General features: G+C 35.5%; 1 protein-coding gene across 1 annotated transcript; it reads left to right on the top strand.

The window, feature by feature from the left end:
• Positions 1–33,546: 33,546 nt before the first annotated feature.
• LOC131073039 (uncharacterized) lies at positions 33,547–60,703 on the top strand. The gene is made up of 7 exons (XM_058009398.2): positions 33,547–33,914; positions 57,345–57,400; positions 57,537–58,543; positions 58,661–58,859; positions 58,990–59,175; positions 59,548–59,924; positions 60,487–60,703. Exons 1-7 carry the CDS (start codon positions 33,742–33,744, stop codon positions 60,634–60,636), a joined length of 2,148 nt encoding a protein of 715 aa, XP_057865381.2. The 5' UTR covers positions 33,547–33,741; the 3' UTR covers positions 60,637–60,703.
• Positions 60,704–72,089: the final 11,386 nt, after the last annotated feature.

Here is a 72,089-nt window from a genome sequence, read left to right as displayed (position 1 = left end):
TTGGGGATGGGTTTCAATGATACTGTATGTAGACACCTAAAAATGTCTCATTGATCGTGTACTAATTATTCATCTAATTGATTAAATAATTCTTTACTTATTTAACTAAGTTAATTAATCTTATTCTTCTTATTTCATATTTCCTCATATCTTATTAATCATTCCAATTTCAATTTTGTCATCATTTAATCATTTCAACCATTTTCTAATGTTAATTAAATATTTATTATTAAATTAATTGTGATTTTTAATCCCTCAATTTAAATAAATTTTATTATTTAAATAAATTTTAAATATTAATTAAATATTTATTATTTAATTAATTGTGATTTTAATCCTTTAATTTAAATAATCTTTATTATTCAATTAAATTCAATTTCTAAATAATTAAATAGTTTCTTTAAATTATTTAATTAACTAATTAATATTTCGAATTTCATTAATTCTCCAAATTCAAATTTAAATTCATATTTCTTCTAATTTCTTCTAATTTCAAATACATGTGCATGATAAAGTATCAAGTACATCAAAAGACCAGCATGGAGTGCATCAAACGTGCACAGTATCAAAGTTCATCAGAGCAATGTCAACTAATAGTAACTAACAACATCAAAAGAGGATCATATATAGTTTATCTGCTGCCACAAAAGGTGTGAAGAGAACCATGAAAAATAAATACACATATATATCGTAGTGTCAAAAAAAGAGGGCACATATGGATCAACAGTCAGGAGAAAATGAATTCTTTGTTTGGGTCTCGAGCATCCCCAACCGAAGGTAGCCCAGCAGTCCATCCTTGGCTACCATCCTGCCAAACTTCCAGTTTACCATCCAAGATCTGTTGCCCCTGAGGGTGACCCGTATGAACACTGAAGAGATCCACCTTGGCCTGTAGAATGTTAAGGTTCAGCTGTCGTTGTTCCAGCTGGTACATGAAGCTCAACAATGCCCGTTCAAATGGAGCATTCTTCCCCTCAGCTTTATCCCAAGTGAAGCCATGTGAAAGTTCCTTGAGATAGACAATGGTGGATCCGTCATTGATCCATCTATCAAACTTCTCTTCATCTAACCGGTGGACAACAGTGACCTGCAAAACCAGATGCATGGTGAGTCTCCTAAGAGAATCAGTGAAGTTTCTAGAAGAACCACCAAAAATATCATCATTCCTAAATTTTCATATCAGCCATAGAATTTCAATAGAGAGACTAGACCAAAACAGCTTAGCAATATTCTTACACCCATTAATGAACCCAAAACAAGCATAAACAAGAGGGATACCATTACCACCCATTTTAATCCCAAACAAACTCTAGATTTGTTTGGCAAAATGACAGTTACAAAAGACATGTTGGATAGTCTCAGGTAATCGGCAAAATTTACAAATAAAGTGGTTACCAGCATAGTCTTTCAGAGAGAGTTTGTTAAGGGCAAGTTTCCAAGCAAAAAACTTCTTCTTCGATTTAGCAAGGCCATTCCAAAGTTTCTCCAATAATTTAATCCACATTTTACAATCCCAACCAAGGTGCCAGGAGGAGTTCAAATGGGAGAAGATACAGTCAAAATCAACAAGAGAGTTATAAACAAATTTGCCCTTAGTAATGTGGAGAGGGGAGCGATCAGTCCAACAGAAAGGGAGAGGAGAGGAGAAGGCAAGGGGAGGAAGCATAGGCGGAAGGAGGGGCAGTAGGGCATCCATGAGTACCATATAGGTGCGGAAATGTGATTTCAATTATCTTTTCAATTCCTATTTCTATCTTTTAGTTATCTTTTTTCTAAATAAAGATTTCAATCAGTCATCTCAGTTAACTATTCCATCTATTTTAATTGATTATTTCAATTAATTGATTAATTACATCATTTATTTAATTCTCTCCAATTATTCTTTTTCTATCTTCTAGTTAGCTTTTTCTAAATAAAGCTTTCTTTATCATCAATCAATTATCCTCCAATCATTATTTTTCATCCCTCGGTCATCTTTTTTCTCAATTAGTTAACTCATTTATCTATTCAATCTATTTTGTTCCACCTCCAAATTAGCAGTTCAACTATCAACCAGCATGTGAGTTTGCCTGAGTTCCACCTCTTAATCAATGTGTTCCACATCTCAATCAATCCTCTCCAATTATCTATACATTGACCATTCAATCTCCATTTTCAACAATCACGATCAATCAAGAACAATCACGAACTTTGAATCTTTGTGTCATTTGCAAGTTGCTAGCACAATATCTGAGAGCCACCATACCACAAAGAGGAGAAGAGCAATGGAAGCTATATGTAGTCTTGGAATAGGGGGAATTGATTGATAAACTTTATATTCCTATTTCTTGCTTGTTTGCATTATTTCATTGTTTGTTTGTTTGAATTCCAATTAAGATAGGGATTCGTGATTTCCCTCTGATTTCTAGTTAATTACATGTAATGAATTTTAGCATACGACATTTTAATGAACCTGACATGAACTAACAACAATTTAACCTTATTTTTCTTCTATGTGATTTTGCATATCGTACGAAATTTTTAATTTTTTTGGCAAGTGTGTACGGATTGCAGAATAAATTCCAAATCACGCAATCGTGTTTACATCATCACGCAATTGCATAGACAAGCCTACATAATCTATCACACAAGGTCACGCATTCATGTGGACACCATCACACAAAAGTCTTTACTCTGTCACGCATTCACTCATATACTATCATGCATTTGTCAGGGTTATTTTTGTATCTATTTATTTACTATTTCTTGTTTCTTGCTCTTTGTTTTGTTAAATTCTGTATGAAATTAGGTAAATCTGAATACGGTTTACATTTATTGCATGCTTAATTATGGCATTTTATGGCACGTAAGGTACAATTCAGAATTTCAGGTGCTAGGAGGATAAAGGAACAAAGAAGACAAGCCAGATGCCATCAGCAAATCCTAAAGGCAGAAAAGAAGATACAATATCTAGATTATCAACTAGCCATCGATAGATACAACAGCCTAGTTCTCTCGATCATGCAATCGCTCTGTTAGGATCACACAATAGCTCTGTCAGAATTACGCAATCTCTTTGATAGAATTATGCAATCAGTCATACAATATCATGCAATCGATCAGGTATCATTACGCATTCACATTTTTCATAATTTAGTTTTCTATTTTCTGTGGGTTTTATTGGGTTACTGATTATCTGTTTGCAGTATGTGGTGAATTTATAGAGAGGATCGGATTATTACTGAATCATAAACACTCATGCTCTCACACTTCAGTTTTGGGCTTAAAATAAACCTGGTTAAAATGGACATGCATGTTATCACACTTCAGTTTTGGGCTTAAAATAAACAATGGTTAAAACTGACATGCATGCATTCACATTTCAGTTTGGTATTTTAAAATTGACATGCACATGCATATCTCACACCTAAATTTGGGTTTTAAAATGAACGTGAATCTGGCTGTTCAATAGAATAACTCACATTTCATTTTTCTTAAGGGAAAGAACTTTTTATCATGTTTGGGGTGGACCTACTATTGCATCAACTACCTTTCCACCCACCTTCGGGGTCTTGGGAGAAAGGGAGAAGGTGATAACAATGCCCAAATTTGTCATTTTAGTAGTGAGGGGTATCTTTGACTGGGGATTTCATCACCCCACAGAGGTACTTCAAATTGGGATGCGTTGGGGATATCATCTCTCCCAACATATTCTCAAGCGGGTTTTTTGAGTCGCTATATAAATATACTGGTTAGGCGGCTAGAGTGTTGAGTGAATTCGACGTATGTGGGGGCCTTCCCTGCACCGATAAGCTCAACTAATTTCTTAAGTGGATTTCTTTGAGAATTCATCATTGGATCAGGACCCCTCAAAATTTTACAATAAGAACCAACTTAGTAGCCCAAATCCTACATTCAGTAATTCCGGGAGTGCGAATCGTACCCCATAGATACCCTTCATGTACCTTGCATTATGATACAGAAATCCCTCAGTGATAAGATCTTCGAATCTTCAGGGTAAGAGAGATTGGCATATCCAAGAAGTGTGTGTCGTGGAGTGGAGCCAGTGCTGCCAGACTCTCTATCTGTTTGTTTTGTTTCGGTATTTTATTGTAAGGGCCTCATTTGAATGGTTTCCAATATCCAACCTAAGATTCTAATATGTGCTTTTATATGTATCGTTGTACCAGACCAGTATTGAGTCATTTTTTGGGCTATTTCAGGCCCTATCTTACATATCTCTAAATTCTTAGAGTTGGTCAGGACACAGTTCAGTCAGCTATACCTGTCTTCAAACAACTGTTCTCAGATTTGGAAAACAACAAACTTGGACCCTACACACAGAATTACTGGAAACAAACTCCATCTTGAAATGTCAGGCAGTCCTACAAACTCAAAATTTTACATACTTGTGGCCATAGGCAATCCTTGCATAGTCCTCATTTACGTCCTTATTATCGTCTTTAGTCCTTGCATAGTCCTTGCATAGTCCTCATAGTCCTCATTTACGTCCTTATTATCATCCTTAGTCCTTGCATAGTCCTCATAGTCCTTATTTACGTCACTATTATTGTCCTTAGAACTTGCATAGTCTTCATTTACGTCCTTATTATCGTCCTTAGAATGTGCATAGTCCTCATTTACATTTTTATTATCATCCTTAGAAGTTGCATAGTCCTCATTTACGTCTTAATTATCGTCCTCATATACGTCCTTAGATTTAGTCCTTGTCTAGACCTCATATACATTTGTCTTAGTCCATCATCATTTGCATAACCATCCTAGAAAGTCATAGCATGCATCTTAATGGGTATCCCAGGTGATGGTTTGCTCCCCTTCGAGCAACCTAATCTAGTGCCAAATGACAGTAAATAAGAAATCATTGATGGCTTAGGTAACTTGTTCTGGCAATTAAAGAGAAACGCACCTCATTATATAGGAGTCTCGTATGAGCTAAATATAGAGTATAAAATTGCCTGTAGAATTGATAGAGAAATTATTGCAGAACTTCTAAGAGAAGAGCTTGAAAAACTTGCATTGCAAAAATCTTGAAATACTCAACAAGTCTCATGTCAAAATCCTCAATAGAGAGTCTGGTCTAGTGTTGCATATTCCATATTTAGGTCTAGAGTCTTGTATTATTGTCATCTTGCATTAGGTTCTAAACCATCTTCATATAGAAGTCTTAAATGCCCGTCACAAAAGGCAAAAAGTAAGATGGACCCAACAACGACCTATCAATAAATCCAACTTGGAACATGGACATATCAACTAGTCAATAGTCAAATCCTCAAGCAATGCCCACAGTACATGAACTACAACAAAATTAACATGCGAAGAGATTGAATCTGCTCAACAGGACCCACATGTCCTTATGATCTTAGATGCTCTTATACATAATGATAGGGACAAATATCTCTCGTTGTTATTACAAAATGGGACCCAATTACCTGAATATTTTGATATCACAACAATCTTACTACTAGGAAATACTTTAGGTTCAAATAGCAGTCAAATACCACATATGATACAAATGCAAGCGATGACCTCAAGTTTTCCTCAGAATGCACCAACATCATCTATACAAACAAATTTCATTTCAAACATGATTTCTTAATCAAGTGCATCATCCTCAACAATAAACGTTAGTGCACCAACACAGGCTATATCAATAATGTCAAGTGTCTTAGCACCTATTCAAACACAAGTTCCTCATACACAAGTGCGACTCAACCTCCATTTTCCTATTCCATAGGATCTACATACAGTCATCAGAATACAAACCTAGGTTTCGCTAATACAATGAGTACAACCTAGTCAAACATGGGTTCACATATTGCTTATTTCATAGTACCAAGTGGAACTCATAACACACATAATTATAATTATGGTACCTTTCAACAACCTCCTAGTTATACTACCACAAATCCTTTTGTGGGAAATATACATGCGCAAAGTGTACCCCTGACTCAAACAGATAGCCTGTCCCAACAAGTATAGAATCTATAACAACAGATGACAACTATACAAACCGATAATGATAAAAAGAGCTACACAATGCAGGACTTATGTCCTTATCCTTTTGATCACACATTATACATGTCGCCTTTCCCACCACATTTTGAAACACCAAAATTTGACAGATATCGAGGGAAAGGTGATCCTAGAGATCACATCAGAGAGTTTTTTACGACATGTATAGAGGTTGAAACTGAAGACACTTATCTAATGAGACTGTTTCCTAAAAGTCTGGGAGGCTTAGCCTTGGAGTGGTTTTCACATTTACCACCAACTATCACATCATGGGGTGAATTAGTTGAACATTTCATTGCTAACTTCTCGCATAACATTGAAACCCCAGTCACTTTGATGGACTTATGTGTCTTAAAAAAATATGAGAATGAGATATTCACATCCTTCATACAAAGATGGAGAGTTCTCTATAGGAGATGCAAGACTATTATTCCAGAAACAGAGCAAGTTGACATGTTCATAGAAAACTTAATCCCTAAAATCAAGTACCCAATACAAATGCAATGTTTGACCACATTTAAACAAATCACTGAAAAAACCCTAAAGTGTGAGAAAGGACTAGTAGAACAAGGTCTCATAAAATATGGCAATAACGACAACAATGATAAATCCAAATTTTGGTCGAAAAACAAAAATGTGACCAACGATGGTGTTGTAGACGCCCGTACAGTGAACACAACTCAACCGATTTTGTCTTTACAAGCTCCAAGTCAATCATTTAGTCCACACATAGAGAATAAAATTGTATCGACCAATGTAAATGTTGCGCAAACTATGAACCCAAAATTCCCAAGGGTAAATGCTCCAAAAAGGAATTACACACATCTAGGGGAACCTATTCAATCAGCGTTAAAAAAGTTGATACAGACAAACATGATCACTTTGACAGAAGTAAGAGTATATGAAACAGGTCCTTTCAAACCTACATGGTGGAATGATAGTGATTTCTGTGAATATCATCGTACTAAAGGTCACAAAAAAACAAGTTGCTATAAATTGAAAAACTTAATCCAAGACATGACTGATCAAGGTGACATCATGATTGACACCAACAAAACTTCAACAAACATGAATCATACCATCTTTAAGAATCCATTTGTAAAACATGACAAAGGGAAGGCATCTACATTAGGAACACAAGATAATACAACTAACTACACAAAAGTCTCATACGACTATACTATTCATGCCATTAGCTCATGAGATGTAGTTAATGATGATTCACAAGAAGCACTCGATAATGATGAGCAATATCAAGAAACTTACATCGATGATAACCAAATTTCATGCTGTCAAAAGCACCAAAATATGATAAAGACGAGAATCTTTGTCTTATGGACAGGGGGCATGAAGAACCATTTCATTCGAAATGGTTTGAAGATAAACTTATAGCACATATCATGGATGCCAGACTTGCACATGATGACTACAGGAAGGGATATGAAATAAACCTTGATAACACAACATATGTTATAGATAGTTCCTTCACAAGAAATGATATAGTGGATACAATCATGATAACTCCCAGAGACAGAGACTGTGCAATAGTAACTCGCAGATCTAAAGTAACTTTACAAGGATTACCATCAAACCCACCAGCAGCAGTAAGGACCTATAATATTGTTGAGAAACTCAAGAAAACCCCGACACAAATATCTCTCTTTGAAATATTGCATATATCACCAATTCATAAAGCTATCATGGACAAAGCACTTCAAGATTCAGTAGTTGACAGAGATATAGATGAAAATGCCTTCTAATCCATGGTGGGGAATTTGGCACAGGGTACCCATATTGCGTTCACAGAACAGGATATTCCTAGTGATAGACTTCTCCATAATGATCCAGTACATCTAGAAGCTTACATACACAAGAGAAGAATCAGAAGAGTACTTATAGATGGAGGAGCCGATCTCAACATTTATACATTAAATTTGGTTAAGGAATTGGGATATTTTGAGCTTCACATTGATCCTTCAAAAAGAATAAACATCAAAGCATATGATGATGAAGAGCGTCCTTCAAAAGGTATAGTTACACTACCAGTGCAAGTAGGACCTATAACAACAGAGGTTACTTTCCAAGTGTTGGACAAAGAATTAAGGTAAAACATGTTATTGGCTCGCCCATGGATTCATACCATGCAAGTTGTACCATCAATATTTCATCAATGTGTTAAATTCCCATACAATGGCATTGAAATCACCATAAAGGGTGATCCAAATCCATTCCAACACTGTAATCACTTGAAGGAAACTGTAGATAACCAGGTACCCATTAATTAAGAAACACCCCTCACTACACAAATAGAGTCATTAACAATCACATAAATACAGAAAAATGCGCCTACAACATCTTCTTTGCAGATTAAGGATGTTCGTTGTGGGGAATACTCTATTTCAAGTACCTCAAATGAAAACAATTATCTCTTTCTCCTAGGTCTTTTGGGAAACCTCAAAACATAGTAATGAAACAAGACAAAGGAAAATAAATAGTCAGATACTCAAATTCATGCTCTTTCATTAGGTGGGGAGATTTACAAGAAGAATATCTGAATGAAGATGTCGATCACTAGATATATAGAGAAGAAGATGACATGACAATATCCATGTTACCTTTAGATCAGTATGGCAATGGATTCAAGATGGTACAAAAACATGATACCACAGGCTTGGGATTACAAAAGCAGGGAAGATTAGAACCCGCTGTATTGAATGAAAATCCAAAGAATCAAGGGTTAGGATATAAAAATATACCAAATATAACAGAAGCAAGACAATGTACATTAGATATACTGAACATACCAAGGCTATCGTTAGAGTACATATCTCAAAGTTAGTTGTCAACACGAGTGTTTCCCTCTTCATCTTAGACAAGCAAGAAAGTACCAACATCGCCTGGTACAAAATCAGATGGTGAAGATATGAGACAACTTCTACAAGAACCTAGCACTAATTCACCCAGCAATACAATATCTGAAACATCCGCACAAGCAAATATGGTAATAGACACATGCTTAGCACCAGTAAATGAGCCTAATCCTTGGTTGTTGTCAATACTTTTTCCAAGGGAAACAACTCAAGCTCCACCCAATGAATCAAATGAAGAAATACTACAATGACTTATACTAGGTTTAAGAAGGGTGACCCTCTACAAAGGAGGCCCGCAAATCTACAACAAAATTAGATACAAGAACAAGAGGAGATAAGTGATACAACTTCAGAAGCTGAAACATACATAGAAAGTGAGACAGATTCTCACGACTATGAATTCCTATCTGATCATGATTCCAACCCACGAACAATTGACATGATAGAGTATCACAAATCGCTTATAGATGATGAAAATATACCAAGTCACTCAAATAACCAGGTATGCATGTTATCAAAATCTGTTACAACAGAAGGGAGCAATGAATTACCCCTTGTACACTCGCATTTGATTGATTGGGGATGAGAAGAAAAACCAACTCTAGATTGGTTTGAGAACAATGAAGCTATTGTAGAATTCCTTGGTGTCAGAGAAGGATTTCCACAAGGTGATCACAAAGTAGGATTTGTTGTAGACTTGGATAGAACAACATACTTTGGAGAGGCAAGTGCCTCTATAACAGAAGATATGGATCAAAGTAATCACAATGGCAAGAGTGAGTTAGAGAACCTCCCTATTGAAAAAGAGAATTCAACATTACTCATGGAAGAAACTGAAGAAGTAAATATAGCAGAAGGCAAAGTTGTACATAATATCCACTTAGCAAAATCATTAACCCAGGAAGAAAAGGACAAATTCATACAGTTTTTCAAACAATGTACTATCAATTTCGCTTGGCCCTATGCGGATATGCCAGGATTAGATCTAGAATTGGTGTTACATCATTTAGCATTGCTACCAAGAATTAAACCGTACAAACAAAAGCTAAGAAATATGCATCCACAAATTGCATTACTGGTCAAAATAAAACTCCAAAAGCTTCTGGATGTGGGCTTCATTCGACCTATTGACTATGCAGAATGGATATCCAATCTAGTTCCTATGACTAATCCCACTGGGGGCATAATAATTTCTACTGACTTTCGAGATCTAAACAAAGCATGTCTTAAGGATGATTTCCCATTACCCAACATAGACATGATAGTTGACTTAACTGCTAGGAATGAAATGCTTTCATTAATGGATGGTTTCTCGGGATACAACCAAATCAAGATTGCACCAGAAGATCAACGCAAGACGACATTTACCTGTCCATGGGGAACATACTGCTGGAATGTCATGTCATTTGGTCTTAAGAATGCAGGAGCAACATATCAAAGGGCTATGATGACACTATTTCATGACATGATCCACAATATCATGGAAGATTATGTGGAGAATCTACTGGCTAAATCAAAGACAAGAGAAGGTCATCTTGAAGTCCTTGCAAAGATATTTGATCGATTAGAGCAGTACAATGTCAGGCTAAACCCAAAAAAGCATGTGTTTGGTGTAACAACAGGCAAACTTTTAGGATTTATTATGTCTAATAGAGGAATTGAAGTAGATCCTGCAAAGGTCAAAGCAATCATGGATATGCAACCTCCATCAACACTTAAGCAGTTAAGAGGGTTACAAGGAAGACTACAATCTATAAGAAGGTTCATAACACAACTAGCAGATAAATGCCATCCATTTCAGTATTTACTCAGAAAAGGAGTCACCTTCAAATGGACAGAACAGTGCCAAAAAGCTTTTCAAGCTTTAAAAGATTATCTTCTGAATACTCCAATATTAGTTCCACCTGCTCAAGGAAAGCCCCTATTACTATATATATTAGCAACAAACTCATCTTTAGAAGCCTTGTTGGCACAACATGATGATCAAAGAAAGGAAAGAGCAATCTACTATATAAGTAGAACCTTAATTGGATATAAGATTAATTATACTCTTATAGAATGAGCATGTCTAGTAGTGATTTTCACATCTCATGAACTTAGACATTATATGCTGAGTCACAAAGTCTAACTCATCGCACATTTTGATCCACTCAAATATTTGTTAAGCAGAGCAACATTGACTGGAAGATTGGCTAAGTGGGTCATGATTTTAAGTGAGTTTGATATAGAGTATGTGTACAGAAAGGCAATCAAAGGGCAGATTATAGCAGATCAGTTAGCAGGGGCTCCCTTGCAAGACAGTCACCCGCTACTAATAGACTTTCCTGATGAATCTGTGTTTGCATTGACAACATCTATCATATGGAAATTGTACTTTGATGGATCCTATACAAATCATGGAGCTGGAGCTGGGATTATTTTCATCACCCCTCAAGGTGATTCTATCCCCGTCGTTTAGAATAAATTTTCCCTATACGAACAATATTGTTGAATATGAAGCTCTCATCATAGGACTTCATACCGCTGTACAGTGGAGGATAAAAAGAATTACAAGTATACGGTGACTCACAACTGATTGTAAATCAAGTCAATGATGACTATAACACAAAAGATGATAAATTGCTGCCTTATAAACAAATGGTTGAAGATTACAAAGAAAAGTTCAGTAATATCACTTTTGAACAAATTCAAATGGTTGTTTGCATTCAAGAGAAACAAGGGTTGAAAATAAATGACCCCGTGATGACACTTTACTTATAGTTGGGTAGTGATTTCACTATTTGAGACTTGTTAAACCAAAATCTATCAATTGCTATATCTCAAACACATTAACAAAATCTCTAATTCATTCAAGAAATTCTACTTCAATGTCCTTGTAATTGTCACACCCAAGTAGGTTTCATTACTTACAAGTCAAGGCAAGAAAATATAAAAAAGAAAAAGTGATATGCCAAATATTCATCTCAAGGCAAAAGAGCAATGATATATAACTGAAATATCACACATACAAAATGCGACAAAAAAACTTGACTATGGGAACATGCAAGTAACTCTGTCAGGGCTATGAACGCTTGTTGGCAATGGAGCAATATTTGAGAAATTACAATCTATAACCTCGTCGGAGCTCTAAAAGCTTGCTGACAGTGAGGCTCCATTCGAGATGCTTTTGAAGTTAGGATAATCCACATAGCTAGTCATATAGGATGCTAAGGATCTTTAGTGAACACAAGAGCAAGAATTAACTCATTTGCACACACATGGGCAAAAGAAGATCAAATTTTCAAGAACCAATGGGAAATTTTTCCGCGTCTCCATTTGTAAATCCTAGTCACTAAGTGTCTTAATTTGGATGTTTCAAGGGACCTTAAGGATTGATTGACCGCTTATCTATGAAATTTTTTGTACCTCCAATTCAATTGGTGTATTACAACATGCTAAACAAACATGGTCATCCTTGTTTGAATAGGAAATGCATCTTCATCATGCATATTACATTAACATAGGTCATGTCAAAAATTCATTATCCCCACATGCATTCTACAGATCATCATGTCATGTAGGTTTGCACACTGGGAGCATATCTGAAAAAATCCTAAAAAATCATAAAAAGTCTTGAAAAAATCCAAAAACATTGGAAAATCCTTCAAAAAATAAAAAATAGTGAAAAACATAAAATCCAAAAACAGCGAAAAAAGTCCTAAAAAATCATACCAGAAACATCTTATAATGTCCTGAAAAAATACCAAAAACATCCATATAATGTCCTAAAAAAATCAACCAAAAACATTCAAATATCAATCCACAAAATCCAAAAACAATAAACAATCAATCAAAAAAAAAACTTGCAATAAAATGTCTTGCAAGAATCAAACACCCTAGCAGATATCCAACAAACACTTCACGTGAAGTTAACAAAGGATACAACTATCTAGTCAAACATCTGCAATCAACTGATCAAACTGTCTTATCAATCGTATCATATCCATATCAAGTGATCATTATCTTGCCTTAAACAAAAGAGGATACACTCGAAATCAGACAGGTCAGTCTTAAACAGGGTCTGCAAATTTCTGAGATCAAACATTATCAACCATCACATCAAGCAACTGAGAATGAAGGCACGAGGTCAGTATAGCTGTTGAATTTTGTTCGGGTCAGTCTTTATCTTTAATCATTTGGTGACAGATTGTGTTTCTATGCTACTCAAGGATGTCCACAGGTGACTAGAGGATCCATGATGGGCATTATCTTTTTCTTTGTTTGCTATTTGTGGTGTGGACCAATGAAGTTCTGGGGCAATAGTTTCAGCGGGTGTTTGTGTTGGTACATTCATTCGGCAAATATCCTATGCAAAAGTCATGGATAGTTATGCTTGTGACTATCCCACATACCTCGACCCTGGCATTATTCTCAGAATGGAGGGTTCACTGCTTGTCTACTATGTGTTTGTTTCTTCAATGAGATATATTTACATATTGGTTCCTTATACCATGATGTGCTAAGGTCCATTGTTCCATAATAAGGCTCAGTGATGAATATATATTGCGCAATAAATAATGACCCAGGTTTGTGAATCAATCATTCTCGTTTCATCTCATTTGCTTATTGCTAGTTTGTTGATTCTTTTCTCATCGTCTCTTTCTAAACAATTTTCTATCATCTAACATTATTCTTTTTCATTCTAAGGTTCATTCTCTCATATTCTATCTCAATATCATCTTCACATCACCTATCTCTATCTCTAATCAACTAACTATTCTTCTATCTCACATTCTTCTTCATTTGAGAGATCATGCATACCTTTAATGCATAAACAATCTCTCGAAGGAGCATTACACCCTAAGCACTGTCGGGACATACTGGGGCATAATTTTTTTCGTTTTCTTTGAAACAACATCGTTCCGACATTGTCTCAAAGAGGGGAAAATGTAGACACCTAAAAATGTCTCATTGATCGTGTACTAATTATTCATCTAATTGATTAAATAATTATTTAATTATTTAATTAAGTTAAATAATCTTATTCTTCTTATTTCATATTTCCTCATCATCTTACTAATTATTCTAATTTCAATTCTATCATCATTTAATCATTTAAACCATTTTCTAATGTTAATTAAATATTTATTATTTAATTAATTGTGATTTTTAATCCCTCAATTTAAATATTTTTTTATTATTTAAATAAATTCATTTTCAATTTCTATTTTTAATCAATTAATCATTCAACCTTTTTTCTAAATATTTATCATTTAATTGATTGTGATTTTAATCCTTTAATAAGATAATTATTTAATTAAATTCAATTTCTAAATAATTAAATGGTTTCTTGAAATTATTTAACTAACTGATTAATTCTTCTAATTTCATTAATTCTCCAAATTCAAATTTAAATTCATATTTCTTCTAATTTCTTCTAATTTCAAATACATGTGCATGATTTTAAAAATCAAATTGAAAATCAAAGTCAAGTTCTAAATATATTCAAATACCAAATTGAATTTAAAATAAATTCAATATTTGAATTAAATCTCATGCAAAGATGAAAATTAAAAATCAAAGTCAAAGTGCAAGGACATGCTAAATTAATTAATTCAATTATCTTTTCAATTCCTATTTCTATATTTTAGTTAGCTTTTTTCAAAATAAAGCTTTCAATCAGTCATCTCAGTTAACTATTCCATCTATTTTAATTGATTAATTACATCATTTATTTAATTCTATCCAATTATTCTTTTTCTATCTTCTAGTTAGCTTTTTCTAAATAAAACTTTCTTTGTCATCAATCAATTATCCTCCGATCATTCTTTTTCATCCCTCAGTCAGCTTTTTTCTCAATCAGTTAACTCATTTATCTATTCAATCTATTTTGTTCCACCTCCAAATTAGCAGTTCAACTATCAATCAGCATGTGAGCTCACCTGAGTTCCACCTCTTAATCAATGTGTTCCACCTCTCAATCAATCCTCTCCAATTATCTATAATTTGAGCATTCAATCTCCACTTTCAACAATCACGATCAATCAAGAACAATCACGAACTTTGAATCTTTGTGTCATTTGCAGGTTGCCAGTGTGATATCTAAGAGCCACCATACCACAAAGAGGAGAAGAGCAATAGAAGCTATATGCAGTCTTGGAATAGGGGAAATTGATTGATAAACAAGTTATATTCATATTTCTTGCTTGTTTGCATTATTTCATTGTTTGTTTGTTTGAATTCCAATTAGAATAGGGATTCGTGATTTCCCTCTGATTTCTGATTAATTACATTTAATGAATTTTAGCATACGACACTGTACATGCTGTTAGTGAAATGTAAAAAAAAAATAGCATGTTAAGTGACAAGTTTTAGAGCTATTTAAATTTGAAAAAAATCTTGGAAATGAGAACTGCATTTCTTTTTCTAATCTTTAGAGGCAGTTGAATCATGAAAAATCCTGATATCATTGTTTGAAAGCCTATTTTTGCCATATTTATGAGTTTTTTAAATGTAGATACTTTTACTTTTCAAAATGTTGGGGTGTCTATGTAGTTCTGTTTCCGTTCATTTTCCTTTTTATAATTTTTGAAGTGTTCATGCCCGCCATGAAAAAATATATACATAAAGGTTTCTTGGATTTTAGTTTGTCATCCTTTTTAACCATTAGGATTATAGTTTTTATATTTTTAGTGTTTTGTTTAATTGAAGAATGGACACATTTTGAAATTGTGCAAAAGTTCCTTAAAAACTATTGCAGGCTATGTTGGTTTTGTATTTCTATAAGATTGATACTGCAAACTGATTTTTCTACTAAAGTGCCTTAGTCCATTTTGAATGAGGCAAGTAATTCACAATGGTTGTTTCTTCGTATTTCTATAAGATTGATACTGCAAACTGATTTTTCTACTAAAGTGCCTTAGTCCATTTTGAATGAGGCAAGTAATTCACAATGGTTGTTTCTTTGAATTGTTTATCCAATCTGTTAAAATTTATGTCCAGAGTCTTCTTCTTATTAGGATGTGTTATTATACCGTAGTGGTTAGGTAATAATATAGTTGGTAAGTTTATAGTTAGTTAGATAATAAAGAAGTTTAAGTAAAGAATTAGAATTCCAGTTAATATTTCGTAAATAACTACCTCTTGATATTTAAATTGTAAATTGTTGGTTGGTTGCAACAAAACTCATGAATGGAGCATATGAATCAGGTTGATAAAATCTTTTCTGGAGGATTAAATTATAGAATCACAAATAATCCTATTTAATTGTTTAAATTCTCTACAAAATGCATCATGTTACCCTGCATTTATTTCAAATTCATAACATAGTGACAGTGCAAGAACATTAAAGTTGGATATTAAGTTTAGATAATGATTTATTGAATGTAATAACAATCTATATTGTATATTTGATTTCATGTTTTGTAATGTTTTTTTTCATAATTGATGTTCTATTGCATGCAAATATAATCGAATGATTTATTGTTTTATTCAATTTTAGCTTAAAGAATACATAACTCAAACTCATAATTTATAAAATACAAGTAAAAACTTAGATTATGTGCAACCAAAATTACAAGCACTCTATAGAAATATTTCTAAATTAGAAAACCAAAGTCAACAAGAAAAGGTATTTATGTAATTAATTGGTAGTAGAAAATAAAACAAAACTAAAACTCCTATTTACAATTGGAAAATAAGAAATTGAACAAACTATTCCATATCCTTCAAGCGTAAAAAACATTTATGAATTTAAACTGCTACATCTGAAATGAATGCACTAATATGAAAATATGCACATGCTTAATGAATAAACAAGATATATGACCAACCAATCTTAATGGTATTTATAAATATTACGTTTGAACTATAATTTTAAAAGTCATTAATGATAATCATAATATACAGATTCTTTTTTTTTTTTAATAAAGGGGTAAAAACTTTATTGAAAATCAGACACAAGAATTACAAAGAGAACTAGAGCCCCAAGGACCTAGAAAAGATCCACAAACCCAGCCCAAGATTAGCCAGCTTCATAACTATCCATGTCCTCTACAAAAATCTTCTGCAAGTCCTGATAGTAATCCGACGAGAGACGCTCCCAACCTTCAACTTTTCAATCACTACCATGTTCCAAGGCCCACTTAGCCAAACAATCAGCTGCTCTATTCCATTCACGAGGAATGTGGATGAAAGACACCTGCTCCATTAACGAGCTAATATGAAGAATCTGACGAACAATCCTTGCCAGTTGCCAATGAATCCCACTCACCTTCTGCTCTGTCAATAATTTCACAATAATTTGTGAATTCGATTCGCTGATAACCTTCCTTCGTCCCAACTCCCAAGCCCACTCCAGGGCATAGAGAATTGCAAATCCCTCCATAAATTATTAGACTGCCACCCTTTATGCACCGAAAAGAAGAAGACCACCTCCCCCATACGATTCCTTCCAACACCACCAACCCCAGCAGGGCCTGGGTTACCCCTAGAGGAGCCATCAGTGTTAATCTTGATAAACTCATCCTAAGGGAGCATCCACCTTCCCACCCTTTAAACCTTCTTCATAGCATGTCTACCTCTCTTGACACAAGCTGAGGTAGGAGACAACTCCTGTAATCCCAACCTACTCACAATATCTGCCTCATCTCTATCCAGAGGAAAATTCACCTTAAATTTAGCTTCCACTGTCTCTCGAATCATAACAATGATTCTATTCCACACTTGTTGAACTAACAGTCTAACCTCACGAAAGATCCTCCTATTCCTCTCGCGCTAGATCTGCCATAGTATGAAAATGGGCCCAATATACCAAACAGTCTAGAGGAAGGAGGATAAGATAGGAGGTCTGCCCAAACTGCTCCAAAACTCCACCAGAGAATCCACGTGAACACAAGGATGCTTCCACACACCCCACTAGTAATGCCAAATAAGCATAGAGAAGGGGCATCTAAAGAATAGGTGTGAGGAATCTTCCTCCCCATTAACCACATAAAGCACAAATGGAAGGCCCCAAGAATCCCTGCTTGCGAATATTGTCCCAAGTTAGGCATCTATTCAAAGCCAAATTCCAAGCAAAACAGTTACACTTCGGCCAAGAAAAATTATTCCACACATGCTTCCACTAGTTCACCTCTCTTCCCTCTAGTCTTTGGTTCAACAGTTCCCGATATCTACTGGCCACATGAAGATGCCCTTAGGATTCATAAACCAAGCAAGTCCATCCCTACCCTTGAGGGAACTATAGTGTCTATTCGCCAAAATGCCATGCAACTCAACGCACTCTTCCTCCATCCCAACAACCGACCACTCATTAGGAGCCTTCCACTGCTCCATCTCCAGCCGCCCACACCTATAAACAGCCTTGAAGTCACTCACCGTTGACCACCCTGCCTCCAAAAACCTTTGGCAAAGATTCCCTAGGTTAGGAAACTGATCAAGGATGGGGGGGTATCCATCCCAAGAGTCATTCTAGAAAAGGACCTCTTCCCCCCTCCTGCAAATCCAAAAGAGTCCTTCCTTAATTAGAGAAGCCCCCTTCTTGAGAGTACACTAGTTCGTTGAGCCTTTTCCCTCAAGCAGATATCTTGGAATTTCCTCCATCGGGATCCTCTGCATATATTTGTAGGCCAAAATCCTAGCCCAACCTCGATCCTGCTCAACACACCACCTCCAGTACAATTTAGCCACTAGAGCCTCCCCAAATAAAATAGACTGCCTTAAACCAAGCCCCCCCCGACTGCTTTGGGCTACACACCAAGTCCCAATTGACAAGACTCCATTTAGAAGAGGATAAATTGCCTGCCCATAAGAATTGCCTTGCCAGAGAGTCCAATCCCTTCAAGAACCACTTAGGAGCCACTTGTAGCATACATCGATAAATCGGAAGAGCCTGAACCACCGATTGAATCAGTTGAACCCTCCCAACAAAGGATAACCATCTATTTGTCCAGTGTTCAACCTTCAAGCAAAATTTTCCAAGATACCCTGCTATGATTCCCTAGGAGGGTTACCAAGAGAAATAGGAATACCCAAATAAGTCAAGGGCAGAGAGCCAACTTGGAATCTCAAGATAAGAGCAATACTCCTTTGAATAGTTCCAAGAGTGTTGAAGAAGAGGATAGAAGATTTATCCTCATTAACCAGCTGGCCCGAGGCCGCGAGATAAACATCCAAAACCTTACGCTGATTAGTGGCTTCTCTAATCCGAGCAAGTCCCATTAGGGTCGTGTCATCAACAAACTGCAAGTGAGATTGCGGTTGCAAGTCATTACCCCAACTCCAACCTTGAATAATACCTATACCCACATTATGCTTAATCAACCTCCCCAAACCCTCAGCTAGAAGAATGAATAAGTAAGGGGAAAGGGGGTCCCCCTGGCGAAGACCCCTAGAAGCACCAAATAACTTAATATGATATCCATTGATTAGCACAGAGAAAGAGGTAGATGTAACACAACTCATAACCCATTGGATCCATTCGTCAGCAAAGCCAAAAGCCCTGAGGATCTTCTGGAGTAAGGACCAACGAACTCTATCATAAGCCTTAGCCATATCCAGCTTAATAAACATAGCTTTTTCCTTGGAGGTTGCCATAGAATGAATGGTCTCCATAGCAATGACCACCCCATCCAAGATTTGGTGCCCTTCCACAAACTCGCTTTGCTCATCAGAGATAACATCCCCTAGACAATTCTTCAACCTATCTGCTATCAACATAGAGATGATCTTATAAATCACATTGCAGAGAGAGATAGGGCGGAACTGGCCTAACCAGTCAACCCCATCACACTTGGGGATTAGAGCAATGAAAGCGCATTCAAAGCCCGAAGCATCTGCTTATTCCTCTGGGACTCTTGAACTACTTCCCATAAGTCCAGTTTGATAACATCCCAAAACTCTTGAAAGAATTCAACTGGGAACCCATCCGGTCCAGGAGCCTTTCCCTTTCTCATGTAAAAAACAATCCTCTCTAGTTCTTCCAACAAAATGGGACCCATAAGCTACTCATTCATCTCCCTAGTAACTAGAGAAGGAATACAATTGAGAACTTGATTCTCCTCCACCTATTCCTCCTGAGAGTCCTCACTGAAGAGGGACCGGAAATACTGTAAAGACTCCCTAGAAATCTCTTGCAAAGATAAAAACTGCTTACCTCTATCATTGACCAGAACAGGAATGGAATTTCCATGTCTTCTTGCTTTCACTGAGTTGAAGAAGAAAGCAGTGTTCTTATCCCCCTCTTGAAGCCAATCAATACGATCTCTATGTTTCCAGTATATTTCTTCCCTAAGCTCCCATTCCTCTAAAGCCTTGACAACCATGTCTTCCTCTCTAAGCAAGGCTTCAGACAAACCATGCTCTTTGATTTCACTGGTGATGCCATTCAACACTATTTGAGTAGCTTTCTTAGCATGAAAAATGTTCCTGAAACCCTGATGGTTCCACTGGTTAAGTTGAAACTTAGCAAATTGCAGTTGCTTGGCAAAAGTGTACATAGCAGTGCCAAAGGCAGGCCTCCCTTTCCTCCACCACTCCGCTACAAGAGTCTGCAAAGCAGGATCCCAAAGCCACATAAGTTGGAATTTGAATGAAGGAGAGTGAGCGACCCAAGCAGAAGAAGAAACCATCTTGATGGGCCAGTGGTCTGACCCTCTCCAGTCAAGAATCTCGGAGCTTGTGGACCACCCCCCACCAACCCAAAAACTAGAAACCAGAAATCGATCCAACCTCTCCACAATCCAATACTCCCCCACCCTCCTATTGTTCCAGGTGAACAATCCATTACCAGGCTTAATGTCAACAAGATTCAACGATTCTATACTATCCCGAAAAAGGAAAGAAGAAGGTTCCAATCGCATAACCCCCCCCTTCTTCTCACTTAACTCAAGGATGGCATTGAAATCGTCTGCCATAATCCAAGGATGAAAAGGGACCAAACTTCGCATACAAGAAATATGAGACCATAAGTTCTGATTACCCTGAAGGTCAGTGGGGGCATAGATCTTAGTAAACAAGATATATTCCCCAGTCTCAAGACTAGAGACAACCTTGGATAACGAAGATCTGGAGGCAACCCACCAGACAGGGCGAATCCTTAAAGGGTTCCAAAGATAGGCCACCCCTCCTGAGGAGCCCACAACCCCAATACATTGACACTGACTTCTCCCCCATAGCTTTGGCACCAAATCCATCATACTTTCCACTGAAAGCTTTGTCTCCTGCAAGAATAGGATATCAGGAGAATGACTCCATATCAACTCTCGAACAACTTTTTGTCTAGGGCCACTGTTCAAGCCACTCACATTCCATGATAGAACAATAATTTGAGGGGTTGGAAAAATGAGAATCTAGGGTCTTTACTGACCCTGACTCAACCAAATTCTCCCCCATCAATTTGATCTTCTCCAAATCCTTCTTTTTGCCAACCTTTGAAATCTTCTCCATTGGTCCTTTCTTAATGTCCTTCTGATGGAGACCCAAATGTAAGGCCATCTTGTTACTTTTGGCCCCAGCAGATTCCAATTTTTAAGCTGCAAAAGAAACATCCTCCCCAACCAACTCCACTACAACACTAGAAATGGTCCCCAACTGAGCCACTACTGGCAGATCCATCTCCATTTGCTGACTCCCAACAATTTGCAGAGCCTAGGTTGAGTCCCAATTCACACTATCATTGACCAACCCTGATACACCCTGATCCAAAGGAGTCAACCCAGGGTTCACCTCCTATTGGGTAAGGTCGTCCAAGGCTTCAAATCTGTTAAAGGTATCCTCCTCCTGTTTCTCATGTAGGGGCCTCTTTTGTCCCCGATTCCTATTCTTTGACTTAACTAGGATAAAACCATTAGTACCCACAACTTCCACAATCATGGTGGCTTTTCCTTTGTCAGCCCCATTTGTGTTATGGGTTGGCTGTTGAGGTTGGCGCACCACCGATTTATACCTAGGACACTTGCGCTGCAAATGACCATACTCATGACACAAACGACACCGAAATGGTAAAGTCTCATAATCTAGCTACCGAACCCAAGAATAAGAACCCACACACATATCTATAGCATCTGGCAGGGGCTTACTAAGAACAATTTCAACACAAATACAGGCGAAGGTCATTACCTTTCTCCCTAAGGTTTGCGTTGAAGCTCCAACTAGTCTCCCAAGCATTGAATCGAGCATCTGTAGCACATCCTCCCGACAACATTCCACTAGAAAACATGGTAAACAAACCCACACTGGGACCCTATTCGGGAGCTCCTTCGAAGGGTTGAACCCCGCATGCCAAGGTTTGATGAACAACCCCACCTAGTTGTAAAAATACAACCCTCCTTCAAAAACCCTATTCCGATCCTCCATGCAATTGAAAGTAACCATGAAGTAATTGTTTGACAATAACATAATCTCTGTTTCCCCTTCCGGTGCCCAAGTCCTTTGAGCCCAATTCTCCAAAAACTGCAGAGAAACCCTCATCCCCAAAAACTTGTAGTATAACGAGTGTTTTGAAAAGTAATCCACATCTTCCGTTATCATCTCCAGAGGAATAATCAAACTTGGTCTCTCACTACACCTCTCCAGGCAGCCATTAATCTTCGAGATCCGAGAGCCACCAACACTACCAACCCTGGAATTTGAGGCAAAAAGGTTATTATCAAAGGTCTTGACATTCTGGGATGGAGATTTCAAACCCACCACAGCACGAAAATCCATATCAAGAGACGCCTTCAAGGCCTCTCCACCAGTTCTAGACATAGAACTGCATAGAAAGCCCACCCCTCGAAAGGAAATGAGCAAGGACACCACACCCCCCTGCAAGAACACACACACCTCCCCTACCAAGCTCCACCACCGGGCAGATCAAAACTCCCACCGCCCTTCCTCACAAGCAGGTTGTGTATCTGCAGGAACCCCAAGCCCCTACCTCTCGCAGCACCACCCACCACCCGTAGCCACCGCATCTCCTTCAGCACCCGCAACCCCATTACCAACCCCTCCCGCAACACCACCCACACTCGCAAGCACCTCCCTCCCACCGCCGCACTAGCATGCAAGTGCCACTCACGAGCTAGGGTTGCGATGCCCTAGCCCATGCACAACACCCTCCACACACAACTCCATTCTCGAACCTCACTCAATTTGTAATACTTCGATAATATACAGATTCTTAATGATAAAGTAGAGATAAATTATTTTTTGATTTGTTATTATTTATTTTATTCTAAATATTTTGATAGGTAATAGGCTGAAGCTGATAAGGTGTACATACCCTACCCCCTTGTGGGAATTGAACTTGTGACCTCTCTTTCAAGAGCACAAGTTCTCCACCACTAGGCCAACTCAGGTTGTACATTTTATTCTAAATATTATGTTAGTTATTACAATCATTTTATCTTGTCTTTTTAAATTATTTGTCAATAATTTTTAATAAAAATACATTGAACCAAAGTACAAGAAATATGTTTGAATGTAAAACATCATGATGTTTATTATTGTCTATGCAGCTAAAATTATAAGACTAAACCTAATTGAACACTAACCTTAACATTAGAAAGAAAATTGAATAAAATTAAACCTAACCAAACTTTAAAGTAAACCCTAAACCTAAACATTAAATATAACCCAACCCTAAACAAAGTGAAACAGAACCCTATTCCTAAACAAATTTTAACCTTACCATTGAAAATAAACCCTAATCTTAAACCACATTATAATTTAACATAAACCAAATTATGAAGATAGTCAAGCAAGCTACATCATTCATGGGTCATGACTTATTTTTTACAATGCATCAATAGTATATTACCTAGATTTTAGCTATTATTTATTGTTTATGAATTTTTTATGATAATAATACTCTTACATTTTATTTTTCAATCATATCTTATTATCACTCATTATTTTAATTGCATGGGCATGGTGATGTCTTATGTTCAAACATATTTCTTCTAATTTGGCTTATGTTGATGATACATGTTATATTATGTTATCAATCAAATAAACCCATCTTTTACATTTTAATTCCTTCTTGTCTTATTATTTTTCCTAATAATTTTAGGTGCATGGACATTTAATGAAATAATTTTTAATTTTTAATTTTTTAATCTGGTTTAATATGACTTAGTATTCAATATTTGTTAGGGGTTCCATAAACCTAATTAAACATTTAAACAAATTAAACCATAACCCTAAAACAAATTCAACCACTACCTTTACACTAAATCAAATTTAACCTAACCCTAAACTCAATTGAACACTAAACAAAATTGAACTCACCTAATTTAATCTCTAACCCTAAATCAAATTGACTGACAACCTTTACCCTAAAGCAAGTTGAACCCTAACCCTAAACCTAAATTAATATTAAACCAAATTAAACTTTCACCCTAAACAAAATTTCTCCCCGACCTTAACAATATACCAATTTAAACTCTAGCCCTAAACCTAATTGAACTCTAGCCTTAAACCTAATTGACACTAAACCAAACATGCTACCTTAACCCTAAACTTAATTCAACCCCAATCTTAGTGCCTAATTGAACCCTAAATTAAATTAAACACCAACCCTTATTAAATAAGGTCTAATATTTTTAATCAAAACCCTAACTCTAATTTTATATCAAATCGTTACAAATTGAGCACCAAACCAAATTTAACGATAACTCTAAACCGAATTAAACCATAGCTCTAACCCTAACCCTCATTGTAAACCAAAATTGAACCATAACCCTAAACCAAATTAAACCATAACTCTAACCCTAATCCTAATTATAAACCAAAATTGAACCATTACCTTAATTATAAACCAAAATCAGCAAACACTCAATGTAATTAACCCTAATTGTAAACCAAAATGAACCCTAATAGAACATTATTATATAAGGGTTAGGGTAAGGGTTTGATTTGGTTTCTGAGTGTTAAATGAAACCCTATTGTAAATCAAAATGAACCTTAATCATAAAGCTAATTAAAACCTAATTGTAAATCAAAATTAACCTTAATCATAACGCTAATTAAAACCTAAATGTAAATCAAAATTAACCCTGATCATAAACCAAATTAAACCATAACACTAACCTTAAATCAAAATGAATCGTAGTCCAAGATCTAAAGAAAATGTAATTCTAACTCTATCCCAAATTAAACCCTATCCCTAACCCTATCCCTAACCCTAAACCCATACCAAATTCAATCCTAACTTAAACCTGAACCCTAAACCAAGTTGAACCACAACTATAAATGAAGTTGAACCATATCCCTGAAGTTAATTAAACATTAAACCAAATTAAACTCTAAACCTAAACCTAATTGTACCCTAATCTTAACACTATACCAAATTAAATAGAAAACTAAACCAAATTGAACCCTAATCATAAACCTAATTGAACACTAAAGAAAATTAAACAATAACCTTTAACTTGATTGAACCCTAAACCATATTAAACCCTAAGCCTAACCCTAACCCTAAACCAAGTTGAATCATAACCATAAACCAATTTTAACCATATCCTTAAACCTTATTTAACGTTAAACCAAATTAAACTCTAACCCTAAACCTAATTGTACCCTAATCTTAACACTACCAAATTAAAACCTAACCATAAATAAAATTTAACCCTAAAGGTAACACTAAAGAAAATTGAAGCATTTCCATAAACAAAATTGAACTATAACTCTAAACATAATTGAATGTGCTATATAAAATTAAACACAAACCCTAAACTTGATTAAACACTAAACCAAATTGAACCCAAACCCTTACCAAATTAGGCTTACTATTTCAATCCTATCCCTAACCCTAATTCTATATCTAATCTTCTCTAACACTAAATAAAATTGAATTCTCACCCTAAATTTATTTGAACCCTAACCCTAATAGTGAACCAAAATCAAAATTACACCATAAACCTAAACCAAATTGAGCATTAAACCAAATTCAATCCTAACCCTTAAATAAATTATTAATCCTAACATTACCACTAAACCAAATTTAACCCCAACCATAGTTCACTAAGTTAAATTGAACCCTAAGACTAAACCAAATTAAACCCTAATGCTAAACCTAATTGAATAGTAAACCAAATCGAATCACAACCCCGAACCAAATTAAACTCTACCCTTAAACCAAATTGAACGCTAGCCTTAAACCTAATTGACACTAAACTAATCATGCTACCTTAACCCTAAACTTAATTCAACCCTAATCTTAGTTCCTAATTGAACCCTAAATCAAAATAAACACTAACCCTTATTAAATAAGGTCTAATATTTTTAAACAAAACCATAACTCTAATTTTATATGAAATCATTACAAACTGAGCACCAAACCAAATTTAACCATAACCCTAAACCAAATTAAACCATAAATCTAACCCTAACCCTCATTGTAACCAAAATTGAACCATAACCCTAAACCAAATTAAACCATAACTTTAACCCTAACCCTAATTGTAAACCAAAATTGAACCATAACCCTAATTATAAACCAAAATCAACAAAAACTCAACGTAATCAACCCTAATTGTAAACCAAAATGAAGCCTAATCATAAACCAAGAACATTATTATATATGGGTTAGGGTAAGGGTTGGATTTGGTTTAGTGTTAAATGAAACCCTATGTAAATCACAATGAACCTTAATCGTAAAGTTAATTAAATCCTAATTGTAAATCAAAATTAACGCTGATCATAAATCAAATTAAACCATAACACTAACCTTCAATCAAAATAAATCTTAGCCCTACCTCTAAAGAAAATATAATTCTAAATCTATCACAAATTAAACTCTAACCCTAACCCTAACCCTATACCAAATTCAATCCTAACCTAAATGTGAACCCCAAACCAAGTTGAACCACAACCATAAATCAAGTTGAACATATCCTTGAACTTAATTAAACATTAAACCAAATTAAACTCTAAACCTAAACCTAATTATACCCTAATCTTAACACTATACCAAATTAAACACAACACTAAACCAAATTGAACCCTAATGCTAACACTAAACCAAATTGAACACTAAAGAAAATTAAACAATAACCCTTAACTTGATTGAACACTAAACTATATTAAACCCTAAGCCTAGTCCTAACCCTAAACCAAGTTGAATCATAACCATGAACCAATTTTAACCATATCCTTAAACCTTATTTAACATTAAACCAAATTAAACTCTAACCCTAAGCCTAATTGTACCCTAATCTTAACACTACCAAATTAAAACCTAGCCATAAATGAATTTTAACCCTAACCCTAACACTAAAGAAAATTAAAGAATAGCCATAAACCAAATTGAACTATAACTCTAAACCAAATTGAACACTAAACATAATTGAACATGCTATACAAAATTAACCATGAACTCTAAACTTGATTAAACACTAAACCAAATTGAACCCAAACCCTTACCAAATTAGGCTTACTATTTCAATCCTAGCCCTAACCCTAATTCTATATCTAATCCTCACTCTAACACTAAATAAAATTGAATTCTCACCCTATATTTATTTGAACCCTAACCCTAAATGTGAACCAAAATCAAAATTACACCATAAACCTAAACCAAATTGAACACTAAACCAAATTCAATCCTAACCCTTAAATAATTATTAATCCTAACATTACCACTAAACCAAATTCAACCCTAGCCATAGTTCACTCAGTCAAATGAATAGTAAACCAAATTGAATTGCAACCCTATACCAAATTAAACTCTACCCCTAAACCAAATTGAACTCTAGCCTTAAACCTAATTGACACTAAACCAAACATGCTACCTTAACCCTAAACTCAATTCAACTTTAATCTTAGTTCCTAATTGAACCCTAAGTCAAATTAAACACTAACCCTTATTAAATAAGGTCTAATATTTTTAATCAAAACCATAACTCTAATTTTATATCAAATCGTTACAAAATGAGCACTAAACCAAATTTAACCATAACCCTAAACCAAATTAAACCATAACTCTAACCCTAACCCTCATTATAAATCAAAATGAACCTTAATCATAAAGCTAATTAAAACCTAATTGTAAATCAAAATTAACCCTGATCATAAACCAAATTAAACCATAACACTACCCTTAAATCAAAATGAATCCTAGCCCTACCTCTAAAGCAAATATAATTCTAACTATCACAAATTAAACTCTAACCCTAACCCTACACCAAATTCAATCCTAACCTAAACTTGAACCCTAAACCAAGTTGAACCACAACCATAAATCAAGTTGAACATATCCCTGAACTTAATTAAACATTAAACCAAATTAAACTCTAAACCTAAACCTAATTGTACCCTAATCTTAACACTATACCAAATTGAACCCTAATGCTAATACTAAACCAAATTGAACCATAATCCTTACAATAAACCAAATTGAACCCTGATCCTAAACCTAATTGAACACTAACGAAAATTAAATAATAACCCTTAACTTGATTGAACACTAAACTATATTAAACCCTAAGCCTAATCCTAACCCTAAACCAAGTTGAATCAAAACCATAAACCAATTTTAACCATATCCTTAAACCTTGTTTAACATTAAACCAAATTAAACTCTAACCCTAAGCCTAATTGTACCCTAATCTTAACACTACCAAATTAAAACCTAACCATAAATGAATTTTACCCCTAACCCTAACACTAAAGAAAATTAAAGAATAGCCACAAAGCAAATTGAACTATAACTCTAAACATAATTGAACGTGCTATACAAAACTAAACATGAACCCTAAACTTGATTAAACACTAAACCAAATTGAACCCAAACCCTTACCAAATTAGGCTCACTATTTCGATCCTAGCCCTAACCCTAATTCTATATCTAATCTTCACTCTAACACTAAATAAAATTGAATTCTCACCCTAAATTTATTTGAACCCTAACCCTAATAGTGAACCAAAATCAAAATTACACCATAAACCTAAACCAAATTCAATCCTAACTCTTAAATAAATTATTAATCCTAACATTACCACTAAACCAAATTCAACCCTAACCATGTTGGCTTGATGATTGTAATGGATGACTTCATGTGTTGTCATTGATGGTGCATGTATACACACACATATGTTCACATTGTCTTAGTCATCTTAGTTAAGACAAACCAGTACTACTCCTAAGTCTTTGTATTGCAAAACCAGTATTATATGCATAGAGAAGTCCAGTCGGTTTTGAAGGTGTCTAACCGGTATATGTAGACAACTGGTATATGCAGGAATGGCATGACACCAGCTTGGAGATTCAGTGGAGATCAACAAGGAAGCAAATGGAGGACAATCGGTCTATGAGTTGGAAGAGGTTAACTCTTAACCGGTATCGGTGTTCCAACTGGTTTTACTGATTGTGTGATGAGTTATCACCGGTCGTGATGAGTTATCCCTAACTAATAGATTTGGCGGCAATATGTGATGTGCTATGTTAGATTGTCTAGATACACTGCACCTAGGAAATTGTGATATGATTCCTGAGCCGACATGAAATCTAATGTATATATAATGACATTGTGATGAACCATTTTTATGATGCGAGATAGAAGTGTTAAGTTGTTGCGATTTACTGAAGGCATTGGAGAGCATGTCGGTGATGCAGTTTTGAGTGAGCAAAAGAGGATCTATTCAAGCAAGATGTGCTACTTATAGATCACACCACCTGTTGTTTTCTAATCACTACAACAGTCAAATCCCCTAACCGGGTAAGCTCTAACAAGCTTCATTGTACAAATCCTCTAACCAAGTGATCCATTAGTTTGGGTTTGAAATCCTCTATCGAGGTTACTCCTAATAGCGTACTACCTTTAACAGGGTATAGCTCCTAATAGAGCTTTGGGATATTTAACAGGATTCACTCCTAGCAGAGCACTTTATAGACCTTAACCGATCAGTTACCTATTACTGCAGATAGTTAACTTGTGAGTCCCATCTCACTATGGTTTTTCCCATTTGGGTTTTCCATGTATAAACACTTGTGTTATGGTGGATGTTTTACTTGTTGTGGATGCTTTAATATCATTTTGGATTGCATGCATAGTATTAACTAAACGGGTTAACTGTGTTTACCGGTCTGTGTTTAAAGTGATATTGTTTTTGTAGTCACTGATTCACCCCCCCTTCTCAGTGATTTATAAGTCTATCAAACCATAGTTCACCAAGTCAAATTGAACCCTAAGACTAAACCAAATTAAACTGTAATGCTAAACCTAATTGAATAGTAAACCAAATTGAATCGCAACCCTAAACCAAATTAAACGCTACCCCTAAACCAAATTGAACTCTAGCCTTAAACCTAATTGACACTAAACCAGACATGCTACCTTAACCCTAAACTCAGTTCAACTTTAATCTTAGTTCCTAATTGAACCCTAAATCAAATTAAACACTAACCCTTATTAAACAAGGTCTAATATTTTTAAATCAAAACCATAACTCTATTTTTATATCAAATCATTACAAACTGAGCACCAAACCAAATTTAACCATAACCCTATACCAAATTAAACCATAACTCTAACCCTAACCCTCATTGTAGACCAAAATTGAACCATAACCCTAAATGAAATTAAACCATAACTCTAACCCTAACCCTAATTGTAAACCAAAATTGAACCATAACCCTAATTATAAACCAAAATCAACAAACACTCAACGTAATCAACCCTAATTGTAAACCAAAATGAAGCCTAATCATAAACCAAAATGAACCCTAATTGAACATTATTATATAAGGGTTAGGGTAAGGGTTTGATTTGGTTTAGTGTTAAATGAAACCCAATTGTAAATCAAAATGAACTTTAATCATAAAGCTAATTGAAACTTAATTGTAAATCAAAATTAACCCTGATCATAAACCAAATTAAACCATAACACTAACCTTAAATCAAAATGAATCCTAGCCCTAGCTCTAAAGCAAATATAATTCTAACTCTATCCCAAATTAAACTCTAACCCTACCCTAACCCTATACCAAATTCAATCCTAACCTAAACTTGAACCCTAAACCAAGTTGAATCACAACAATAAATGAAGTTGAACCATATCCCTGAACTTAATTAAACATTAAACCAAGTTAAACTCTAAACCTAAACCTAATTGTACCCTAATCTTAACACTATACCAAATTGAACCCTAATGCTAACACTAAACCAAATTGAACCCTAATGCTAGCACTAAACCAAATTGAACCCTAATCCTAAATCTAATTAAACACTAAAGAAAATTAAGCAATAACCCTTAACTTGATTGAACACTAAACCATATTAAACCTTAAGCCTAATCCTAACCCTAAAGCAAGTTGAATCATAACCATAAACCAATTTTAACCATATCCTTAAACCTTATTTAACATTAAACCAAATTAAACTCTAACCCTAAACTATATTGTACCCTAATCTTAACACTACCAAATCAAAACCTAACCATAAATGAAATTTAACCCTAACCCTAACACTATAGAAAATTGAAGCATATCCATAAACCAAATTGAACTATAACTCTAAACATAATTGAATGTGCTATACAAAATTAAACACGAACCCTAAACTTGATTAAACACTAAACCAAATTGAACCCAAATCCTTACCAAATTAGGCTTACTATTTCAATCCTAGCCCTAACCCTAATTCTATATCTAATCCTCACTCTAACACTAAATAAAATTGAATTCTCACACTAAATTTATTTGAATTGTAAACCTAATATTGAACCAAAATCAAAATTAGGGCGAGTGTTATAATCTTAACCCTAATTCTGATTCTATATTTGATTTTGAATCTAAAACTAACTGAAATTCATCCCTAGCCCCAAACGAAATTAAAACCCAATCTTAAGCATAAATCAAATTTAACCTTAACCCTTAAATAAATTCCTCAGCCAACCATTAATATTGAACCTAAATTCAAAGGTAGTCCTAAACCACATTGAACACTGACCCTAAAACTAAATGAAAGTGAAACTATAACCTTAAATCATATTGAACCCGATCCTAAACGTGATTAAACATATTAACCATTGAATTAGGGTTAGTTTTAGGGTTCAATCAAGATTATAGTTTTTTAATGGTTAGGTTTTAATTTGGGTTGGCCTTTAATGCGGGTCAACTTAAATTTTTTTTAAATGTTCAAGTAATCTTATTAAATTTAAATTATTTAAGTTTTAAAAATTATTGATTTGCATGAAATTTGATTTAAATAATTTATATAAATTTTTTTTATTGAAGTTAGAAAAGTATTATAATTATTATTCATTCATTTAACATTTAAACATTAAATAAAGTTTAACTCAAATTATTAAAATTTAAAAATATTATTATATTACATTTAATTTAATTCTAAATAAATTATTCTTCAATTATAAAATTATTAGATCATTATGGTTTATTTAATTATTTGATTCTAAATAATTTTTTTTTTAATTATAAAATTATTAGATCATTATGATTTATTTAATTTATTATGTGTTGAAGCTGCAATGCTATTAATATATAAATTAAGCCGAGACATAAGAAGCTTTAATTTTTCTATTATTTTAATAACTTAATTTTATTACTTCAAAATTAAAGCTTGAATATCTCTTAGCGTAATATATATACATATATAAAATAACAAATGTGACTATTTTCTTTAGTAAGTGATTTGCTCACGGTAAACAATTTTTTAATCCGTGTTTATCTTTTTACTTTGAATAAATGGGACTCGTTCATGCCTATTTCATCCCTACTATTGGGAATATTTAATATATACTTTGTAAATTATAATATTTTAAAATATAATTTAAATTATTATGAAGTGTAAAAATAAATAAGTTAGAAATTTTAATGTATTTAAATCGATGAGTTTAAATGTAAATTGATATTTCAGATCATATTTGTTAATTAAAAATTCTTCATGTTTGTTAAATAATTTTTTTATAATAAATATAAAAAAAATGTTATCTTTGACTCATTATATTTTTTTACATTTAATTTTAACAAATTAAATTAAATTTCATTAAATAAATTCGAAAAATGAAATATATATTAAAAATTAATTAAAAAATAGAAAATAAATTTATGACATTAAGAAATCAATTAATTTAATTTAATGTAAGTAAATTACTCTAATTTAGTATTTTTATAAAATACGAAAAAAATATAATATATATTAAAAAATAGAAAATAAATTTATCTCAATACAAAATCAATTAATTTGAAGTAAATAAATTACTTTAATTTAGTATTTTTATAAAATACGAAAAAAATATAATATATATTAAAAAATAGAAAATAAATTTATCTCAATACAAAATCAATTAATTTGAAGTAAATAAATTACTTTAATTTAGTATCTTTTATAAAATAGAAAATAAAACTTTTCATATTTAATAAATTAATTGTTTAGAATACTCAATATGCTTTTGTAATTTCAAAAGAATATAGTTTTAATTGAGAGCCAAAATAAAGAGTGGGGACACATAAGAGTGGCCAGTGCATAAATACATTCCATAACCCTAAGTAAATAAATTTATATATAAAAAATATATTTGTTTGTGATTGATTAAAATAAATATTTTTAATAACTAAATTCATTCCAAAGCTAATGACAAGTACTAATAAGAAAAAGATATGCAAATTAAAAAAATACACACTCTAAATAATCTCTTAGCAGATATTTTTTTCCCTTCAGGGTACCTCCTCTTCCCTATAAATAGGAGCTTAATCCTCGTGGGACCCCACCCTAAGTTTTGGGCTTGAGAGAGGCATTTCTAGTGCCAAAAGGTTAAAGTCATGGGCGTTATTTGAATTCAGAGCGAAGCGGATGTTCTAAACGTATGGCTACTTTGCTCGGGCTAAATCACTGTTTTCAGTGGAAATAACAAAGCAAAAGCTCCAACAACTGCAGCTATGGAAGATCGTGGAAGCCCTCTTAAAAATCAGCCGAAGTTTATGGTTTATGAAAACCCTGCTATTGCCAATGCATTATCTGCCACTAGTCTTCGACCAACAAGGGTTAACATTGTCGCCATTGTCATCGCGTGTTTTGCTTCTTCACTCCTTACGCTTGGCTTTTATATCTGGTAATTCTTAGTAAATTTCTTATCTCAGTTTTGTATTAAGAATAATTTGTAAACCTGTTCACGAACCAGTAGCCAAAATAGATTAGCATTGGATGTGAAGGTCTTAAGGAGAAAAATGGGTTTTCCTAGACCCTAGAAACCTCGGATGGATTTTTGGAATGTTATAGAGAAGTTCACAGTGTTGCAAATTGTTTTTTTCCTTTTTGTGTTTTTTGTTCTTTTAAATTTATAATTTTTTTTTTCCAATAAATTCTTGGTAAGCTGACAGCGTAGGGAGGTGTCAGGACGAGGTGTAGTGGGCAGAAGCTGAGGGCATTGTTTGTTGAACTTGTTCCCATTAAACTGAAATTAGATGCATTTGTTTTGTTGTACTGAAAGGTATAACAGTTCGTTTGCGGGTCAGCTTGTTTTTCCTTCTGTAACAAGTTTATCTGTTTTATAATGTTTTTGTGTTTTTGGGCTGTTAAATGTTGGGTGAGGTTATTAAGCTTGAATGAAGTTTATAAGAATCATAAATTTGATTTACATTGGAATCTAATCCATACTTGTGACCATACAACCTTGCCAGAGTTGTGACCCCTTTATTGTAGTGAAAATAATTTAATCTTCGTTCATACTCATTACCATTAAATCACAATCCCTTGGATCGGTCCTCGATGAATGCCATTCTCATTTTTGCATGCATAGTACATGATAGGTTAACCTCTTAATTATAACAAATAAGAACAAATCTGGTAACTTCGAATGTCCATTCAGTAGTGTAAGGACCATACTACAGTAATAAGGATCAGATAAAAGGAAGGGCCTGGTACCCACGCATTATACATTTACTTGCTTTTAAGAACAGTTCCCATCAATGTAGGGTTACTACTAGATGCTTAAAGCTTCCGCAATTCATAATTATTGAATGTGAGATATCATCTAGAGGAAATTGTTTACAATGCTTTTAAATCCAAGTTTAGAGTCATACTAGATGACACATCACTAGTTAAATCATGAGATTGCATTATACATTTGAGCTCCTTATATAGACAAGAAATCCCACAATGCAGCTGCTTTAAAATCTTACTTTAATTTTCTGAAGGATCCACTTTTATAAATAGATCCTTCGTGTCTAGGCTAAGTGTTGGATAATTTAGACAATTGACGATATCCTTTAGAAAAAACCACTTTTAAGCTTTTTAGATTGCGTTGGCATGTCACACTACATTACCCTTCATCAAGAAAATTAGATTGGATTACAAATACAAGAGCCTTACATAGGTATGAAGAAGGTTCATCTTTACAAGATCCTTACATAGATACGAAGAAGGTTCATTTTACAAGATCTTATGGAAGCTTCATTCTTAGGATCTCAAGAGGGTTCTCTTTCATGATTAAATCTCTTCAATGTGGGTCACTATTAGTGTTAAAAAATTTCATAGACCATATTAATTGAAACAAGATAATTTTTTGTAAAAATTGCTTAGACATTGTTTAAGTTGATGTTTTGAGTTATGCTACACAATTCATCATTAGGAAAATCATGAGGTTGGATTTGAAATTCAAGCCCCTCATGTAGATGCTGATTGGCAAACAGTGAGGCTAGAACTCAGATGCTGCTCATCCACACTATGGATTCTTAATGTCAACTCACTATCACTCCTCCAAACATGCAACGATCTAGCTCCTATGCATGCATATTACAGTTAACTATGTTCATTCAAGTGCTAAGCATGAAAGAAGCTCAAAACAGAAATGAGCATGCAAAAGATTATACATAGATGACTGCAGCACAAGAATTATCCAGGATAAACCCTAAAATCAGGGAAAACTCCAGCAAGAGTGAGATATGCTCCTTGCTCCAGTATCTCCAGATTTTCCACCACATTACAATGGTGTTCAGAAAGCTCTATGGTAAGGAAACAGAAGCTCCTGACACCTGCAATCTTATCTGCACCTTCAAAACACTTCATTGTCATTTTTGCCCACCAAAATTACAAGAACATGGAGGTTTTACACTTGAGTTAATACTCTAAAACTTGTCAAATGATTTCACCTGCTTTTCCAACTCCTATAGCTTCCTTAACCTCAAAAAAGGAAGACTAACTGTCCAAAAAGTGAGATTGAAAGACAAAGCCCTCTGCATCCCATATTCCGTTTGCACTGTAAGGTTTTGCTGCTTTTGACAGTCTGAAGTGTGGACATTTGCCAAATCATTTAAATTTTGCCCAGTATTTGTATTTTGCTGTGCTCGGTGGCTTTTATGATTTTGCCAAAATATGTTTTCTATAATTTACCAAAATAAGTTTTCTAGGTCATTGTGAGGTCTGCAACTTGTTTCCATTTTCCAAGGATTTTGTGAGATGTTCTGTACTACCCCAAACACTTTCCTAACTTCTTTACAATGTCCCATGCTCCAAAATAGCTTGCATTCTGACAAATTAAAGTTCCTGTTGCATTTTAAGGTTTTCCTTTCCTGAGTGGAACCACTTTGACCACTTTGGTCAAACTTCTATGATCTGTTTTTGGATCACAGAAGCCTAACCGAATCTGCAATCAGTTTAAAAGCTTTACGCTTGTCTTCTTAAGAGTTGTTGCATTTACGAATAGAACTCTTTCATTTAGGGTAACCATTCGAGACTTGAAACCTTTATAATGTGCAAACTGCAAATGCATAACATCCTTCTTGCAGAAGCCATTTGCATGATTTGTGGATTTACATTTTGATCACACTACTTGATCATACAAGCCACTGATAACATACATGATTTTCTTAAATAGAAGGCTAAACATACAAGCCACTTATAAGGCTTTAACCTTAGCTTCTTGAAAAGTCTCAATTTTCTTAATTCTTTTTAATGTCATGTAAACCTCTCTGGTCCATAATTATCGGACACAATATATCTTTTGTAAGAAATTGCCTGCAAAAACTGTAGATTTACATTTTGGGGCACATGACGTGACGCATCCTTGGGATAATCATGAGATAAGATCTATTGTTCAATCTTTCTTTAGATAAAAATGCCAAATCTGCACTTTGATTCGAAAGCTCCATACTTAACTTTTAAAGAAGCCTCACTTCTATGAATAGTTTTCTTTCACATGAGATGTGTAACAAATACTTTAACTTGCATGCTTCATAATAATTTAACACAAGATTTCTGTAGTGACATTTAGGGTCAAATATGTGATTCATTATCAACAAAATCAAGAAATTCGTATATTTTGCATTGTTCCATGGGGATGTTTTCCTGCCAAATAAACTCAATTTTTGAGATAGGGACATCCTCAATATGTGGGGGATGGGGATGAGATGTCCCCACAGTGCCCTTCCATTGCCCACCATAGAGGGAACACCACCCCTGCATGTCCATGTAGTCTAGGGGATGTCCTTAGGGATGTTCTTTCTTGTAGGGGTGGCCAGGGGACTCCTTGCCATCGTTGGGACCACAAAGAGACCACAAAAAAATAAAAAATTGCAATTACCCAATAATAAAAAAATATATAAAAATTGTAGTTAATGCTATGTGCTTGAAAGATTTTGACTTGCAAAAAATTTAAAATAATAGAGTTTTTTGAATGAAAATAGAGAAAATATTTTTATGTGCGATGAATTATTTTAAGTTGTAACTTATAAAATAATTTATTATTTATATCGATATTTAGTTTTTTTAGATTGTAGGAATTGGGTAGCCCCCCATATGAATTATAGTGTGTTGGGTAAACTTTTTAACGTGACTGGTGACATTGGCGTGACATGCCCTTTGGTATCGTTGGGTTGGGGGGAGATTGGACCACCTGACCTTGTGCCTACTACAGGTTGCTCTAGCCAATCGAGCCAAGCCCCCAACCCATTTATAGCCACATATATACATATATATTTGATCGGTGATCGCTTTTGATTGGAGCTTTTAATTAGCGGGGCCACAATAGGGTCCCCATCCCCGAGTACATCATATCATATTTTGAGGCATTAACACCTCTTTTTACCATTTTCCTTGACTCTTCTCTCTCCTTATCTCTCCTTTGTGATATCGCTCCACTCCTTATCTCTCCGCTTCTCTCCTTATCTCTCCACCCCTTTGAAGAGCATGCGGTTATACTAAGAAAGGGGGGGGGGTGAATCAATATAACAACAAATTTTACCAATTTAAACTTTATCAATAACAATAACATTATTCACTAACTTAAACAATCATGCACTTAAGAAGAATACAATATTTATGTGGAAACCTTGATGGGAAAAACTACGACAATTTAATGCTTTTATAGATTTTTTCTTTTACAATGTTTGTAGGCACCAACCTACTAGAGGCACTGTTGATGTGTTTTTTATGCACTTCAAACACATAATAAAATTCCAAAGGTATTCTATCCTCTCTTGATCAAAATCTTCTTGGATGCTGAATTATATGATTGACCAAGATGACCCCAAGGTTTCTATAGTTAGGTTTTGATGTATGGATAGCTCAATTGGTTGATGTGATTGCTGGTAATCCAAGGGGACTTGTGTTGAAGCTTGAATGCTTGAATGTTTGTTGGAACGTGAAACAAACTTGGGAAAAAAGAACAAAAGGATAAAGGGTTTAGGAAACTGATTTAATCTTAGGAATGCAAGAGCAATGGACAATCTTTGGTGAAACTCAAGTAGACTTTATTTTGCCATGCAAAGCAACAAATCCACAGAGTTTAGTGCGATCTCCTAAGGTAAGCATATGATGTTCAAATCACTACTAATAACGAGGATACCATCAAGGCAATGCATATCAAAATGTGAATAGCATTGAAATTAAGCACATTTAAGGATCCCAGTTGACCACACAAGGCAAACTTGCAATCAACAAATTGCTAGTGGTATGGATAAACGAATTTCACCATTGACCATGCACAAAGTTCTTTCATTCATCTAATCAACATGAAAGCAAATGAGAAGTAGAGACCATGCAACTTGTTGAAATAACACATCAAATCCACCATAGCTTCAATGAAATCATATGCTCTTTACAACAAGATCTTGGTAACAAGCTTTGCCTTCTCCTAATCTAACTTCTATTCTATCTTATACTCTATTCTTCTTACTTTACTGCTTCTATGTCAACCCTTTACAAATGAGATAATTGAGCCTTATATAGAGGGCTCATTACAATGAATGGCTCAATTTGATTCACAATCAATGGCTGACATTACAAGATAAAACCCTAATTAGGGTTTGTTACAACAACTCCCTTTCGGCCGATGAGAAAATTACATTTAGGTTCAATATTGAATGTGAACCTGTAGTAAATGAGGTTAGGTATCTTGAATTTTGTGCCTTCATGTGATAAGTTAGGTACATTGCTTCTAGACACGCTGACGTGGAGCCTCCTGATTGGTCGGCGATGATTGGGATGCCACCTCAACTTGCATTGTAGACTTGATATTCATCACAAGCAAGTTTGATGTAGAGCAGCATCTTTTGATATTCAACATCTCCTAAGCTTGGTGTGATGAAGATGAAGGTATCTCTATGGTTAAGTAAACTTCCTTAACCCTTGCTTACCTATCTTACCTTGATCACCCTGACTTCGTATTAGTTGACCTATTGATGATGTTTGATCATGCATCCTCTTTGCTTCAAAGTCCCTTATTGAGGTTCCTCCTTTGGTGTACTAGCAATGATTCTTGGATTTCGGGAAGATATTCAAGATTGTAAAACATCTTCTCATCCTATATGCTATCTTTCCTTCATGCCGTAACGCTTGGACCTCCTTGTGTGACCATGATGCGATGAGAATAGAGATCTTGATGACGATCTTGTTCTTTTACTTCTCCATGTACATCATGTCATAGACTTATCCTGCCTTGGTGTGATTCTTAAATGCAAAATGTGTCTCTAATATCCCCATCTTTACTTTGATCCTCCTACGATCAAACCTGCCTCTTTGCTTCTACCTGCAAAACAAACAAGAAGATATCAAACATCATAAAGTATATATTAACTTTACCTACCCTTCATCTCTTATGTGCTCTGATTTTGTCTGATCAAATGATGTTTTAGGTCTGATTAAAGTCTGACCACATATTCTCTGTTCGGATATGATCTTTGATTGCTCTGATTTCTAATTTCAGGTTGAATTGTGTGATGCTTAGGGTTTGACCTCTAAATTTTATATGTTGTAAAGTCTGATTTTTGGGTACTAATGTCTGATCATGCATGGAAATTCACTCAGACTTGCTTCAAAGAGTGGATGAAAACATCTCCAAGTCAAGCCTAAGTCTAAAATCGCCTTGCTTTAAAGCAAAGTTTGATCAATGAAATGAACAATCTTTGTAACCAAAACCGTTGTCCATGATGTATTTCTCTCTGCTCTTAAGTGTTAATCAGAATTCGATGACTGTTTGAATGATGTCTCGACTGAGGTGGAAGACTTCCTCTATATAGGCATTGATATGTGGAGGGGTGTGTTTCTTCACCTTCTAGGCCGACTTGACTTAGCAAACAAAACGTTTTGATTCCTCTACTCAAGCACTTCATGTTCATTCAAATTTTAAAGGCATTTTGAGAGGTCGGCTTTTTTTGCCTCGTTTGCACAAATGTTTCGGCATTTTGACACGCATTTGTACTATGATTTTGGCTCTAGGTCCTCCATTTGCAGAATGAAGGCAACATTTCAACTTTCTTTTGCAGAATGCAAACTTTATCTTGAGCGCTATTTTGTGCTTCATTTGCACAATATGGGTGGCTTTTGCCCTTTCATTTACACAATATGGGCAGCTTTTGCCCTATCAGATGACAGTAACTAAAAAAAAACTTATGAGAACAAGATACACAATAATTATCCTGGGAAAACCCTCCACCTGAGGGTGAAAAACCCAGCTACACAAATAAATTATTTATTGAATGCTCAAACTGAATACATAGCTCTCAAAATGAACAGTCAATCATCTAACGATAACCATGACTGAACATGAATACTAATATCTTTTACTGAGACTTTGATCAACTTCTGAAATACAAAAGAGAATCAGACTGACTGAAGATAACAGCAGCATATAATGATCAGCAATATCCAGAACTCTATAACGGAAGATCAGCAAAAACATAAGAAAATTGAATGTCTCGAACTTCACACACTTCGGCATCTATCAAAATCACAAAATAGAATAACACATCCAGATATAACTCTTGAAGGAGGAAGATGGAAGATCAAGCATCAAATGAATTGTCAGCTACACAACCGACACCAAGAGAAGCCTCAAACACACGGAAATGATGAACTTGAAACGGAAGAAATCCACAAAGAAGTAATTTCCGCCAGCTCACATACAGATTGGAGATGGTAAAGGAAGAAGACTTAAAACTACAGCTAATTGCTGATGAACACAACGAAGAAATAGAACTTTATTCTCCTGAAGCTACACACAATAACATTAGGTGTTCATTTGCACAACATTACTCTTGGTGGCGGCATTAAGACTTGCATTTGCACAAACATTTCGGTATTTCATGCTTGGTTTGCACAAAGTCTTCAAGCTTGGGCGGCATTTCGGTGTTGATTTGTACAACTAGATTGGCATTCTCCTCTTCATTTGCACAACATGGTCGATTTTTTGGGGCCAATTTGCACAAGAAAGTTGACATTTGAAGGCTTGCTTGCACAACTGTTGCTTCACCGTGGCGGCCTTTTGCTCATCTCATGCAGATTAATTTCGGCTTTTTAGCTCTTGCATGTACAAACATGGTGGCTTTGACCCCTTTGCATGCACAAATGGTTATCTTGCTAAGGTGACATTTAGGGGGTCATTTGCACTAAGTTGGTGTGATTTTGTGCTCCATTTGCACAAGGGTGGCGGCAAATTGACCTTTGTTTGCACAAACAAGGCTGCTCTTCACCGTCCATTTACACAAATGACCCCTCATGAGCAAGCCCATACCAAGACCCCACTCCTTAAGCAAAATTTTGCCTTAGACAAATTTTTGAATTTTCATCAAAATTTCTCAATTTTGATCACTTATCTAACATTGCCATAGGTTATCTCATGATTTTTGCCTCTCTAGCATGTGCGCAATTCTAGGGTTCATTCGCACAAATGCTGCTTGATGGTCAAGCCAGTGCTAGGACCATGCCTTGAGCAAGAATCAATCTTAGTCAAATTTTCACCTCCAAAATTTTGATAAGCCTAATGTTTCCACACTTCATCATTTGAATATTTTACATCATTGGAAGCAATTCTTAGTCAAATTTTCACCTCCAAAATTTTGATAAGCCTAATGTTTCCACACTTCATCATTTGAATATTTTATATCATTGGAAGCGATTCTTGACGTCAATTCTCTGGACCTAGCCTTTGACACCCAAAAACCCCAAGAGCCACTCATGCTTGCAAATGAAATCTTGATGACCTAATCACCTAAAACAACTTAATTATGAAAGTCTCAATCCGATAGAACCAACCTTCTCTTCACAAGCAAAGGCAAACTACTAAGAGACTGACACTAAGCCAAGACAACAACATTAAAACCCTAAGCCTAAAGCGAAAAAGTAGGGATCCTCATTTTCAAGGGGGTGAGATGTGAAAATGTCAAAATAGGCACTAACCCCTAACTTAATTTGTGAGCACCAACCCACTGGAAGCACCAACTCCTACTTCTGAATTTGTAGGCACCAACATACTAGAGGCATCAACCCCTAATTCAATTTGTGAGCACCAACCCATTGGAAGCACCAACTCCCTATATGAGGCACCAACCACACCAATATGAATTTCCACCTTGACAATGTCGCTATCTTAATGGATGATGGATCCTCAATTTGGTATAGCTCTCTAAGTGCTATAATATGTTCCACAAATCTGTTATGATCTCGTCATAAATCTGTCATAATTTCTTCTTCAAAATATGCTATGAACTCCTCATACTTTTCTTAACTAAGTCTGCAATCTATCTACTTATCAATGATTTTTGGTGCATATGTTTTCTTTTCTTTGAAAACACACACCACACGGACTACCATACTTCATTTACTATCTATATTTATAGCAATCATCCTCATACCTCTTCATTGAAAAGAGACACCTCTTTGAAAACACACCCCTTCAAATCGTACCTCTTGAAAGTGTTTGGTAATAAGTGCATCTTTTATAATGTTTGCCACAACTGACAAATGGTTTGTTTCGTCCAAGCACTCCAAAATACAAGTTGAACTCCAACATTGCCCATCAGAATTGATCAAGCATATTAATCATTTGCTTTTTAATAATATGAATTATTTTCTTACTCTTTGAACAGATTGCTTTTTCAACCAATCACACCTTTTGGTTTATTACTATTGGTTGACTCTTATGAATTGATGCTTTCCCATTAAACATACTGCTTCTTAACAAAGTTGTTGTTCATTAAGAAAATCGCTACTGTCATTAAGGAAGTTTCATCGAATGAAATAAATAATATCTGATCAACAATTCCTTATCATTGTCTTTTTTATTTGTCTTTAATCGCTGATCATATAACTTTGAAATTGCTGCCTTGATACTTGGTTCATTACTTCTTATTCTATTACATTTGCCTTTGTCTATTCATGACTTCTATAATCTTGGTCCATGTATTTACCTTACACTATTTAATCATTGCTTTTATTCAATGCATTGAAAACAGATCTCCGTGAGAGATCATTTGCTGCCATAAGTGATTTTTGATTGTTGTCTTAGGCATAGTTGCTGCCATAGTTGGACTACTTGCCAAGTTTTTGGCGAGATTTAAAAAAATCGCGAGTATTTTTCCTTGGCGAGTTTTTGTGACTTTAACTCGCCAGTTACTTGCTGAGTTTTTGGCAAAAACTCGCCAAAAACTCGCCAAGTTTTTGTTGCCAAAAACTTGACGAATCAGTGAAAAAAACTCACTTGTGAGTGAATAAAGGCAAAAATGAGTTTCATTTCATCATTTTCTGTCTTGTATTTTGCTGAGAAGGGAAAAAACACACTCCCAAACACTTGCAAACTGATTTCCATCGAGTTTTTTTCAAGTCAGTCTCATTTTCATCATCAGAATATATACATGAAATATAACATTTAAGTGTAAGATAGGAAGACTTATACTTTAAGTTATATTTCATATATATATTGGCAGGATGTTTGAGAGTGGTTTCAGATTTCTAAGAGTTATAATGCAAATTCTAGGTTTTAGAAGATCTTTTAAATTTTTAGACTTAGTCAAATTTCAATAATCAGTATGCTCCTATCAGCATTCTCTCGCTCTCTCTAACTCACTCACTTTATCTGCCCCGAATTTTAGACCTATCTATCTCCCTATCACTCTTCCTCTATCACCCTCTCTACCACTCTCCATCGCACTCTCTCCTCTTTCCCCCAAGATCTAGACCTATCTCTCTACCCCTCTCTTTCTCACCCTTAGACCCCTATGAGGGGTGCTACCCTCAACCTAATTTTATTTTGTAGATGCTTGGTGGCAAAGTTGAGGTTGAAATACCCAAAATCTCAAAAAATTTGCCCTCAAAATCTTATGTCAGTGTTGTAGTTCATCCAATTGTGAGCGCAATTGGAGCTTGTTTGAGGCATGTCAACGTTGTAGTTCATCCAATTGTGAGCAAAATTGGAGCTTGTTTGAGGCCATCCACACGAAGAAGAGGAGCAAGTTAGCTCAAAAATGCCTCAATGACCTTGTCTTTGTGCAATATAATCTTCGGTTGCACATAAGGTAGAGGAAGCATCAGGTGGTCCAATTGATTTGGATGATATAGATCCTTATAGTGATTGGACATTGCAGGAGTAGCCTCCATTGTTTACAAAGGATGACATCAATGATTTGGAGAGGCAGGCTACGAAGGAGTAGTGGGGTGGATTTGGTTTCACACTGGATGACATTGAGGAGGATGAGGAGTCATTGCCAGTGCCAGGTGTAGCTAGAGGTAGAGCTGCATCCAAGATGGAGGACGAGCCACAATTTGAGCCAATCATACTGAGTGAGGAGGCATAATCATGCCCACAACAGACTTCTAGGACTAGACCCCCTAGTTCTACCTCTCCCCTAGTTTTTACTAGAGCGAGGAAGAGGAAGATGTAATTGTATATATTTATTTACTTTTAGTTCTACAAAAACTATTTACTATTTTGCTTCCAGCCATCAGCATTCCTCACGAGGATGCGATTTTGCACCCACTTTGCATTTAAATATATCTAGACTCAGCTTGTTTCTTTTGTGTTATCATTTATTGACTCACGGGATGCATCCTCTCATTGAATTTTGCAAAAGAAAATGCATTTCTAATAAAATTTAAGCAATTTTTTAAGTTCCTGAGTTTTTTGCTGAGTATTGGCTGATTTTTTCCCAAGTTCTTTTTTCGGGCCTTGGCAAGTTTTTGGTTTTGGCAAGTAGTTCAACTGCGGTTGCTGCCATACTAAGTCAACGTTCTTTCTTGCTGTGGTCACCAAATTCGTAGTCACTGTTCATACTTTACTGTTCATTGTTGTTTATTTATTTCATTAAACTCAGCACCACATCTTTCTTTAAATGCTCCTATTATTTATCTCTTATTCCTTGACGCTGTACAAGTGTAATCACCAACTTTTCTTATGTATATTCAATTCGCTGTCATCTGGTGATTGTTATTTGTAAAGACACATTCCCATCTTTGCTAATCACTTGCTTGTATTATTCAATACTAACCATCTTATTGAATAAGAATCGGTTTGCATTATGAATCAGACTTCATTTGCTGTTGCTATAAATCACTGTAATATTGGACTTTATTTGTTTTTGTCTTGATACTCTGCAAACAACAAAATCGCTGCATAGTGAATTTGCTGTGCTTAAAGGAAGTTGGTATCATGAGGTTAACCATTGCTTAATTTAAGATTGCTTCACTTTAACATATTCATTACTTCCTTCGATCAAATACTTGACAATATATCCTTGTTATGTTCTTCTTTCCTTTATGTTGTCTTATTTCCTTTACGTTATCTTAATATCTGCATTAGACTCTTAGTTGCTCTTTAAATAATTCACTTGTTTCACTATAGTAGTTGCAACATTACTTTTCCAGTTTGCTTTTAGATTTATTATAATGAAGAATTATACTTGCAGACTCGATGCCTTCCAAGGAATGTTTGCTTTATTTCTTTCACCATTTCTTTTCCTTCTTTTCATTAATAAAGACTATGCTCCTTAATAAATGATAATTCTACTTGCCCTCATATTTACCCTGCCAAATAGGTCAAGATCAACTTCATATATAGTGCCCAATTTCCTTTGACGAACACATCAATATTAATATCGTCCACTTAGACTAATGTAGTTATCCACTCCATAAAACAGTTTGCTTCAATGAAGTATCCAAATTCATTAAAATTGTCCATTGAATAGTTGCCTTGGCATCAATGACAATATATTCAACAATCTCATTCATTCAACAAATATAATAAATATCTTCTTGATATCAATGTCAAACTTTCCAACACTCTTATCTCTCCACTTACTCCTTATCTCTCTGTGCACACCTTATCTCTCTGATCTCACCTTATCTCTCCGCTCTGTCTGTCTGTTTAGTGACACATCCACTTGTTGTTGGCATTAACACCACTGCTGACTGACTGCTCCAGTTGCATCAGCATTACCATGGTACCAACTCCAGCTTGCAGGGCTCTTTGCATCGACCAGTGGAATGGGGGGCAATCGCTATGGGGCAAGCAACAGCCCAGACGGAGACTCGAACCAATGACCCATTATCAACAATGGATTTGCAACTACTGTTGCACTGCAGGGTCAACCCCCATTTATAGCCATATATTATAATAATATATATTTATTAATAATTACTATGAGTTTAACAACTAAATATGCTTATATAATTTCTGTAGATAATTTAGTTGTGGGTTCTATAGGACCCATACTTGAAAGGAGAACACTCACATAAAGGCTTAAAGCAGATTTAAACAAAAATGAAACACAAAAATAAACCAAAACTACTTGGCAAAAATACAGTCTTACAATGGAGTGCAAAAAGAACCAGAAAACTAAGGTGTAGGATAGGAAGCTATTCCACTCTCTTTTTCCACAACCAGCACACTCTTGGTTCTACAAAGTCCTTCCTAGCAGCATAAACTCCTTGTGCTTAGAAAGTACAGGAGGATAACAGGACTTGTTATATGAAGGTTGCCATTTGTAAGAATGACCATTAAATTATCTACATAGAGTGCCATATCTAGACCAAAAATGGCTAACTCTTCAAACCTTTTGGAATGAGAGGCCATTGGATGCTTGGAAGTGTGTCCAAACATCTGAACTTGGTAGTGCATCCCTCTCACCCCCAAAAGCTGCTCCTCTGAAGAACTTTGCGCCACATAAAGAACCTTTGCAAGCTATGCCTATGGTAACTCATTCGGAGCCATTCATAAAAAGAGTCCTAAATTGAAGAATATGCACATGGATTTTGGAAAGAAATATGAAGAACTTATATAATGGTTGAATGTAAAAGTTGAAGAAATTTTTATCTTCAGGATGGGTTACTCTATGAGGTAGGAAAATTGTGTGTGCCAAGAGCACAAAGGCTTCTGTTAAAGGGGAGTACATACCTCCAAAGTGGCAGGTCAATTCGGCATAGGAAAAATAGTGACTCATCTGCAGAAATATGTGTTTTGGCCCAACATGCATCAAGAAGTAGCAAGATTTGTTAGAATTTGTAAATTATGTTGCACTAGCAAATCTAAGCAAGAAAAGAATGAATGTATATACCTTTGTGTATCACTTTAAGACCAGGGGAAATTGTCTCTATGGATTTTGTAGGTAATTTGCCTACGAGTATACATGGGTATGATTACTTGTTTGTGGTAGTTGACTGATTCAATCATACTTGTATTGTAACTGCTTGTTAAAGGACTATCACGGGGAAAGAAGTGGTTGAAATGTTCTTTAATAATTTATGTACATTTTGGATTCCCAAAGTCCATAATTTCAGATAGAGATATATGGTTTGTTGGCAGGTTTTGGTTTACATTATGGAGCATGGTGGACACAAAGCTAAAGAAAAGCACAACTTACCACCCACAAATAGGTGGTTAGACAAAAATGGTCAATTGGACCTTGGTGCAGTTCTGCAGGGGTATAATAGTAGGTATCCCAAGACATGGGATGAATCACTTCCTTACTTTCAACATTGCATTCTTCTATTGATAACTCACCATTCGAAACATGTTGGGGTAATTTGGATAGCTAAAATGAACAATCAGCACAAGATAACAAGATGACTAAAGCAACAAAATTTGTTGAGAGGATTGTACAAGTCAAACGTGGAAAAGACACAACAAATTGTATTAACAAGGGCACGATCAGCATAATAGTGAGCACAAAATTAAGGCAGGAGTCGAAATTTGGCTTTCCTTGTGTAACGAAAGGCTTCAGGAACAAGTAGAGAAAATTGAGCCACTAAGTTGTGGACTCTGCACAATTATAGAGGCCATAGATGCAACATCCCTAGGGTTTTAAGGAGAATTACTGCTAAAATTCTCACCACAAACAAATATCTAAGTAACAGCAACACTTAAGTTCACTTCAATGAATTCACAGCATATATTATCAAAGTTTGTAGGCATAGAAATAAACTGTAGAAAACAGTTCGATTTTTAATTTTCTGATGTAAATATGAAACCACAGCTCTTACAATTTTGCTATTACACAGTCCCTTGAATAGGAGAGATTTTACTGAAAGCCCAGCCTCTTGATGAAGCTGCTTTAGGTGTCAATTAGTCTTTGTTGTCCCTTGCTTGGAAACCCTAATGTGGTAATCAGGTTAAACACAGTGATGCCCTTCAAAGTTGCACAGGCTTAATCACCAAACAGATCAGGAAACCTACAGATCTGCCGCTTGAAACTGGACTCCATGTGATGGCACTCAGCAATTAGGATGCTGGAGAAAAGGGCAGTCAGTATCAACTTTGATGCTAAGTTGCTAACTGTTGGCACCTCTGTTTTCTGCAGTTACAGCACTCAAACTAGTTTATTCCTTGCTTTATTTCAGCTGCTGCCCTAAAACTCGCCCAGACAATCATGTCCTCACTACCCTGTGGGAGGTAATCAATTGTCAGATTTGAGTGTTGAAGTGCAGGCCCAGTGTTAATCTTCAGGTCCTGTGTGGGTGGCATCCTCCAGGTTACTTGGTGTCCTCCAGCGCTCTCCTGTTCACATCAAAGGTACCCTGATCATCACCTGCTATAGTACTGAAGCTTCACAAACATAGGCCAGGGTTTTCTGTCCCACCTCTGACTGCAAACTGAAGGGGTTTTTGCCCCTCCAAAATGAAGTCCAAGAAACTTGGAAATTTGTTCACAAAGTAAAAAATAAGTTAAACAAGATGGTATTTCAAAGAAAGAGTGGGAGAACTCTTCCCCCACTTAATGTCACATTAATTTTTTGTGGGACCAAAAGCCTCCAAGAAAGGGAGTTGTGATCTAAAATGAATCTAAAAAATGTATTTAGAAAAGAAAACTTGAACGATAACATGAATTTAGTATTAGTACATTTTTAAAATCTCGCATTTAGTTTAATACTTAATTGCATATCATGCACCTAGGATGGGATAAGCTTTCTTAGGTAGGCATGTACCTGGGTAGGTTTTAATTTCATCATGTCATTTACACTTTTTTAGTTTGGTGGAGATGTTTTGTACATGTGACTACATCTAATAATCCACATTGGTTGTACATTATAATCTCTTAGTGGCATATCTTATATATACCCACTTGTCGCTCATTTTTGAGCATATCGTTTACATTGATCATGAATGCTGCAGCCTATCGATTTTCTGATCTATTGTGCTTGCCTTTCTGGATCTTAGGTGTCTTCCATAGCTAAATCTTATATCTAGATGCATGACTAAAGGCATAAGAGGGAATACAGATAAGAAGACACTTGAAGGATACCATGCCACTATGATTGAATGCTGTCCCTTGATCCAAACTACAAATTTGAACCAAATAGATACCATTGTAGTTTCTTATGTCTAAAAAACTTCTTTGTGGGCTTGGGAGAACCCTGTTGTTGTAGGAAATTTATAAATGAAAGGGTGTGTGAGCTTGTAAAGCATGTCTAGGAGTTGGAGAATATGAGGAATATTGTATAATTTAGTTGCTCGTAATGGAGAGAAGATAGCAGAGGTAGAGGACAAAGAATTCAATCTTAATTGTGGTAGTTTCTTCCTCTCAAGTAATAAAGCAAGGTAGCATGACTATTGCCACTAAAGAAACACTAGTTCTTTAGTAAATAGAAAAACTGATACAAACTTTCCAATCTCAATCACAAAGTAAACTTATCAAATGAAATACGACTGTAAATACTCATAATAAAATCCGGTTGATTGTTACAGCAACTTAACAGTAAACATCATTGAACTTGTAAACATCCAAATGCTTTATCAAATGTCAACATATTCCAGTGTTCCACGGGGACGCGTCCCCCCCCTTTTTGGCCACGTTTCCCTGAGGGGGACGTCTACGGGACAGGGGGACTGGGACGCGACACCCCCCGCCCCCGCCACCCAATCGCCGCCGGACACCTAGAGACGTCTCCGCGTTTCCCAGGGAGACGGGGAGATGCCCAGATGTCTCTTGTCGCCCCCACGTATATGCACGTCTCTTGTCTTGAAGGACGGGGCAGACGTCTCTCGAAGGACGGGGAGACGCCCAAATGTCTCTCGTCGCCCCCACGTATATGCACATCTCTTGAAGGGCGGGGAGACGCCCAGACGTCTCTTGTCGCCCCCACGTATATGCAATGTTTAAAATTAAAATTTAAAAAAAGTTACTTTTTTGGGGGTTAAGGGGTAACCCTAATTGGACGTGGGCCAATAGAAAAATAACACCTGACGCCTTTAGAAAATAATAAAAGTATTTTTGGCCTTGCACGGCTCTGCCCCTCGACCCCACCCTGTATCGTAAGGGGCGCTACCCCTTGACACTGCAAGGGGCGATGCCCCTTGACCCCAACTTGGGGGCGCTGCCCCCAAACCCCCGTTGAAAAATATATGGGGGAAACCGTGCCGATAGAAGTAGGGAAAATTTAACCTCCGAGTTTGATTAGGCTCCATATAACAACACAATTAGCATTGAAGAAATCTTGGTATTTAGATTTAGTATTTCAAATTTCCTATAGTCTCATTTGAAATGTAATTCTTATACTGTCATACATCTTTTCAAAACTAATTTTTCAAGTACTATATGTATATGTATAACTATATTAGCACCACCACCTCGCTGCAGTCCCCCCGCGGTCCCCAAACTTAGGCCCTTGGTCCCCTCGTCCTGAAAACGCGTCCCCCCGTCCCCAACGCCTGTGGAACACTGACATATTCCATTTCTCAATGCTTTCGATTATCATGCCTTATCAGAATAGTTAAGTAGTTAATCAAATCAACCATAAGATCATAACCACAAAAACATTCACCACATGACACAAGTATTTTTGACGTGGAAACCTAAATAGGTAAAAACCACGGTGAGATGGGACTCACAAGATAATATCTGAACTCTTCTGAAGTTCGTCCTGTTAGGAGCCAAGCCCGTTAAAGCTTTTACAAAAGTCTTGTTAAGAACTGATCCTGTTAGGAATCACCCGGTTAAGGGATTGGCTACAAATGCCTTGTTAGAAGCAAATACCCTGTAAGGAGTAACCTCAGTAGAGGATTTGAAAATCCAATCTAATGGATCACCTTGTTAGAGGATTTAATAAGTAACCAAGCTTGTTAGAGCTTACCCGGTTAGGGGATTTCAATTCTGCTGTAATTGTTAGAGAACAACAGGAGTTTACTTGATCTGTCTGAATAGCACTACACTTGCTTGATCAGATCCTTTTAAGCTCCTATCTACCTTTATTCAAACTGGAGACTCATTATCTGGTTTGGCAACCACACACTCACACTCAACTGATTTCTGCCAACTCTAAACAAAACAACTTCATCGACCTTAAATACAAATCAATTAGGTCGGTAACACAACAAAAACCTAATTCTCTCATCGAGATTACAAACAAGTTGGTACAAGTATAACTGTTGGATTTCATAGCAATCTCAACACATCAATTAAGAAAACCTCAACCGCTCCTTGATTACCGCTTCATTGAGCTTAGTAACTCATCACGTGTTTTGCATTAGATGCAGTACATTTTGCTCATTCCCTAGACAAACAAACGAGCCAAAACATTTTGAACTTGTCTTCATACAATGATCATACATGTCACCATCATTACCGCCCAACATCAGATCATAAACCAACATAACCAATTCAACAACCTTAATCGGTTAGGGTTTAACAAAAACAACTAGTAGGGTTTACCGGTTACATTACATAGATAGAGTTTAACCTCTTACACCGGTTACCGGTTCAACGTACAAACTTACATACCGGTTTACAATGTCCTTCACAAAGCTCTTCCTACCGGTTACAAGACAATATCAACAATATCAGCAATATCATTACCAGATAATTGACATCAATGACAACATAACATATCATTAATGCAATCTTCATGCAAATGCCAACAAAGATCCCAAGTTGTTTGGGGGCACAATAACTGAAATACTTGCAATATGAAAATAAGAAGAATATTACTTTTGGAGGCTTGAGGAAGCCAAAGAGCAAAAGAGAGCGCAAAGAATGTTGCAAGAGCACTGTAGAAGGTTGTAGAGCTTGTGTGTGTGTGTGTGTGAGAGAGAGAGAGAGAGAGAGAGATAGAGAGCCAACATTGAAAAGGTAGATTCAAAACTGAGAAGAGGAGGGAAGAGGAAGAGGTTGGCGAGTCATTTATAATTGACATCAATGACAACATAACATGTTATTAATGGAATCTTCATTCAAATGCCAACAAAGATCCCAAGTTGTTTGGGGGTACAATAACTGAAATACTTGCAATATGAAAATAAGAAGAATATTACTTGTGGAGGCTTGAGGAAGCCAAAGAGCAAAAGAGAGCGCAAAGAATGTTGCAAGAGCACTGTAGAAGGTTGTAGAGCTTGTGTGTGTGTGTGTGAGAGAGAGAGAGAGAGAGAGAGAGAGAGAGAGAGAGAGAGAGAGAGAGAGAGAGAGAGAGAGAGAGAGCCAACATTGAAAAGGTAGATTCAAAACCGAGAAGAGGAGGGAAGAGGAAGAGGTCGGCGAGTCATTTAGATTCGTCCTGAGCCATTTTCATCGACTTGGGAAGGTTACAAGTGGAAAAATGCTCAAAAACCACCACTAATTGAAAAACTATTGCAGGGTGCTAGTGCAACACACAATGTGATGCACTAGTGTTGGATAGTTTTGCGAGAGATTAGAGAAAAACATAATGGTAACACAAAGGTGACATAAAAAAGGAACCACAAGGAAGCGTAAGCACCTTGATAAGGAGAAAGGCTAATGTATAGGCTGAAATGAACCTACCAAAACACTAACATAATGGATACCAAAGCTGACACACAACATAGTGTGAAATTGCAAGGGTATGCAATTTTTGACATGACAAGAAGTGGTCCAAAATGTGGTTTATTTATAGATTCTAATTCAAGAGTTCATAGGTCAACTCCTAGATGTATATGGACACCCACGAATACATGAAATAACTAGATAATTTGTAAATCTCTTGAATGTTTTTGGACACTTAGGAGCCCTTGGGTATTTTGTAAAACAATCGAGGGGATGCCTAGGAATCTTTTGAACATTTAATGGTTATTTAGGAGTGCCCTATGCCAACAATTCTCATTTAGAATTTTTCCATTTGATAAATCTTAATAGACATGTGGACTTGTGGATACAATTGATTAGTTTATGATGTTTAAGTTTGAAGAAATTCGAAAGAAACTTACCTTGTTTTATTGTTAATATAACCTTAAACATAACATCAAGCAATATTTTTCTTTCATCAGTTCAGGATTGTGGATAGGGATAGTAAAACATTAAAAAAGACCTAAGTTTAACCATAAACCTAAAAAATAGTTTAGGGTTGGGGTATAGTAGAAGTTACACTAACTTTAACACTTGTTGTAAAGTAAAAAAATTGCTATAGGATTAGGGTTAGAACTTAGTATTTTTTAATAGAAAAACAAAAAAATAAGGTTAGCACTTGGTTAGGGTCTAGAGTTTCAAGGTATAATGTTTAGAGTTTAGACCTTAATGGTTAGGTTTAAGTTTGTGACCACTAGTGATTTGTAGTTTGAACATTACATACTAAAATTACAACATGAGAAAATATCCTAGTGTGGCATCCCACCCTAAGTGGACCACAACTTATAACAACGTTACGATGCTATTATGCAAGGTTACAGCATCTTTTGCAACAATTTTTATGAGATTGTGCAGGTTGAACAGCTAAGGAGAAGAAGGCAGATCAGAGAGTCATTCATTAAGATTGAGCAATTTTTAGCACGAGTAAGGATGTTAGTGCTTTTGAATTGTTGGAAGCTGATGGTAGTGAGTTAAACTGTTCTATAATCCACTTCTCTTAAAGTTTTCCTTATCTTTAGATTTCACTGCAGATCAACAAGAAAGCAGTTGAAAATAAACCCTAAAATTCTCTAATTATGAAACTGAAACACGTGTTAGCCAAATAGGAGATTGTGAAGTTGGAATGGTGTGGCCGGAAGTCAAAGTGCATGTGCAACTCAAAACACACACATGGGGAGTTCAAATGGAGTTATGGGAAATGGTACACTTTTAACAAATGCTACTTGAGCAAGGTTGCAGATGTTCCACTCAGGTCTTCTGTTTTTTAAGTATTCTTGGGTATCCTTGAGTGCTCTTGAGGAAAGGGGACATCCCCTTGTTTTTCAGGTGTAAAGTAACTTTTAGGTTTTCTAAGTCAAGTTACCCCCTGCCCCCCCAAATCTAAATATAGTATACTAAAAATTTACTAAAAAATCAATTTAATTAATTTTGTTTTAAGTTATTTGGACCCTTTTCTTTCATTTTATTTGTATCCCTAGAAAGTCATAATTTTCATAGCTGTCCACTGCCATCCCCATAATCTAGGGAAATTTTTGCTGCCCCTGTTCATTTCTGTCCCAAAACCTTAGAGAAATACTAGTTTTATAGAAACACAGACACATGCACCTTAGAAATTATTAGGATATATGCAAAAGGACCATTCAATCAGACAATCGGCTGCTGCAATTTCTTAAAATATTTAACAAAATAAAACCACAAAATAACGAAGCTTCACACCATTTCCATTTCATATATGCTCTGCAATATAGGAAGCTGCAACAGCATAAGAGAAGGGAAGAGGAGGCCTAATTTTGTAGCTTGCAAGTGAAAGCAGAAGCTAGACAGAAAGGAATTATTTCATGAGAGAATGCCATTTACCCCTTGTTCAATAGCTGTTGTGGAAGAAAGGCTAATCTGAGGAGGGGAGCATGGCAATTCCAAATGAAAAAATGAGGGCTAGTAGTCTTTTAAGGGAAATGTGTAAACATGCAACTGCATGAAGATACAGATGATACAATTGGAAGGTTTCTCCTTGCCATTAGCATTCTATTCCATGTTGCCTGTTATCCTTTTACTTGGAAACCAAACAAAGACCAACTGTGCTTGGAAGACAATATTAAAAGTTAACCTTATGATAGAGGAGATGAGATAGACTTAGGTAGGACAAGGTTCTTTTTTCGCTATAGTTGGTGGATGAAAAATGGCCATTGGCCATTTATGACTGTAATTGCACATTAGGGGATGTCCATTTTTTCAGAGTTGTTGATTGTTTTGGGAAGTGGAATGATGCAGATTATCAATCTGATCTTTTGAAAGATGCTACAGAGGACATTGGCTCCCTTCCAATGTTGTACATGGTGTAACAGCTGCAACCTATGTGTGTAGATCAACTGGGTTGATGATACTAGACCCAGTTTTCTGTGCACATATTACAAAATGCATCAAAGGACATTGACAAGATTGGTTGGATGAAGGATGCAGTGACACACTAAAGATGCGAAATGTTAATCTGCAATAATCACACATTGCTGGTGTGTTTCCATTTTTGTAACAATGAATTCCTCAAAACTGTCCACATGAAATATGCAAGCTATTTCAATCTGCTAGTGAGGATGATTTGATTTTGAGTACATGAAGTCTGAATGTCCAGGCAAGAAGAGGGCATGGCAAATGAAGCAAAGAGTATGAAGCCCAGGTATTGATTGGTGGATAGATGCCAAATGCAGTGTTCTTTATAGCACCTTTTATACAGTTCATCAGGGTTTCATGAGACATTTCAAAATATGTCTGGTTAGGTGAGTGTCTATTGCAAGAGAGACTCCACATCTTTGGGCATGGAGGTGTATGCAAGTATTCCTATTGATGATCAGGAGGGAAAGGAAGGATTCTGACCTGCTTTTGCAAAGATGTTCAGTCCAGATGAGGCTGGGGAACTTTATCAACATTTTCTTTCATTTGCAAAGCTTAGTGACCCCTTCTACTCACAGCAAGCTAGAAAGGATTCTTTTCCAATTTCATGAAAAATCTATTTGGAAGGAGAGCTCCAGAGCCACAGATGCTTGGCATTTTTCTTATTTCGCTGAGAGGAACAAGAATGCTGATAAATTCAACCACTCACTAAGTAGAAGCACACTTTCTTCTCAAAGATTATGTATTCATTGTGTGACCAACACCTATCTTCTGGAGTATTTGGAGGCTGATAAGCTGATGATGGGGTGGGGTTGATATGTTGCAGCTGTGGAGGTATTGATGGAGTATCCTGTTGAACGTTTTTAATGATGTTGAGGTTATAGGCATTGTTATAGCACACAGAAACACAGAATCAGATGTATTTTGCTTGAGCCTGGTTACAATCATTGTCATTATCATGCCATATAAGGTGTGTTGTATCGTACTGCCAGCTTGTTAACCTTGGACACTTGCTCATTTCTGACTAATTCTGATATCTTAATTTTCATATGTAGTTATTCATAGATTACTATCATTGATATATTTTTAGTCTTCTTAGTTTAGTTGCTTACTAATATTGAGAGAAAAAGTGTTTATTTATTTCATATATGTATTTAAGATTTAAATATGTGTTTTTTGTTTCATACTTCTATAATTCTGTGGATTTTCATACATTTTCTATATTTTTTTTAAAGATTTTAGGGGATTGGGGTCCCTATGTTTTCACCATGTTGTCAATCTTTTGGCACTTTCTGAAAATTTGAGATGCCATTTTCCTATCCCTAATACATGTCCTATCATCCCTTCGTGTCCATGAAAATTGAAACTTTGTGGCACATAGGTAACTATCAAATGAGTAACTGTAATTCACCTACCAAAAATTCACCTACCAAAATTCAATTACAAGCCCTGTGGAACATAGGCAATTACCAGTGTAAAAAACATTTACCAAAATTCAAATAAAAATTGAAAAATGAGTGTCTGGAAGTTTTCTTAAGCAAGTGGGGTCATTGCAAAACTCTTGAGCATCATCTGACAAGAAGCTTTTATGAATTGTTGCAGGGAAGAAGTGCTTATTGAAGACATAGAGTCTATAGATATCTTCCAATCTTTTGGTTGTAAGTTTTGAGCTCTGTTTTATTTTTGCACAAATCTTTCAATCCACTCATGCTTTTCAGACTAAATTGGATAGAAATACTAATTCTGTACTACATTAAAATTTAAGGCTAGTAAAACTGTTTGTTGTGATTGAAGATGGCATTGTGAAGACGGTAGAGCTTGCAGCAGGTGTGGCATTCTTGTCATCTATGTCAGCTCTCCGTAATGCCCTGTCATTGCAAGGATGGGCAGATTCAACAGTTAGTGTTTTAAAAAGCCATTCTCAAGATTCACCAGCAAAATCAAAATCAAACCAAGTTACACCGCCATCTGGTCTTACAGAACGTCAACATGAACTCTTAGGGCTCAGGAAGCGAAATGTGGAACAGGGAGACACAGAATCAACTCCAGATATTGGTACTAGACAAAAGCCACCAAGATCAAGACAAAAATCTAATTCATCCCCTTCAAATCTGTTAGCACCTGTTCATAAATCATCTTCGAGAAGTTCTTGTGGAATAGGACCTGGTCAATCTCAGTGGACTGGATTGGAGAGACGGGATGTGGGCGTTGGCAAGGTTTTGTCTTTCACTTCTCCTTTAGCAAACATATCACCAGGATCTCAAGGCACCTCATATCTGTCAGTATCACCTATTTCACAGGTATCGGGTCAAAGATCACCCTCGCGAGATAAGCATCTCACAACACCATGGTCCAAACAGAGGTCTTCTCTTACAAAGGATGATATACCCACAGAAGAAAAGCTTCAAGAGTTTTTGGCTGATGTAGAAGAAAAAATGACAGATTTGGCATCAAAGGTGACAGCACCTTCAAACCAGGCTCTTGTGACGCCACCACCAACCCTTCGTGGAGTGGGTGGTAGCTCCCCAGGTTCTGTCGCTTCAGGATCTATCTTGGGCACTCCAAGAACAACTCCCTTGCGGTCTGTCAGAATGTCTCCAAGTTCACAAAAATTTAGTTCGTCTCCAAAGAAGGGAGAGGGTGACCTTCCACCTCCAATGTCAATAGAACAATCAATAGAAGCCTTTCAAAATTTGGGAGTATATCCTCATATTGAACAATGGAGAGACCAGCTTCGGCAGTGGTTTTCTAAAGTTCTGCTAAATCCTCTTGTTCAAAAAATTGCTACCAGTCATATCCAGGTTATTGATTGCTCCTTTTGCATAAATCTTGTCAAACTTAAAACTTGTTGCTTAGATTGTCTAAAACTGCTGAATATAAATGAGATTCACAACTTTTCTTCTCTATTTACAATATAGGTCATGCAAGCAGCAGCAAAGCTTGGGATTTCTATCACTGTAACACAAGTAGGGAATAACATACCAGATTCTGGAGTGTCTGCTGCAGCTTCATCTGATAATACTGCTAATGAATGGCACACAACATATACTCTTGATGAAGATAGTATCCTCCATCAGTTACGAGCTACTCTCATACAAGCACGGGATGCACCTCCTAGTAAGTTGATGTCTTCTGCTCAAAATAGAACATAGCATTTTTCTATCCCATGTTTAAGATATTTGATGACTCATTGTATTTAATTGATCATTGGCTATCCAACATTCTCTAACATTCTGCCTAATTATAGCTCCCCAGCCATCATTACTAGGCCTTCAACCTCCACAAGAGAAACCTTTCAATCCTGCTATACAGGAATGCTTGGATGCTGTGATAGAGCATCAGAGGCTTCGTGCACTAATGAAAGGAGAGTGGGTCAAGGGATTGCTACCACAGAGTAGTGTTCGTGCTGATTACACTGTTCAACGGATCAGAGGTAAACGTTTTTGTGGAATTCTATATTAGGCTATGGCAATAGGCCCAAACTAATTGGGTGTTTTAAATAACAATAATCCGATTAATTGAAGAGTTTCTGAAAAAGCTGTGTTTTTTGCATCAATGTCTTGGATTATGCTTCATGGTCACTGTTTCTCATCCTCATGATGGATCAGGGAGTGCGATCCAAAACATTGATGCAAAAGAAAACAGTTTTTCTCTGGGAAACTTCAGATAAATCTCTTGGACTGAAAACTTTAATTTTTATTAGTATTAGTTTGGTTAATTCACTTTCATATGGCTTCAAATTTGTAAAAATCTACTTGATCGGAAGATTTTGTGGTGAATTTTATGGTATTTGTAAAATTTGTAGAACTCGCCGAAGGAACATGTGTGAAGAAGTATGAGTTTGCTGGAGGTGGGGAAGTCTATGACAAAGTGCACAATCGGTGGACTCTGGAGCTGCCTACAGATTCACATCTTCTACTTTATCTTTTCTGTGCACTTCTTGAGCATCCTCAGTGGATGTTGCATGTTGATCCTGCTGCTTATCCTAGTACACATTCCAGTAACAATCCCCTATTTATTGGTAAGTTACCTTCCAAGGAACGGTTCCCAGAAAAATATGCTGCTGTTCTATCCACTGTCCCTAGTGTTATGCATCCTGGTGCTTGTGTACTCGTGCTGGGAAAGCAGAGTCCCCCAGTTTTTGCAATATATTGGGACAAAAAGCTGCAGTTTTCCATTCAGGTATTTTCTCATCTCTAATATCTTTCTACGAATGAGCTTCACTTATTTATGTATGATAAGGGTCAAGACCATGTGAGGCTGCTTTTTGATCATGAAACAGAGGTTTATTGATTGGAAAACTTGCATCTGCTATCACATAGTGGATGACGTACAACATGCCTGCTATCCATTTTATAACTTCAGGCCCCTATTTAGAATTCCTAAAAAACAATAGTAGTAGGTTGGATAGTGTTTTTATGCTACCTCAACTATATCTAAAACAAATAAAAAATTGCAGGAGGTTCGAAACTAGGATTGCAGTTAAATAATTGACTTCCAGACCCCCAACCCCCAATGCTTAACTGTAAGATTATTATAATGAGAATAATCAGGCACACTTGGGTTGCCACACCTTTACTAGGCTTTAGCTTGTCTTATTGATAGCAGTGCCTGCTGGATAGACATATCTAGCTTTAGGAATTTCTTCTGCCCTCTGCCTCCAACCTATGATACCTTGCCATTGTTAATATAATATCTAAATTAATTTATTACAGACTGATAAATTATTTTGTTGTTTTATCAGGGACGAACTGCTCTTTGGGATGCAATTTTGCTTCTTTGCCACAGAATTAAGGTGGCCCATGGAGGAATGGTACAAGGAATTAACCTTGGCTCCTCTGCTTTCAATTTTCTATCAGTTTTGGAGACTCAATCACAAGGTTATGTACCATAGTGCACATACTTTTTCTTCATTTTCAAAGGCGTTAATGCATATAAACACCCATTTTTCAGCGCTTCAATTTTGTTTATATGCTATGAATTCAAAGGCATCAAAATTTTGTTAGAAGCTAATCATGATAGTGTCATTTTCTCTTTCTTAATTTTTGTTTTTGTAATCCTGAAAAGCTCTGTTTCTAATATGCTTTTTCTCTTACTGATGTTGATTAGCTGCAATAATCATAATTGTGCTGCTTGATGAGACTGATATTTCAGTCACTTGTGATAAATACAAGAGTTATGATATCAGTATATAGAACCATTGAATGAAATCGCATCGTGGGGATATGGCACTCAGAAAATAGTTATAACTTCTGGGTGGTGAGGTTGTTTCAATTTTATATTCATAAAAAGCGGCATAAAATGACTTTTGTTTCTTTTCCAACTGAAACCCGAGTCATCGTGCAGGGCCAAGGCATCTTCTATCTAGGCTGGTTATACAATCGAGTCTTTGTTACTATGATATCCAGTGTATAGTACCTTGATTTAGATCGATCATTTACACACAAGTTTCAGGTAGAGTTAACTATTATATATAGCTAAATTTAGATTGCAAGCCTATATTAGTTAACTATGGAACCTGCATTAATATTTTTTGAAAGTTATCACTTAAAAAAATGTGAAAAAACCATATTTTGGCAAGTATTTGCAGCGTGAACTTACATGTGCAACGCACAATTTACTGAAGTATTTGGGAGTGGTTTAGGACCATTTTGTTTTAACTTCTAACTATGTTATTAAGACTCTCAGAACAATTAAGTTTAAAGTTTATTTCTTTCGTTGGTTGTTGTAGTAGTATCAAAAGTGTGACCTATATTCTATAATTAAATTTCTTATTTAATAATTTCAAAATAAATCATTTCTCTCTTTTTCTATTAGTTTGAGTCTATAAAAATCATATCATTTTTTTTTACATATATTACATATCAATGCATTTAATTTTTTTTTCGTTCCTACATTTCCAGCGATCTATTAAATATCATGTCTGTTGTCGTTATGGAGGATTTTAAAGCGAGTCGATTCTTTTTTTTTTTTTTTTTTAAATATTTTCTTACAAGGTTCAAGAGCAGTTTAGTAAAACCTGCCCGTCATACAGTAAAACCTGTCATACAAGTAGTTATGGCATTCCATAACATCAACCAACCAGACATAAAGTTTGTAGGTTTGATTGTATTTATTAATTAAATGAAATATATATATATTAGCTATAAATTAAAATAAAAAGATTTATGAACTTTTAAAACTATGGCACATCCCAATTTTTTTATCCCTGTAATTTTAATGATAAGTAACGGATAATTAAAAATTTAAATTTTAGAAAAAAATCTAGATTAAAAAGAAACTTTTTTATTATTAAAGACTACAATCTAAATTAAAAAGAAACTTTTTATTATTATTATTTATTAAATACAAAAAAATTTCTTTTAAATTTACATTTAAAAGAAACAAATCTAAATTGAAAAACAACTTTCTATTATTATTATTCATTAAATGTAAAAAAATTATATTTTTAAATCTATATTTAAAATAAATTTTAATTAATTTTTTTTTTTAAAATCTATATTTAAAATAAATTTTAATTTAAAAAAAATAAAATTTTTAAATCTAGATTTAAAAGAAACTTCTAATTTAAAAAGTTATGTTTTTAAATCTAGATTGAAAGTTATTTTTTTTTATACAAAACATTTTATATTCTAAACTAATTTCTAATAAATATTAATGATATACAATTGATTAATCTATGATAAATGTGAAGATTTTTAAAATTTTATATTTCTTGGCGTTGTTTACATAAATTTTATTTATAAAATATAGATATGTTAGTTATATAACAATTTCAATATTAATAATTATGTCATAATTCTATGAATATAAGTTTTTAAGTTTAATCATATAATAATTTTTTTACTAATAATTGAATCATATTTCATAATTATCATTAAAATTAAAAACAAAAAATTAACAAATATAAATGTTTAGTTTTTCATTATAAATCCATAATGAAAACAGTCAACAAGGTCTTCTCTCTTAGAGATATAGGGTTGGTGGTGTTAAGGATGTAGCCTCATTCGGATTGAAGCAAGCAATATATCATATGTCACATACATATAAATATTGATTGATAGTAACATTAACATATCATTGACTGTTTATGGCAGATCAATGACTGTCATCGTTGTATTATTCGATGATTGTCGAAGTCGAAGTATTATTGTTAAAGCTCGATAGTATCGAGCACGGTAAATGTTTTGGTACATAACTAATAACTAATGAACGATGACATACATGCAAAGAGTTATGTTTACGTAGAAGTCATGACCCTTCATCGTTATACATATATAATGATATCAACGCTTGCTGTGGATGATATCAATAACAATGACGATTTCATGATACAACAAGCGGTCAATAATATTCATCATATATTATTTGACAAAATCAAATATATATATATATATATATATATATATATATATATATATATATATATATATATATATCAGTGGTCAATATATACATATTAGCGATCACATTGAAAGTCTGTTTTTACTATACAGTGTGTGCGGGAAAAGTGGTTCGATGAAACGGAAAATACGAATTCATGACTAGTCCACACATCAATGGGACTCTCGATGCAAGTTATGGAGCTATATGGAATAGCTCAACTTCCCAAGGGATGTTCCATTGTTCTCTATCTCACAAGACCCTTCAAGTCAATGCCTTTGCTCTCAGATCACTGAGCAAAGTGACTTAGGGATGACAATTATGAGAATGAGGGATGTTTGATCAATCTAACATGAAGGCAATCCTAAATGTGCATGATATTAACAAACATGAATTAAACTAGCATGTATATGATGATAAGATGAAAGGATTAGTAAAAGAACTACCTTAACATGATACACTAGCTTAATATGATTATTTATGATAATAGAAATACTTCTAAAATGTTTATTAGATTATTTTTATTCAAAGAGAGACTAAATGCTTGATAAAACTGACCAGATATGCTTAGTAAAATGTCTATAAGTGTGATGTTAAAGACTTGGATATGAAATGGAGGAATGAGACCTCTATTTATAGGAAAAATATGGCAATATATGGTCAAGATTGGATAATTTTATCAAAGGCCAAGATTGAAAGTTATCAATCCATGTTTACAATTCTTATCAATAAAATGGTGACAATTGTTAACATAAGATTGCTTGAGAGGAGATGTAAGAGGCATTAAATGCTTGAGAAGACTTCATGGTTACCTTAAGAGGTAAGGGTTAAGGTTATCCATTGGATAAAACTTTTACCCAAAGGATAAACTCTTGTGCAAGGGTTAAAGGAATAACCATGGTCAAAACAATGAATGCTTGATGAGACCCTTGGGTTAGATGTAGGTTGAGTTTAGAGAGAAAGTCTCTAATCATGCAAGAGGGTTGAGTTAACCATTAAAGGTTTAGAAGACTTTCAAGGTTAACTTGTTGAAGACATAAAGCCTTTAATGGTTTCCAAAGACTTTGAGGGTTTGAGAAGTGACTTCCCTTTGCTTAGGGATGTGACAATATTTAGTAGAAGGGTTATGCTAATTTATAAGTGATTAGAAGAATCTAGAAGGGGGGTTAGAGAGACAAGTAGGAAATGTAGGAGAATGCAAGTGGATGAAGGGTAATTTTAATTAAAATAAATTGCTTTATTTCAACAAAATAGATGCAAGTGGGGGATTTAAATAAATTAGATTTATTTATTTGAAGTGAGCAATTTAATTAAATGTAGATTTAATTAAAAGGGGTAGGAAGGGGATTTAATTAAATAAAGTGATTTATTCAATTAATGGATATGAAAGACCTAGGTGAATTTAATTAAATAAATCGAATAACTTATTTAATCAAATAGATGAATGTGAATGATTTAATTAAATTAAATTTAATTAAATAGAGGAATGAGAATAAAATGAATATTAAATATTCACTCAGGAAAGTGGTCATTTTTATATGTCTACATATAGTATTAGACTATTGTCTTTTTCTATGACTGATCTATATTCCTTAAGATGGTATCAGAGCCAAGTTGGTAGAGAAATAAATAAAAGATAGTGACATTTTTAATTAAAATTCAGACTTGCATTCAAAATCAGAGGAAAAACAATCATGGTGAATAGTGTTAGAGTGGAGGATAGATTCGAAGGCGCATCCAACTTTGTCTTATGGAGAATTCGAATAATAACAATTTTTCAAGAACTTGAATTAGATGCATACATAGAAGAAGACACAAAGATGCTCGAAGACGAACCAGAGAAAACAACTTGGAAAAGACACAACAACAAGGCTAAGAAAATAACAATTGATGTTGTTTAAGATCACATTCTTCCAACCATATCAAAACTAACTACAACTTATGATATGTTCAAAACCATCTAAAATACATATGAAATAAATAATGCAAGCAGATTGCTCACTTTAAAACAACAATTAATGCATATCAACATGAACAAAGGAGAAACAATCACATCATATTTCATGAGGATTCAAAGTTGAAAGACCAATTGTCAATTATTGGAAATAATGTAGATGATATGGAGCTATCTCTAATAGCACTTAAGGAATTACCATCCAGTTGGGAATCCTTTATTCAAGGCATTAGTGTTCGATCGACATTACCGAAATTCAATCAACTCAAAAATGATTGCACTCAAGAAGAATTTTGACTCATTACAAGAGGTATGGGTCCAAACAAAGAGGGAGAAATTCAAGCACTACATGCTAACACAAGCAACAAAGGGAAGAAAAAGAAGTTAAAACGAAAGAGAGGAAATAATCATAAAAACAAAGACTTCTCCAAGATTCAATGCTACAGGTGTGATAAATTTGGACACACTCACAGGTTTTGCCAAAAAGAAAGAAAGCCCAAACAACCATAGCAAAAGTCAAGGAAGTAGAGAATCCTCTATTTTTCTTAGCTTTATCAAGCGAACTAAATTCAAACAAACATATGTGGATAATCGACAGCGGAGCATCGCGACACATAATTGGATTTAGAGATCAATTCGAAACGTTTGAAGGGCACTCAATTGAAGAAGTTACAATAGGAGACAATTCTACCTATCCAGTGAAAGAAATTGGGACTTGCTCAATTCAATTAAGAACAGGAGTTACATTACAATTGAAAGATGTTCTTTTTGTACCGGGTATCAAAAGTAATTTGGTCTCTATTTCAGGACTAGCTAATCAAGGATATCGCGTCACCTTTCATGAAGATAAAGTTCTACTCTGGCCTAAAAATTCTAACATAAAGAATGCTATTCCTATAATATCTAGAGATGGTAGTTTATATATACTATGTAATACTAAAAAACAAGCACTAAATCATGAAGTATCAAATTCTAATGAAATTTGGCATAGAAAATTAGGACATCTTCGATTTAGTGTCATACCTTCTATAGGAAAGATCACCACAGGATTACCTAGTTTAAAATCTAATCATGTTGGAACTTGTAAAGGATGTGCTCTAGGGAAGAAATCAAAAGGGTCCTTTCCTTCAAGTGAACACAAATCAAAAGTTGTACTAGAACTTGTCCACATTGATTTGTGTGGTCCAATGTCATTACCATCGCTAGGGGGATTTTTGTATTACGTGATATTTGTTGATGAGTACTCTAGGAAAACTTGGATCTATTTCATAAAACTCAAAGAATCAAATGAAGTGTTATTGAAATTCAAAGAATTTAAAGCCTTAATGGAAAATCAAACTGGGAAGAAAATAAAGACTTTAAGATCAAATAATGGGGGTGAATATATCTCTGAAAATTTTAAAGAATTCTACATTTTTGTTGGGATTAAGAGGGAGTGTACAATACCTTATAATCCTCAACAGAATGGAGTCGCAGAAAGGAAAAATAGAACCATCATCGAAGCCGCTAAAGCCATGATGCATGATCAAAATCTATATATCTCATTCTGGGCTGAAGCCTCAAATATAGCTGTGTACATTCAAAACAAATGCCCTCATTCAATCTTAGAGAATATAACACCTAAAGAAGCCTTTACAGGGAATAAACCAGATTTAAGCCATCTAAGAATCTTTGGTTGTCACGTGTATATTCATGTTCCTAAAGAAAAGAGGACCAAACTAGAACCCTCTGAGAAGAAAGGCATATTTGTTGGCTACAGTGAAACCACTAAAGGATACAGAGTCTATATTCCAGGACGAAGATTTATTGAAATCAATAGAGCTGTCAAATTTGAAGATGTTGCTTATAAACTCTCTCTAAGTGTAGAAGATGATCAAACCACAAAATCAGAGGGAGAATAGCATAGAAGATCATGAACCTCAATCATTTAATTTTGAGAATGCCGAAAATCCTAACAACAAGAAAAAGACCACTATGGGCAATAAAGATGATTGAAGAAAATAATGTGGAACCTGATGAAATCTTCAGAGAATAAGAAAACAAGAAGTCAATCATGCTAGGTTGCACTCGTGATTGAGCTTACAAAATCTGAACCATCAAATGTTGAAGAGGCTTTAACATGTCAAGCTTGGAAAGATGCTGTTGTTCTCAAATTCCGATTCCCTCTAACATCCCTGGTAATAAAAAAATAAACTCTGTCTGCAGAAGAGAAATCAAAGAGAAGGAAAACTTTAGAGCAACATATGACAAGGTTTTATGACCTTCTACACTTCGAACTTATAAAAAGTTCAGGCGGGTATACCCTAGGTGAATTCTTTCACACTTTTAAACAAAACCCACAGTAACCATTGTCCCAAAAACCAGCGGATTTCATCACCTTAGAACTGACTGAAACAGAGAAATAAAACTTAAATTCATGTTCAGTATTGACCTACAACATATGCAGAAGAAAACTACAACAGATATCAGTGCCTTATCCAGGCCACAGAGTCATCTAAGTTTCTACAATACTCCCACAATCAAATATCCCCACATATCCCATCACCTCGGCTTCTATAAAACCCCACATATGCCTAACATACATAAGAATTAACCCTTAGCAAAACTAGATTGCATATATAAAATTCAAAGTCTTCAACAAAGAATTTACTGATAGAAGTGCTTCATGCATATTTAATTTCCCTCTTGAAGAGAAAAGCTAAGAAACTCCCCTATTTAAGATTGCCTTACAACCCATATTCAAATAAATAACCCTAGATTATTCAAATCGAAAACAGTAAATATTTGCAAACACATTTGAAGACAACACAAATTCTAGGATCAAAGTTGATGGTTTGTATATTGATATTATCTCAGAAAATATTACAAAAACATTTGGATGTTCTTCATGATACTTGGAAAAGAGCTCAGATTAATTTCTGTAGCATTTCTTTACAATTCCTTGCGATCCTCTTACATTGGTCATGGTATCCATTTATATAATCATGGATGCAAACAAGCTTAAGACCATCCTTTCAAAAAGTTTGTTACAAAATACTACTTCACTCAAGAAGCAGTTACATGTCCTTTTCTGCTTCAACGACTTCTTCAGTTGGTGGCTCCTCCGCAATATCCTCTAACCATTCAGGAGCGCCTTCTAACTGTTCTGGAACATGTTCTAACTGTTCCAGAGCATCTTCTTCTTGAACCTCCACATTGGCCACCGCATACTTTTGGGACCATCCTTGGAAAACATCATCATTAGGCCATGAGTGGCCAATAATTTTTTTATTCAACTTTAACAACTTTTTCCAAGTGTTCCTCACTTTCCTTACCTCTGAATCCAAAAACCCATAATGAGATTTGATCTTCTCTATTTCCTCAATTGTTTTAACAAACAAAGAGGTGTCATCTTTATTGATTATCTCATTTACCCTTAAGGATAAATTAGCCCCTAACTCATCTAGCCATGCCTGTTTATCCTTTAACTGATTCTGGTTGACAAAACCTCCAGGGAACAATGCAAATTTATGCTCGATATATTCTTTCCGATGCAAATTAGCTTTTCTTTCCACATTAGCTCTTCCTTCAGCCAACTTTGTCAATCATTTTGCCAACTTACATGTAAACTTGATAGTGACATTAGCCCCTGCCTCATCATATGATGCACACATCAGTTCTAAGTCCACTTCCCTGGGCAACCATTTATTCATAATAGGCTCTAAAATAGCCTTATCCTCATTCAACTCATTAAGAGTATCCAAAATTCTTTTCATATTGAGATATATTGTAGGAGCATCAACAGTGTCAGCAAAGCTTAAAATTGTTGCCTTTATCTTCTCCTCATACTTGCTTGCAAATAAGGCCTGGGCCTATTGCAACTTTTCCATTTCATGTTGATAAGTCTCAGCCAATTGGAAACCAAAAGGCATAGGAGAAGGAGGGAATTCTATAATTGGACTAGTAGGTGGGGGTATTGCTAGAGAGGAAGCGATCATCAATGTTGAAGGCTCACCTTGATGATGTTGACTTGCCAATTGGCTCTAGAGTTTAGTGATGATGCTGTCCCTATTGGCTATTCCTTCCTTAGCTTCATTATAAGCTTTTAAAATAGTCTCCAACTTCAATTGGAGAGTAGCCTTTTCTTGGGCTTCTTTCTCTACTACTGCCACATTAAACTTTGCGGTTTCTAGAACAGTACTAGCTGCCTCCACCACTCCTGTGTCCTGAACCCTTTTGACAATCATTCCTCCAAAGAGGCTAGAATCTGAGACATTTTTCTTCCTCCTGTTCTCATCTTTCTTTAATGACCATAGGACAAGAGCAACATTATCCTTGTTGAAGGTCACACCTTCCATTGGCTTTGTTTCCTTTCTTACTGCATCAAGGATCAATGCATCAGCTATGTCCCATTCTGGGAGAATTAACACACCAACTTTATCCAACATGTCCCTCCCTTTCTCAGGGGTGATTGCTTTGAACTCCTCCATCATTTCTTGCTTAACTTCTTCTTCTACTTGGGCTGCATCTTTGAGAGGCTGCTCATTTACCTTTTTCTCACATCTGATCTTGAATTGATCAATGTTCTGTTTCCAAAGAAATTGTAGAAAAGCTCCTGATGTGACGAAGTTGCTGTCAGCTAGGAATTCTTCACTAGCTTGCTTAATAGTAAGGTCCAATTCTTGGCCCTTTAACTCACCATTAGTTAAATCCATTTCAACATTTGGTGGCTCTTCGGGCATCCCTTCTTGGGTCTCCTCATAAGTATAGGCAATCTCACCAAGACTCCCTAACTACAATAATTGTTTAGCCACAACTTGTTCATCTCCAATGTGGATAGGAGACTGAGATGGGGAATATTGAGGCTCATCAGTTTCAATTTCTTTTCCCACTTTTTGCCTCTTAGGGGAATCCTGAATGTCTACAATATCTTCAATTTTCCTTTTCCCTTTTGAAGAGGAAGGCTCACCTGTCACTGGCATGATTACAGTGTACTTTGGTCTCTTGAGCATTGCATAGTCACCAATTACCGTTATCATAGAAGCCATCTCCAATTTTTAGATGAGGGTGTTTGGGTACTAATTCTTTGATCTTAGCCCCAACATTTGTGGACATAGTTAATTGTTCTAAAAAATCATCACATATATTTCGTTCTTGGTAGTCCACCTTCTCGGTGAATTCTCTTCTAGGTGCCATTTTGGACGAGCAACTACACCACTAGCAACTAGCACAGACCTCTAACAAAGTAATTCACATGACAAATATTTGAGAACAAACCAGAGTTATCAAGAAAAGCACAAAATCCTGATTATTCGCCCGAAGAAAATCGCTCTGCAACAATTCGCTTTGCAACAAACTTCGATGAAATGATATTAGCAATCAAGTTGATGAGGACTACAGAAGACAAGTTGGCATTTAAGTTTTTTAGGAATTAACTCCGCATGCTTCGGCTTTCTTTTCATAATTGAATTTAGCAAATCGAATTCAAAACTGGCTCCAATGGGTCATGATTCCTCTGAGTCTTTCCTCTATTTCACTCTTTCGCTATTTCACAGAACATAAAAGCCGTGCTCTTTTCTTTCACGAAGCAACGCTGGCCGTTGGATCACGAGAACTTGCATTATCTTTACCTCTGCTTAATCTCTCTGCTTGAGTTTTCGGCCCTACCCTTTTTTCGGCACTTTGCAATACTTAACAGTCGAGCACTTCCCCTTCGCGAAGCCGCGCCAAGCGTTAGATCTAACTCAAGTCACTCGGCCTTTAATTCCAACCGGGACCGTCAATCTTTCTAACTAACCGCGCCTCACCCTGACGGTTAGCGGTTTTCGCCATTCCGCTGAGGTTAATCTGTGGGCATCTTCGGGTTACGAATCAACGAGAATCGTTGGATCAATCCTAAGATGAATGCCTTTTAAGTGGGCCCTGCATCCGAGAATCACTTACCCCACCTTTTCATCAGTAAATACATGCCACATGGCAGTTGGCCATTACCCATGGCAACTTGCTTGGGTTCCATTCTGGATCTGCCACGTGCCATCTTTCATTACTCCCACATAACTGCCGGTTACACCTTGGCGGGCCCTTAACAATCTTTTAGAACTACGTGTCACTTGACATGTCCCTATCAAGCTCCATAAAAGTAGCAGCTATTTTGCCATGTCACACCTACGTGTGACTTCCACCTGTCTTTCGTAACTTCGCGAGCACTAATCATCATTCAACTTGCGGCCACGAAATCACAAGAACCGTTGGATCAAAACAGAGTTAATTGGCTTTTAACTTCGTGCTTAGCCTACCCTTTGGGCCCACCAACCCTTTTCGCCACTTCGCGATGAGTAAACCACGTTTAGCTTGATCTCACGAAATCACGCTGTCCGCCCGATTAGATGGGACTTGACTGGTATTTAACTTTGGCTCGAACGTATGTGTCGGGTCCACCTTTCTGCCTTTCGCTACTTCGTGATAGATAAATTGTGAGCACTTTTAGGTCGCGAATCAATGCGGACCGTCAGATCAACAGAAAGCTGCGTGATGCTTATAAGGCCCAACAGATATTTAGAAAAAGGCATGTTTAAAGCAGGAATTAAAACATTTGAAGGGACCGCCTAGGTAAATTAGAAGGCGGGGAAAATTTTCGTGACAAAGGGACCCATTACTTAAGTGAATAAAGTAATGCAGAAACAAAAGCCAAAGGGTTTTTATCAGTCATTAAAGCGATTTAAAACCTAAACCCTAAACCCATTTGGACTTGAAATAGGCTTGAAGCAACAAGAACATACCAGACTCAAAAAACATTACAGACTTAGCCAATAATGGAAAAAGCATACCCATTTTTTAAACAGTGATAACAATGGCTCTGACTGGGGATGGTTGATCGCAAGGTCAACACAAGAACTCAGAAAACTCTGGAGAAACAGACTAAAACACAAGCCCAAAAAACAAGCAACATAAAGCAAACAAATATATACAAACAGAGGACCAACTGTGCATGGACTTCAAGAGAAGTAGTGTTTCAGGAATTGTCCATGCAC

Source organism: Cryptomeria japonica, chromosome 6 (genome assembly GCF_030272615.1).
Source record: "Cryptomeria japonica chromosome 6, Sugi_1.0, whole genome shotgun sequence".
NCBI lineage: Eukaryota > Viridiplantae > Streptophyta > Pinopsida > Cupressales > Cupressaceae > Cryptomeria > Cryptomeria japonica.
Note: the sequence above shows the minus strand (reverse complement) of the source record. Positions and strands in the feature narration are given on the sequence as shown.

Bases quoted from the DNA above. Each gene is read 5' to 3' on its own strand.
- LOC131073039 (XM_058009398.2), top strand. From the start codon at position 33,742: ATGGAAGATCGTGGAAGCCCTCTTAAAAATCAGCCGAAGTTTATGGTT. The intron at 58,544-58,660 runs GTTATTGATTGC...TTTACAATATAG, and splicing joins TTGCTACCAGTCATATCCAG to GTCATGCAAGCAGCAGCAAA. The intron at 58,860-58,989 runs GTAAGTTGATGT...GCCTAATTATAG, and splicing joins AGCACGGGATGCACCTCCTA to CTCCCCAGCCATCATTACTA.